At 35.0% G+C, this 72089-nt stretch overlaps 1 protein-coding gene across 3 annotated transcripts; it reads right to left on the bottom strand.

Annotated features, from left to right (window-relative positions):
• Window positions 1-9837: 9837 nt before the first annotated feature.
• Smp_011660.1 (protein kinase) lies at window positions 9838-56906 on the bottom strand (the record flags this gene model as incomplete). Of its 3 annotated transcripts, none has more annotated exons than XM_018789025.1 (20): window positions 9838-11497; window positions 11602-11719; window positions 12631-12725; window positions 16078-16153; window positions 30642-30689; window positions 31179-31295; window positions 31903-31920; window positions 32198-32240; window positions 34649-34732; window positions 41808-41816; window positions 43531-43653; window positions 44905-44999; window positions 46162-46245; window positions 49767-49869; window positions 51373-51445; window positions 51707-51772; window positions 53315-53369; window positions 55495-55554; window positions 56646-56740; window positions 56826-56906. In XM_018789025.1, the coding sequence occupies 20 exons, from the start codon at window positions 56882-56884 to the stop codon at window positions 11323-11325; spliced, it is 1596 nt and encodes a 531-aa protein (XP_018654510.1). The 3 variants fall into 3 exon arrangements, with proteins under 3 accessions (XP_018654510.1, XP_018654508.1, XP_018654509.1); XM_018789026.1 differs by having other exon boundaries at window positions 11323-11497; window positions 56646-56757; window positions 56826-56888; XM_018789024.1 differs by lacking the exons at window positions 31903-31920; window positions 41808-41816 and having other exon boundaries at window positions 11323-11497; window positions 56826-56884.
• Window positions 56907-72089: the final 15183 nt, after the last annotated feature.

Here is a 72089-nt window from a genome sequence, read left to right on the forward strand (position 1 = left end):
ATATTCTTCTAAAGGCAAATTAACGTCCCAGTCGTGTAGACGCGAAAAACCTAGCGTTATAACAGTAGAGTAGATATTGACGGATTCATCTTATCTTCTACTTGAGTTTATAACAAAAATGCAAAGAGAAATATACTATCCCACCATTTTTTTAGTGAGTAATTATTCAAATGTTTTCCGGTATAAGATTTTGGAAATCTGTGTGTTTATGCTTGTGCGAAGCATAACATTCTATTTCATCTTGATGCGAATAATCATAGAGCCTTGTGGTAATTACTTAGGTTTGGTAACGATACCATCACAACACCTACTATTAGCTATCGTTCAAGACCAAAGATACCTAATCATAACATGCATTCATTTTTATTCATTCAAGAAAGTAAATATATCAAATGTCATTGCCTGGTAACCATTTGTTTCCTAAGATGAATTACACGTAGGATTGTTTTTTCAGTTAGTGTTTTGTCGTAATGTCTCATTTTCGTGAATCAGAGAATTCAGCTGAAGACGATGTATAAATGATAAAACGCGTTTATTCATAAAATACTCTGATTACCATTGAAATATGTAATATACTAATTTCTCATATAGTGAACCAATAAGAAACATCTTGTATCGATTTTCTGATTAAATTAATAATAGCATTCATTTGACAAGCACGTAAAAGTACGTATCTAGCTTATAGTTGTCCAAATTGAAATAATTACTAGTAAACAGATCGGAAGATTAAATTCCATAATAATACGTAAATGTTAAACTCTAAAATGCGTAAATACTTTGTGTTGGTAAAAAAGAAACGAATGGTATGATTTAATCTTGCTGCCAGTGTATTTTATCGGGAACTTTCATTTTGTGCTTCTGATGATCGATCCTTAATGTGAGGCTGATATCTGATAAATTTCTTGAAATAAATCACGTTCTTGTTTTGAAAAGCTTCACAAATATATGGTGTATTTACAACCATCAATATAGTACAACTCCTTTTTTTAATACTCAATCTAGATGGAGGATTTCGATAGTGTAATAAGAAGACGAAGATTACTAAAATAACTCAATGTCATTGAATAAGAAAAAGAGAATTCAGCGAAGAAAATTTTAAAATGAAAACACGGAGTTCAGCGAAGGGATCTCTTTTCAACGAATTTATTATCAAGCTGTACAATCGTATATATATATATGAAAAAGTTTTGTTAAAGTACTAATTCCGTGAGGAAATGTAAACACTAATAACCAAGATTATAATACTAGATTACGTAATACGAATAATAACAATAGATTTAGTGAATAGAATAAGATGATTAAAATGTTTTGGTTACAATAATTAAAGGTCATAGAGGTGTAAAATAAATAAGATGATCTGATGAGTATTCATGAATAAAATAATGAGAATATAAAATATAAGTCTGATTTTAAGGTTGTTTATACGATTCGTTCAAATCTACCCAGATTTCTTCGGATCAAACTCTTAAAAATAGCCGAAGCTCTTACCATCCATGAGCTCAAACCAGAACTATGCGTACAAAAGAAGTACGTCTTATCATTATCGTTACCATGGCCTTAATATTACTATTAGTATCATTCTATTATTATTATTATTATTATCATTATTATTATTATTATTATTATTATTATTATTATTACTCCATTCCCCCTTTACTTATATTTTATATTCTCATTATTTTATTCATGAATACTCATCAGATCATCTTATTTATTTTACACCTCTATGACCTTTAATTATTGTATTCAAAACATTTTATTCATTCTAATCATCTTATTATAATCTTGGTTATTAGTGTTCACATTTCCTCACGGAATTAGTACTTTAACAAAACTTTTTCATATATATATACGACTGTACAGCTTGATAATAAATTCGTTGAAAAGAGATCCCTTCGCTGAACTTCGTGTTTTCATTTTAATGTTTAAATGGGAATTATATACCAATTGAAGAAAATTTTTCTTTTCGACGAAATCATTTACTTAAGCTGTACATTCGTATATATAGTTATATGGAAAATATATGTCTACAGGAGGCTAGGAAAGATTACATCATAAATTGATTCGAGAATAAATAACAAATGAGGTAACGTACTAATCAAGGGGTAAGGAAGAAAATAATTTATGGGTCGGATAATAGTCCAATTGACAGATATGAAGAAAAGGTCATAATAATAATAATAATAATAATAATAATCTGAGTAATAATCAAGAAAACTTGTATAAGGTAATAATAATAATAATAACTGATTAGAGTTTTACATGTAAAATAGTAATTTAAAAAAACAAAAAACTGATAATAATCAGATAAAAGTGCAGAAAAAAACAAAACAAAAAACACAAAAAACGTACCCAATGAGGGAATTAGGGCCAAGGAAGGGTAAGAGGTTGGACAAATCGTTTCTGCACGCAAAGTTCAGGCTTGCATTCATGGATTGCCAATGCCTCAACAGTGCATAAAATATTGATTCGACCTCCCTCTGATCCGGTTCCTTTAACTCTATAGATTATTTTAAAAGACGTGTCTTTTGGAGCAATGTCTCCACAATTGATCAAAGACGAAGATTATCAGAACTATGTGATATATTAGCGCGATACATTTCGAACAATCTGATCACACATATACCTGTTAAGAACATTTATATATAAAAATAAAGTATCAACGAGACTGCAAATGGGGGTTAAGAGGAGATAAGTATAGCAATAATAAAAATAATGTGAAAACAAATTGAAACCTCATCACTCTGGGTAATAAGCTATTACCAGGGTAGCTTTGAGGTGAGAACAAAATTTTCGAATACAAAAGGGGGGTTTGAATTTTCGTATGGCTAAGGCTTCAATCAACTTAAGTATACGCCCTTTTACACTTTTATACAATACCACAAAGGCCGAGTTAAGATTAATCTTAAGGCCTGTTTCGATTATATGTCTGGCAATAGAGGATGATGGGTGTTTATCACCTACTCTTATTGGGTCATTTGATTTTATTTGTTTTTGCAACCATTTAGGTATGTTATACCCCGATAAGTATTATGAATGGTAACTTTTGAGAACTATGTATGGACCAATATGATACATATATTTTTTTGTATAATTGTTAACTAACTAAACTATTCATATTCGTGTCCTTTATTTTGACCTATGAACTATTATTGCACGATTTACCATTCTTGAATTATACCTAGTCTATCAATTACTATCTCTCACATTCACAGCCACTTTTGGCTGAATCTTGTACAAATGCTATTTCTCATTTTATGGTACGATGTAGTCTGTCTGTTTGGTATATAAACCTAGTATGTTTGAAATGAATGATTCATACCTCAGAGACTGAGATTGGTGTTCTAGACTTAACTGGCTGGGCTAGGCAGAAAGCAAGACCGATAAGTACTCTAGACAGCTCGTACGGGTTTCCGTGTGTCACTGGTCCGATCGACGAATCGCTGCTCTCTAATTGGCGGTATTATCACGTTCTACATTAACAGGGCATCCAGGCGGCACAAGTTGTAACAAGGTACATGTTCGGACACCCTAATTCGGAGATCACAATTACTCCTCCCCATGTATGTGTGGCCGCATACGCATTTAAATTGATTAACACAGTGGGATGTGACGCAATTGTTTTCATGTCTTTTAGGTTTTGGATGAACCATGGACTTCAATCTTTTCTTGATAATGACCTTTGCTGCATAATATGTAATGTTAACGACTGATTTAGGCCTTTGTTTCAATAAAAGGCTATTTGAATCACCTCTAAATGGTAAGGTGATGTAAACAGGCTTTTTTCTGTCGAAACTACAGTGCGTCTCACTATACCATGAACTTTCCATCTATTTATAAATTTAAGGGGATAGACATTAATGTTTTGTTTAACAACATAACATCATCATCAATAGCGTCATTCGTGCAAGTACGATCAAGTTCGTTAAATAGGCACCTTATAAAACCCCGTCTGTAATGCACAAGGCAATAAATATAATAACTAAGGTATTGGTTTGTCCACATCTTCTCGTCAACTTACAAGTATATCTAGGACGGGAAGCTGGTCGTTCTTCTCCTCTTAGCATGAGGGACTGATGTGGTTTCGGATAGTGTTAAGCATATTCAATAAATAGTTCATATCATCCTTTCTTTCACAGACAACTAAGATATCGTCCACATATTTTTTATAAAGTGACATGATTTCGATTGGGTTTTCAGCCAGATTTTCAACATGTGCCATGAACACATCTGCTAATAATGGTCCTAACGGACTAACCATAGCAACCCCATCGATCTGACGGAAGTATTCACTTTCAAATGTGAACTGGACTTTGTAAGTACATAATAGTGCTAAATCTTTAAGAATTTTTGAAGGGACAGGTAATTTAAGGTTGTTCAAAGATGCGTAGTCACAGTATATCAATAGTCTTTTTCAAATGTACATATGTGAATAAGAAATTCGCGTCAAATGAACACATTGTCTTTCCGTTGATATTAATATTACCTAAATTGTCGACCAATTCAAAAGAATCCTTCAGAGAATACTTAAATAAAAGTATTTGGACAGGACTCAGCAATTTTGTTAGCCATCTAGCTAGGTTATGTATAGGTGATCAGCACATTGATAAAATTGGACGCAAAGGAATGTTTGATTTGTGAATTTTAGGTAGTTCATATAAATGAGGATACTCAGAATCGATAGGTTTTAGAAAATTGAATTCCTCTTTATAATATTCATGTGTAGCAGTTTTTCTACTTTTGAATTTACGCTTCCCTCTAGTTTTCTAATACCTCCAAATTCAACATCAGAAGAGTTTCATTACATGAATAGAGTATTAATATGAAGTGATATGTGTAGATTTCGATGTACTGTACAACTTAGGTTAAATAAAAAGTTGATACTGGAATTTCTGGTGAATTTGATAATGTAACAACTGACGAGAACACTACGCTTTTATTCACTTCGTATTGTTTACTTGAATCTTCTCATTGACATTAAAGACTGCAATTGATCAATCTCTTTTGGGATATGTGCATACTGTGTGTATCGCCTCGATATTGTCACAAGCATAATAAGCAAAGATGGATGGTAGCTAGCGGTGGATCCAGGATGCGCGTTCCGTCCTGTTTGGGATTCGTTAGCTGGATGTACCTGCATCTCAGAGTTGATGTTCACTCTGGGACTCGAAACCAGCACTGTTTGCTTCAAACGCCATTGCATTATCCAACTGGCTACTGAGTCCTGATAGAGACTGATCAATTGCAGTCTTAAAAATGAATGGGAAGATTCAACCAAACAATACTAAGTGAATTTAAACTTCACCTTATTGCACAAGCAAGTGGCTATCAGGACTCAGTAGCTAAGTGGATGACGCGATGGCGTTTGAAGCGAACGATACTGGGTTCGAGTCCCAGGATGAACATCCATCCAGAGGTGCAGGCACATCCAGATGGTGAGTCCCGAACAGGACGAAACGCGCGCCCTGGATTCTACTGCTAATATTATCCACCTTTGCTTACTACGCTTTTATGTTTCATTTTGAACAAAATTCAACGGAATGTAAATAATGTAAACCAAATTCGAACATCAAAAGGTAACTTCTATCCTGTGCCTCTTTTACAAAAAATAAATTGAAACGGATTATGTTATCGAAATAAGTACAGGCCGCCTAATATTAGCAAAAGATTTTTCTCCATATGAATCTAGTTTAATCGGGATTGAATGTCGCGCACCAGATGGTCAATAGGTTTTTTTTATGAATGGTACAATTCTATTTATGATTTCTTGTAAATTTATTTTGTCGGATGTTCTTGCCACCATGTATTGTGCAATATAATAAATCTTCCACCTGACAAGATGCACACAATTCTGACCTATTTTCTGGAATTTTGGATGAAATCTGTTAAATTAATTTTCTGAAAAATTTGATTTGGGTGAATATAAAATAAAAGGTGCTCAAGAATCGCATGAAAGAATTAGATTCACCTAACAATAAAAAACAATTTATGCTAAAATTTGTTTAGTGTGAAGTAATTAGGGATAAAAATCTATATCGTTTTCAAATGCAGTGCATTTTAACATTCCAGCAAAAAAACCTAGGTTATGTAATGGGTCACCAAACCAGAAATTTTAAGCAAAAGACGTTCTTTTCATTTGTTAATTATATGTAGACAGCCATTTCGAAAATCAAGTCAATCATTCAATCGGATTTATCGTTATTTCAGAAAACAGATCATATTTTCATTTCCACACTACTTGTTGTATGCACAAGTAATGAGAAAATTATTAGTTTTCACTATCGTTTGGCATTAGTCGTCGTTTGAAATTTCAGGAATCGATCTCCTACCAAGTGGTCCGCTTATTCACTTAGAACACGCAGATTAAATAACCCTGTTTGGTGAAGTCGCTGAGTCTTCTGGTATCACTGAACAACAATGTAAGGATGTTTGGGAAGCGTTTCTCCCCCTCTAAATGCAAGTTGTTACTTCAGGACTGAAATGCGTCAACAACTGAACAAGGATAGGTGGTAGTGAAGTAATCGAACGCGTCGACAACTTCACTTATCTTGGAAGTCTGATCAGCTCTAATAGGTTGGTGTCTGGGAAAATCTCAGCACTGACTCAAAAAGCTCGTTCGACTTTTCCCAACTTACGTCACCAATGTCTACCGATTGAGGGACTAGTATACTGAGCAGTTCGTTCTGTTCTACTTTACGGCTGCGAAATGTGGCCATTAAGTGTAGAGGATACTCGTAAGTTACTAGTATTTGACTACAGATGTCTTAGAAATATTGCTCGCCTCTGCTGGGATTACCGGTTAAGTAATAGTGAAGTTAGACGAAGAGTATAAGGGAATGACGGTAAATCAGTTGATGAGGTGAATCTCCATCAACTGAGATGATTGGGCCACGTGTTACGTATACCTGAACACCGACTACCACGACGCACATTGCTGACTAGTGTTGGAGATGGTTGGAAGAAAGTTAGGGGTAGCCAAACCAAAACGTGGCATCAGTCCTTGAAGTCACTAACGTCTGGTCTTAACCGTGTCGGTAGATGCAGACTACTTGGTTGGGGTCTGAGCGACTATTATAACCGATGGTTGGAGACTCTGAGTGACATGGCTCAGAATCGATTACAGTGGTGTAGGTGGATACACTATTTGCTCTCCCTTAAACCGTGAGATCAAAATTACTTCATACCTTTCTTTCTTCCTGTATTATATATCCTTATACACAGTTCTCCTTTTATATATTACTATATTTGGAGTAACTACTATGAATTTGGTGTTCATCTTGTTGTGCTAATGAGGTTATGGCAACTTGGATCGATGTATATATATGCCTGGTCCTACGTTGCAGCTGACTAACTAGTCGGAGCGTAGATCAAAAGTATAACAGTTTTATTCGAATTCGAAACACTTCGTAATCAATGCTGGCAAACAATTCGACTTTTCCTCAATGTGTCAGAATCAGGATAAACGATATTTTCATATGTGATAAAATATACCTTAAGACTATTATTTATAATTTCATTATTCTTAAGTTTGAATGAAGTACTGAAATGCAACGAATGTGGATGAACAGTGCTAATATTAGAATAATATATTATCAGAATAATAAAGTGGATTTGAAGAGAAATATGAATCAAAGTTAAAAACTGATGTGACCACTTTTAATACCGACCTAATGGAGTTCGACACTGTAAAGTCTTCTTAATCTCATACGAAGGATGTAAATTTAGAAACGTTCAGTGTTACTAGAACGTATTTTGAGCGATAACATTATTTAGAGATACTTCTTGACATATTGTTTAATGATGCAAACAAATGAGATCAATACAAGCATCTATCGTGCTCTAACTAAACTATCGATGCTATGGCTCCAGAGAGATGTGGTCATTAGCAGGATGAAGCAATCAAACTGCAGTGCTTTCAATACGAAAGCAGTTTATAAACTTCGTAAACAATAAACTACTTTGAACAGAGAACTTAACAAACTAGACACGAATCCGGTTTAATTTTCTTCTGAATGATAACTACTATTTAAAAACATATTTCAGCCTTTATGTAGTCTTGATTGACTGCTGTAGAATAAGAATCATCAAATAGATGAATAAACCACATGTTATATCGCGACTTATCACCGATAATAAAAGAGACGTCATGGTTAATTTTATATGTAATTAAGTATTTATAAGATCAACAACATTCACTAATTAGTGAGTAAAAAATAAACTTTGATTCTAACATCAGTTTTGTAAGAAGACATATTTGATTATATGGCTTCAGCGTTAGAAAATCCTGTTACGAGGTAGTAACAAGAAGAAAGACGGATAAATTCTGTAAGAAACTGTTAGTACTAATTAATTTATGAAGAACATATCCTGGTGCACCTTAACGATCAAGTGAACATAATAATCTACTTGACTTTGAAGAGATTATTCGACCAAATAATAATTGGTCGATTTGGAGACTGAGTTAGGAAATCAATTATGAAATGCCATAGTAACGGAGCAGTTTTGTGTGCGAATATGATGCTTTCTAGATGAAATTAAACATTTAGGAAATGCATAAGGTTTAAAGTGGAATTTCACACATGTCACTATTGTATGGGGAAATTATGGTGTGTGGATAATAAAAGCTATTGTATGAATAAATAATCCCTAACCGAGTACGCAATTTAAGCCGAAGACCTTGAACGATTACAGTAAGATTAGCCGAGTAATAATGAATAAGCTAACCTACTAACAAACTCAGTTCGAGCATTCAGCATAGTCGTCCGGACAAAAATAGGCAACAGTGACGGCCATGATCAAATGAATTGTACTCAAGTATTCTAATTTGTTCCCCATTAAAAATAAACGCCATATTGAGTAACCTTGTATTTCTGGTTTTTCCACCAGCTAGTCGACATGTAAGCTGGGCAGGTGTATGTGAGCAAAATGAATGAGATAAACAGACTGAGGAATAAACAATAATAAATAACGAGAAAACAACCAAACAAATACGAGGTTACAGATAAATTGTTGCAGGTAAATTTTTTAAATATAATATTTCCAGTCATGGTTAATCTTCCTAATCAAATAATACTTAACAACAGAAAATACAAGAAACATAAAAGATCCGTTAGTGAACCTGTTTTGACTTTTTTTGTAGGAAACAAAATAACAACAACGGAACAACAAGTAAATAATCAGAAAAGCAGACAAACAATTGTAACAGGTACACATAGCATCACCGAGAGAAGAGTTCACACTGAAATCATTATTTTTATCGGCTTAGAGAGTAAACCAACATTTAATTAAGGAGGAATATTAGGGAAAAACAGACTCGGATACAAATAGGCGCCTATAAAACAGATTATATTCAATGATTAAGACACCACTGTGGTGGTCGTCAAACAATGAAAAGCATTCGATTTAATTTACTGGCTGATTCTTTGCTACACATAAGTTTATTATAAACACAAATACATACTTATAATTAGGGAGAGTGATGTTTTCCTTTGTAGTAACATGGTAATTTTGCAACTGTTTTTGGAATAAAATATATTCTTAGAATAAAGAGAAATATATAAAGGTCAAAAAACAGATGTATTGAATTTTTTAAGGTTTAATGGAAGCATACAGTAAAAACTGAATATAGATATCAGAACAGAAATAAATATGTGGAAAAGGTTTGTTACCTCAAACGAAAGATGCTGACAAATTGACTAGGAAAGTTGAAATAATATCACGAATACTGTCTCCTTTGCCGAGCGCTGAACACTTATATGCTCAAGTAATTTTGGTGGAAAAAGGTCCGTGAACGCAACTCATGGACATTCGAACCTATATAAACCAAGAAAGTAAGACGGACACAGAAATTCTAAATAATATCATAATCTCCGCTAAAATAAATATAAGTAGTTAATTACTTTCATGGGGAAGATTATAGGATATTCATTATGACAGGTACAAATACAAAAGTTTAAGAATCTAAGAGACAAACAACAGGAACAAGATATAATAATTCGAAATAAATTATTTGCCCAAAGACCACAACGATTATAAAATAAATTAGGCTTGACAAACAATCGTACGAGGAAGGTTAGAATGTTGTCAGGACGAAACAACGATAATGATAAATACTACTAAATTTAATAAATACGAAGCAGTGAAAGACATGCATGCTTATTTGGAAAGCATAGTATGTAGCAACAATGAAGGAAAAGCAAAATAAAACAGACAATGTAGAAACAAAAAATAAGCAATTTCACATGGAAAGAATCACAAATAAACGATGTACGAATAACATTTAAGACATTTTAATCAGTCCGTACAATTCATCAGTTAATTGAACATAAGCATAGAGATTTAAACATGAAAAGATAAACAAAAATACAGAACACAAGAAAAGCATCACAGTCGATAACGAATAACGGTGAAAGTATGGACTATGTAAACTGAAGACGTTTGGGATGGATTTTATTCTTTTGAAAACAAGCCATGAACAAAAAAATCATGACACATAGTCCAAGAATAATACTCAGAAAATCAAAAAAATTAAATATCAAGTTAACTGAGATACGAAGAGGAGCAAAAAGTGAAAAGAGAATGGAAATAGATCATAAAAAGTTGCAAAATGCGCACTATATGTAGCATAGACATTGTTTTCCCTGTTGGACAGGTAAGCAGATGTTATAGCCTGATAAGACAAGTATTCATAGGTTCAGTGATGTATTATACAAGTAATTATTCGTACACAAATTCCAACAATCAGTAATATTTGTAACAATAAACATAATAAAGTGGTACACCAATCAGAATTCTTTACATAGAAACACCTTAATATTTGTCTTGTGGGTATGTGGTGGATCAGTATTAACAGAAAGAAATCTCTTATTACTTGAGTACAAACTAAGAACAAATGAGTAAAGTGGAATGTCAGCTATTTAATCGCATACTTAAAAATATCAGAGAATATCCGTGAATAAATAAGTTAAATCAATGAGGTTATAAAGCAAGAATTTAATTGCACATACAAGTTAACCATTAGATAAGTGAACATTTAACCAAGTAACCCGATTTTGCATTATAAAATCGAACTGCAAAACCAAGGTGCATATTAACATGAGCAAAGAAACGAAAATAAGAATAGGTTTATATTTTTGATCAGATAAACCTGGTTTTTATCGGATTGGATAAATTGCATGTTGAAATTTTTAGAGAGAAAGAAAAGCACAAAAAGACAAACGGAATTGGTTCAATATTAAAGAAAGAAATTTCTGATAGTATATGTATATATATATACTTCCTTGTTTCAACATCTCTCATGATCTGAGCAATATTATTTTGATTTTAAAGTGGATAGTTGAAACTAGCTGATCCAGTTGTACTAATATTTGCAAAACCACCACCACCTGAGCCTGCTGATAAACACGAACGATGTACATGAACATTCTGCCAGCCACGATCATTACGTCTTACCCAAACACGGGTTTCTTCTGTTTGTTGTGTATGGGGCATACCACATCTATTTTTATAGAAAATAGTAAAATATGGTTACAGAAAAAAAGTTACTACTATGTTTCTTAATGATGTTTTTTAAGCTAAGAAAAATATGCAAGGATAACTCACTTATCTAGAAACTGAGTAAGTCTTGTGTAGGCAATACAAGCTGCGTCTTCACCCATTAAATGTACAGTCGGGTTGAGTATACTGGTGTGAATAGCGCGAACAACTGATTTCGGAATGACTAGAGAGAAAGTTGAGAAGTAAAATACGCAATTAGTAATAATGGGATTATAAGGTTGATAAATTAGTAGGTAGTCATCTTCACTAACAAATGTTTAGGATTAGTATCCTTTTATTACATTTTGTGTTGAATTTCGTTCTCAAGAATAAAACTTAAATATCATGCGTCAAAACTGTTATCAAAAGGGTCTCCTTATCCTAATCCTAATGAAGATAATTAATTGAGTCCAGGAATCTCATTAGTTTATTCGCTCGTTATCTTCAGATTTTGATGTAGGTATGTGGCATTTAATCTAACTTTAGAGTAATATTATGAAAAGGAGTGAGTTGGCGTTGTGAACCTTCTGCTTTGCATACGAAGTTGTTCGATTACAACACAGGAAAGAAAATCGCGTGTCAAAAATCGTTATACGCAGAAATTGGTATTTCTGACATAGAAAAACCATAGAGCTCATATGTTAACAAATACACGTTTGATCCCCAAAATAACTGCTTTTGTTACTGACAAACGGAACTGTAAAACAAATTATGTATTCATTTAGTATTGTTTGTTTGAAACTTCCCACTGATGTTTAGGACAGCAGTTGATCAGTCTCTTACACGCATATGTGCATCCGGTGGGGATTGCCTCTATATTGCCTTAAGTCACACTTATTATGAGCGAAGATGGATGGTGGCTAGTAGTGGAATCCAAATAGGAGGAAACGCGCGTCCTGGATTCCACTGCAAGTCACCATCCATATTTGCTCAAAAGTGATAAAAAATTAGGATAATCACCTAAGCAATTTATGAAATGACAAGCGAAAGCAACTACGGGACTTCAACGAAGGTGGGTTAACTAAACACACTAACCTACATCATAAAAGCGTGAGAAAATATAGACAAATCGTGTCACTAATGAAAGAAACTTACTTTGTTCAAAGTAAAACTTATGGAAATCGGCTCCTTCAAGTAAATTCCCACATGCTTCTGGACCGAAATAAGTGAATTGAGAATCCAAAAATTTACTGAAATAAAAAGACAGGAAAAAAAGTTATTTACAAACAATTATGTTCATGGTTCTATATTTGAATGAACAAAACGAAAAAATAATGTCATATAAGCCCGATTACCTAGGATTAAATTTAGTGATATAAAGTAAAACGTCAGCTGTGTCAAAAAAACGTTTCAACAAAGTAATCCCATTATGGGATTTGTTTAACCACAGATTAAACCAGAGAAATGAGGATCTCGGATCAATCAGTTTTATTTCAATAGGTCATTTTGCATATTTTTAAGGTTTTTACTAGACAACTACTTTCTAATGATTTTATGCAATACTAATTTCAAGTTTTCATTTGATCCATTAATCACTTTGATATTAATAGCCTCTAAAGGTAAGAGCAGCTATATATAAGCATATGTTACTAATTATTGAAGCATAAATGTCTCAGTTGAGTGTTTCTTACAAGTTTCGACCAATTATATGTTACAGTCTTATAATTTCACGAGTCATAAATTGGAATCTATGTTTAATGACTTATCTCGTTTTTTTCACCTATTTATATATAAAAGACTAAGGCAATGAAAATCAACTCCGCCTGTAGACCCTCCGGAGGCTACTGCAGGTCCCAAGCATGGATAAACGAGGGTTGGGCATGTGGTTAGCGACCCCATCCCGTAGAAAACTAACTCACTAAAAAACGTCAACCAGAAAAACAATTCAAACCATTTAAACTCTGCCCTAGGAGTCAGAAGATCTTCATTTAGAAGAATTATGACGCCTCATGGAGAAAGCCGAGTTCCTTCGGAAATCACGAGGCCCATGTCCCTTCTAACAATCAGAGCAACCATTTATCTAGGTACATGGAATGTTCGTACAATGTGGGAGAGTCTCCCAAATTGCCGCAGAAATGAGCAGATACAACCTGGAGGTGCTTGGGATCAGTGAAAAACATTGGACGCAGGTTGGACAACAACGACTAGTTGCAGGGGAGATGTTGTTATACTCCGGCTATGAAGAAGAAAATGCCACACATACACAAGGAGTTGCATTGATGTTGTCCAAAGAAGCACAGAATGCACTCATAGGATGGGAAACTCATGGACCAAGGATCATCAAAGCATCATTCGAAACAAAGAAAGAGTAAATCACAATGAATGTTATCCAATGTTATGCACCCATCAATGATAGCAATAAGGACAACAAAGATTGTTTCTATGAGAGGCTGCAATCAATCATAGCAAAGTGCTCAGGAAAGGACTTGAACATCTTGATGGGAGACCTAAACGCTAAGGTCGGAATAGACAACATCGGGTACGAAGATATCATGGGACGACATGGACTGATTGGGAGAAAGGGACGAGAATGGTGGCAGATTTGCAAACCTATGTGCCTTCAACAAACTTCATAAGCGGGACCATGTTCCCACACAAACGCATGCACAAAGCCACGCGGAATTCACGGGATCACACCACGCAGAACCAAATCGACCATACTTGCACCAATAAAAAGTCCAGGAGGGTGATGCTATATCGATTGAGTGTGTGTGCGTTCTTGTCCAGTTGATATATCTGAACGTGCTGATCCCGCCAATCAGAGCAATGATACACAAAACCTGTATAAGCAGTCTTGAACCCTTAGCAGTCCTGTTATCTGCCTAGCCCAGCCAGTTAAGTCTAGAACACCAATAACAGCCTCTGCAATATGAATCACTATTCTCATACATACTGAGTTTATATACCAAACAAACCGACCGCATCGTACCATAATATAGAAAATAACATTTGTACAAGATTTGGCCAAATGTGGCCGTGGATAGGGGGAACAGTAATTAATAGACTGGGGATAAATCAGGAATGGTATTTCGTATAATAATAGTCTATAGGTCAAAAAAAGCTTATAATAAGGGGAACATGAATATGAATGGTTTAGTTACTTAGGAAAAAACATATCACATTGTTCCATAAATAGTCCTCAAAGTTATCATTCATAATTCTCCACGGGGTACAACACCTCTCCTTTTTGAGAGATGAGAATCTGGACAATTAAATTCTCTAAAAGTTTCTGTTGTAGAACGATGAGCTCCAAACGGTGCAGCTGCATTCAGTGTACTGCTCGATTTGTTGTCTGTTTCTTCATGGGCGGTTGCTGCAGCAATTTTATGAGCGTTTAATATGATATTGTCTTTCTGTGAACTGGACAATTCATTTTTCGCACGTCTCTGAAACAGACGGTACCGGACTACTGGGCTGATCATGTATGGCTGCTACTGCTTCGCTTAAGTTACTGTTTGTCACGGATTTATTGGGGCTTTCACCGGCATATTCATTCATTCGGCAATTAAATTCCAGTTCTGTGAGCAGTTTTGAAATTAATGCGTCAACTTCCGTCGCACCCCCAAAGCATGGGTGACTCAGCAGCTTTGCGTGCAATTGGTCAATGAATTTGAACTGACTCTTTCTAAAACGCTGCTCTTGTCGCTGGAATAGCAACTGTAATTGATCGGAAGTGGGGGCCGTTTTTTTACCGTATGACTGATGATCAATGTTGTTCAAGGACAGCAACAACAAATCTGGATGCTGATTGCACGAAATAATAATCTGATTTTCGACCAATCGCAGGCTGTCTTTGGTTCGATTTTTTTTTGTATCCCCGTCGTCAGTTGTTATATCGATTGATTGCGTGCCCTCTCTAATATATGACGTGAAAATCAAGAGTAAAGCTGATACAGCATCAGATCATCACTTGCTGGTCACCAAGATGAAACTGAAACTCAAGAAGCACTGGACAACGGGGTGGATAACATCACAAAAGTTTAATACGGCCATTCTTCGGGATACTTAAAAACTCAACAAATTCAAGATAACCCTCAACAATAACTTCCAGGCCTTTCATGATCTACTCAACGGAGAGGGAACTATCATGGAGAGCAAGTGGAAAGGGATAAAAGAGGTAATCACTTCGACATGTCAGGATGATCTAGGCCACAAGAGGCACCATCACAAGGAATGGACCACTGTTGTACACTGCGTAAGATTGAAGAAAGGAGGAACAACAAGGCAGCAATCAATACCAACCGAACAAGAACAGACAAAGCCAAGGCACAAACTGAATACACAGGAGCAAACAAGCAAGTAGTTGAGGTTGAACGTTCTAGTACTTGACCAAAGGTCCCAGATCCAAGTTCCACGTGAGGGATCGTGGGTGCCCACTGCTAGGGAGTCCCATAGTAAGACGAAACGACCATTCAATGCTTACAGGTTCCGGATGGTGGTCCAACTTAGATTGACTCATGAATTCAATGGAACTGCAAAATTTTTATAAGCTTATTTACTGCATAAAGTGAGTCAGATATTTTTTAAAAACATGAGACTTACAGGTAGAGTTCGAAATCTCCAGCTGCTGCAGCAGCCAATAGTTGTTCTGTCGCCCGGATGATGTCCTGTTTTTTGCCTGTTTAACGAAAAAAGAAACGAATAGAGAGATCAACTGAGAATCTCGAACTACGATTCTCCGTGTATCCACTAAGGTTCAGTGTACACAGCCTTCTAATATTAGTGAGATTCTTCACTTCAAACAAGGTGAACTGTTAGTCATCTAAACTAAAAAATGTAGAACCTGTGCATCAACCTAAGTAACCACAAATTACTTCAGTGAGAAAAAGGAAGAAAAAATGAACAGTTATTGAGTCCATAAACATTATAGATACAAAGGACAAAATTAATACAATATGATTTGAAAAGAGATGATTTCATGGGTCGCAAAGTATGGAACAATATTGGAATTTAGTGGTCTCCCACCATTCCCCAAGATTGTCGGGTGAATACTAGTCATGTGGTCTGGACTTGGCAATACAGCTCATACCTACAGCCAATAACTTTATGGACTGTGCTACGCCATACTATGGCGCCCCCTTAGTTTATATGAAATCTACTCATACTCCGGTGAAGGTTTTACGTTGAAGTAAGATGTGATTTAGTAAACGTAACGAATGACCCAGTGTTAGAATTTCTCTTATTACGACCTAGATACTCCTAATGCTGAATATTCCACTGACACTATTTCACACGACAGTTCCCCATTTCAGAGAACACAGTTGAACAGGAGCGTAATTATATTCCAAGTAAACAAGGTTGAATAGAAGTAGGAATCACAATAAGACGTTAGTATATTCATAATTTCTACATAAGAAAACAACATAGTCTTCTCTGAGTATTCACTAACGCTGGTTTGTCAAGAAGTAGCCAATTAGCGTGCCTCGACACAGTCCTGCACGGAACGTGCCTTGATCTAATCTATATTCCGCTAACATCTAGGAACCTCAGTTGGTGAGGACTTACAGCCACATTCAAGAGATTCTCCGCATCCACTATTTTATCTCGAAGTTCTCTACTAGGTTGTCTCAACAGCTGCAATTAATGGTAAGAAAACGTCTATGACCCAATACTAGACACATATGGATCTCACTATTAGTAATAAATGAATTAATGGACACAAATAACAATTGTTAAAAAAGAACACTACAATAGATTGGTTATCTTTTACGGATAAAAGTTATAATAAATTAATAATGGGTCTAATTAAAAGAGTTAAACCTTAGAGATATTGAGTTGATAATGTTCGATATGTAAGGATACATCTAGGTGTTATAAACCTTACAAATCAGTAAATTAAAATTTAGGAGTATTAATGGCAACAAAGCTAAGCGTGTATATAAATATATATAAGACTACTAGACAATCTTTTGAAAAAATGTAACCTTGGAAAAACAGCCAAAAAACAAATGGCTAGTGTATTAATCATGAAGTAGAAATGAAAGAAGTGTTTGGTCGACTACAGATAAATTGGAATATTAATTAACTGGACGTGGTATGTACTAGGTAAGGCAGCAAAGCAACAATATGAAATTACAATCCGAAAAATAACCAGCTTGTACATTTTAGCAAACTGACCGGAACAATAAAAAAATACGCGCACACGAAAAAACTACACACTTATTTATTCATTAAAAAAAATATTAGTGGAAGACCAATAGTTGGGTTATAAATCGTTGTTGATTTGGTAGTGGGTCATGCATATTTTCATAGACACAATGCAAAACTCTGGAACATTAAAAGTAGTAATTTCTAAGCTGGAAAGATCGATACCGAGAAACAAATTTAACATCAAAATATAAATATGTACGAAACAGGCAAAAACAAAAACGCGAGGTGTGGAGAAAGGAAAGAAGAATGATAAAGCAAATGAATTTCTCAGCAATAATTACACATTCTTCTAAATTCACGAACCGAAATATTTCTATATTATTTAGATAGATGTTTCGTAGGAATACAATTGAACGTATGCAAGACATCCTCAAAATGATAAAAGATATCAATCACATTGACAAAAAGGAACGTTCACATTTAAAAGTAATCATATTATCTTTAAATCTTTTATGAAAAATGAGATGAATTCAGACTACAATGGAAACATTTCTTTTTCGACGTTTCATAAAAATGAAAAGAATTTTCACAGAGACGTAGGAGATGCCGAAGTGAAGATGAAAACGTATCAAGAAGTTACGATGGGTACATGAAATGTGGGGAAGTATTAAGATTAATAAAATGATTTGTAAAATACAAGTAAATCACCAGAGCTTATATTAACAGGTCAATTAAATATATCCTACTGATATGAAGTAGTATGGGGAAGTCACTAGTGGGATGTGAAATTTTTAGTAAAAAAGAACTAAAAATAGGAAGTACTAAAATAAATTTCATCAGCCGCACATTATTGGGGGTTGGCCCCCAAATGCCCTGGTATGGCCGAGAGTGGGGAGAGTACGCTCTCCCTCTCGAAATGCTCTCATATGGCCACGCGAATATATAGCCTCTGTCAGGGAAGTCCTACTCACTGCCTTCTTGTGGCGGGGGTGTTGTTTACGAAATTGAGAGGACGAAAAGCGAATGTCCGGCGCTTTAACCGGGTTGGTGGACAAGGCGAGTCCACCTAGGGGAGTTGGAAAACCCTGATTCTAAACCAATGGTGCACATGGGCTGCAGGATCCTGAGGGAAAAAATGGCGTACGAATCAATCGTTGATCACCGGCTACCATGGGAATGCATCTCCTTACGATGCTCCACTGCCTTGTGGACTAGACCTTTAGGTCAAAGGCTCCGGGTGTGGCCCCCTAAGAAAACCACCTGCTTCAGTCTGGGCACCTAGGCAGTATCACAGCCCTCACACAAATCGAATGAGATTTGTGAGGCGCATATGTATCTGGTGCTTCCTTGTACCAATATTTATGTGTTTAAATAAATAAATAAATAAAATACTGAGGGTTGTTAACAGATTGTACGCTGGGAATTTCGATGACGCTACAGTTGGAAAAGTATTTATATTATAGATATGCGAATTTGTGAGAAATCTATGTCAAACTACTTGTTATGTTTTACTGTCTGATTTAGTCATTAAATAAGTTTCTAACGCCTAATCAGCTAGCCATACAGAGTGAAAAGACTAAAGCTGTGTAGAATACATCATTGTCAAAAGTTGAATAATAATGCTCTTAGATTGTGGATATCTAGAGATTTATCAAGCTGACTGGAACATACGATCAGTGATCAAAGACAGATTGATTATTTAATAAGAACAATGTGTACAATAGATTAAGGAGTCTATTATCTACGTTTGAGATGCTATTGAAAGTGAGTTAAGTAGCGCCTTTAACAAAAATATTGAATATTAGGTGCGAAACATGTGTAACTAATACACTAGGGGTTCTTAGAATATGGGATTGCTGCATTCAGATCGTTAAATTATTACCTACAAAACATTTTACAGTTAATGAATAGCATACTAAACAAAACAGTAAATTTTAAATTCAGATAAAAATTATTCCAAGTGTGTGAAAAGACTTGTTTTAGAGGAAGCATTTGATCAGCCATAAACGTTAACACATAACAAATGAAAATGACTGGAAAATTGTTTTTAAAAAAGCCTCTTTGATCTTTTGCATCATTATACTTTACGGAGTTCAACAACACGACTGAGCTATTATATTCTACAAGTAGAAGGGAATAGTCCTTAAAATAAGGATTTTATTCAAATTCGATGTGTACACAATAGGATGTCTGTTTAGTGGTTTAGAAGTTAATTGTTAAAAGCGAGACTGAATTTCTTGGGCTCAATGTCGTGAGAGTTCGTGGATACGCACCACTCAGTCTCATAGCAGCACGAAACAGCTGTTCAGTGTTTCTTAATTCTACATGGTTTTATGACTAAAATTAGTAAGTGATGTAAACTTTAAATTTATATTTGATTATCATCTTTCTGATCATTAAGACTGTTGAAACTATTGAGTGAGTAATTATTATACCATAGACATAACAACCAAAGGTATTTATTTTAAGTCAATAAGTTACAACTGGAAAGCAAACAAGTAAGATGTTGATTGGAGCTGGCACCAGGAGAAACAATGTAAAATCCCAGCCGAAAATTATATATAAAACTGAAGTAGAAATAATCTAGAGACAAAATCATGTATCTGTCTTAACTAATAGTTCATATGAGAAACACGGTGAATAGTAAGCATTTTATAGTAGAATTACAAATGATGAGACACAATTAAGAATTTGAAATAGGTGAGTAAATCAGATAATCTTACACTTCTACAGGTATTCGATTTCTAGCACAATAAAAACAAATATTAATGTTGATCTGTTTAAAAATACCTTCAAAAACAAATAATTTCTAAGTAATAAGTTTCTTACATAGAATAGTCACTTGGACTGAGAACAATTGAATTTAATCGAAGTTTTTTAAATCTAAGTGTAATTCAGTCACTAGATGATTAAATTTACCGCTGATTATACATGAATTCATAAGTGAATCTCTAGTAACGTTAAATAATAAATGTTATAGCAAGGTTTTTGTGCATGTACACATTCAATTTTCTGAACACAGGCCAATTACCTTATATGTAATAGGTAGTACATTCAGTTGTCTAAGTCGACTTGATCAAAAGTAACACCAAGTGAATAAAATGAATTGATTTTATCTTACTAATTTATTAAAAGGTACATCATTACACATAAATGAAGAACTACTGATCATTTAGGTACTTAGACTGTATGCAGATGATAGATCAATGAAGTAAATATAAATATTTTTGTGTTTAGTGTTTTAATTATCTTGAACATATGAGGCCCAAATATCTATATACATAAAAGCCATAGACTACGTTGACCCATGAGTTTTATGGGAAACGTGCTTATTACCATAAAATTGTAGGCTGCATCAACAATATAAGGCTACTACTCTGAACGCGACTAAAATATTGTAACTATGAACCACCCATGAAAATGTGATTTTTCACTACAACATGTACGAACTGATCAAACTAAAGTGAGAAGTGAATTACGAAAACCAATTAGCAGTCTATATATAATAAACGGACTCCACAAGAAATGAAGGAAAGGACAATTCACCAAAAGATGGAATAATAAGCAATACACTACTAATAACAATGATAAAATAATAAATATTAAACTTATCTTCGAATAATACCCACTAGTTCGTAATGCGAATACAAATAACGGTAAGTACACATCTCGATATATGTTATTGCGGGAAAGCTGATACAAATGACAAAAACAAAACCGTGAGATGAACGGAAATTATCAAGTATCTTTTTTCAGTTATTATTTATCTTAATACTATTAGAATATCTTTATTTAGTATAGCTTAGAATAACGAAGTTATATATAAGTTTTATAAGGAAATCCAAAACATACTAGGTACATACTAACAAAATGTTTTATTATAAATATTATGATCAAAATCTAGTGATAGTTATTCAACTGATAGTGATTACCAATAATCTGACTTGAAAAAAAAATTAGAGATATTAAGGCGTCAAAGGATTAAAGAGACGCTTTACGTGGGATACGCCGGTAAGGACGTTACTTCTGTTTCACATATAAAAGAGATTTTAGGAAAGTGAATTCGAACGTTCTAAAGGATGAACTTTTCGCAACCTATCTTTTTTAAAGTTGGGAAGTAGGATAGTTATCATTAATGAATGCATAAGGACAATAACCTATCATTATCACATCCAACTAACAGTAAGATCTAGTTTTTAAGATATTTTATCAGCATGCAAATAATTTAAACGATGATAATAACTATAGTATGATCACCCTCGAACAAAACTTTCTGAAAACTTTAAAGTACGAATTATATAATCTAAGACCGAGACCGTATGTATACTGCATTACTTTCTTTACTGAATGGTACTCTCATTGATGAGATTCAACGGTAGAGATCGTCAGTGATGGGATAATTAGGTCATAAAAAGTACATTATAAAAATAAACATAAGTTTTGAGGTAAATTGCGCAGTTATGAAGCTGGTAACTAAATACAAAGACAGGCTATGATGTTATTACGTGGTATATAAATGGATTTTTCGAAACTCGCAATAAACTAAGACACGTCACGAATGTACCGTAAATGTATAAATATTAAACTCTTGAGAAATAATAGACGGTAATTGTTTGAACGCTACTAACGTCTAGCATGGAACTTCCGGAAAGTTAAAGCGTTAAAAACATTGAACAGGCCGTAAACAAGTAGGGTATTATGATTAAGGTCAGTTTGCCTGATTTTATCAAAGTTATTATTATGATAGAAAATATAGGAACACTAAGTGATGTATTGAATAAAAAACGAAGACGGAAGGGTAATAATAATATCAAAAGAATAATTAGGGAGAAAGAAATCAAAGTTAGAGCAAAACTAAATATATTGTGCCTTTAAAGATCTAAAAACGTGTATCGACTTTTCGACCATTTTAATAATCTAATATATATATAATATGTTGAAGCCATTGAGTTTGGTTTTCTTAAGGACCCGATAATCCTGACGAAGTAAGATTTAATAAATTGATCTTTCTAATTACTTCTATACAATATTTTTATTTCGTGTTATACCCGGACGAGAATAAATGAATGGTAACAACTAGTAATTATATATGGACTCGTTTTATACATATATTCTTATCGTATAACTGTTAAGAAACTAAACTATATATATATATATATATATATATCTTATTATAGGCTTTTGTTTGACCTATTGGTTACGGCTATATGATTTATCATTCTCAAGTTATTCTCAATCTATTAGTCACAATTTTTCACAATCATAGCCGCTTTTCGGCTCGATCTTGTACAAAATGTTATTTTCTACTTTATGGTGTGATGTGGTCTGATTTTGCTTGTATATGAACCAAGTATGTTTGAAAAAATGTGATTCGGTATAATGGAGGCTGATATTTTTGTTCTGGACTGGATCGACGAGAAGCTGCTATCTCAAAAACCGATAAGAACTCTAGGCTGTTTGTACTGGTTTATGCGTCACTGATCCAGTCAATAAGTCAGTGACTCTAACTGGAGATCTTATCGCGTGATATATTAATAGGGCACCAAGGCCACAAATTATAACACTTCATTTGGGTTCCTTATTGTATTAAAAATAAATAAATATCAATATTATCAGATTTTTGGCAGTAGGTAATATAATGGATCAAAATAGTTTCCGATGCCTGATAGCGGTTATTAAGTTAACAAAGTTTAGCAAAACAGAAATGAACACTCTATCGCTGTGATTGGACAACGTTTAGGTCATAATCAACTTGAAGACTGGAACTTTACATGACGTATGTATACAAAACAATCAGTTGTTGATTAATAGCCTTTCAAAAATAAACGTAATCATAAGTATTTCACTGATAAATATGAAGACGTCTGGGCAAAACAAGAAAGAAAAAGTAGAATAATATTCCATACATAAAATGAATCACGAAATGTGTGTGGAAAATGATAAATAATAATGACAGGATTTTTGAAGGAAACAAGTGGAATGAGGGAAAAACAACCGAGCCAAATCTCGTTATACAAAAACATATTTCGCTGATTTTATATAACAACCTAGCAGATCGAGAACGAAATCAACAATACAAATGAATAACTGATAAAATGAAGATATATATTCACTCTTGAATTTATACTGTTCGGCGTATACGTCATTTGTTCGTAAGATAGTAGTGGATAACTCAAACTACTTTTATGCCAAATACACAAAAAATTTATCCTATCTTTGGATAAAAGATATGCAGATAGTAGGACAGTTTTGTGAACTTCATTTTTTCCTTAACATTCCGTCACTTTCGATCGACATATGTAAACACTTTGTTAGCATCATTTTATTATCATTACTTCTTCTTTTGTTTGGTTGGGTCATATACACTCTTGCTTATTTTGTCCCTTCAAAATTTGAACTTACATAATATTGGAAAGCGCTTTACCAGAAAAATGGATTAATTAATATGTTCCTCACTGAAAGGATATGCCAAATGTTTGGTTGATAAAATCTATTGAGGACTTGCAAGGTTTACAATACACAGGATCAATTTATTACATGATTGTTCTTTTTTTCATAACGAAATACTTCTGAAAATAAATCTCTTCGAAGTTCGTAATGGAAGTTATAGACAAGTGAACATACTCTTACACGAGTCATCATCAGATGAGGTATTTGGTGGAGAAGCATATGTATTACATGTCTCAACCATCTCAGTTTATGAGGAGTCACTATCTTGTCAGTCTATCTGAAGAAAAAACCTGAAGTTGACAGTTCACCAAAAGCGCTGAGTCGACCAATAGTGTCCGAGCAAATAGCCAGTACAATGATGATACATTTCGTTGGTAAGCCTTTCAAGGACAAAAACTGACATAAAATCTGTCGATTTACATAACTAAATGCTATCTTAAAGTCGAAAAATAGAACTATGGCTGTGAGTTGGGAGGTACGTCTGTTCTAAAGAATGATAAGCGATCGAGATTAGTCAGATGAGACAACATCAAGTTCTTAGACTCTACTTAAAATCTCCATCAATCTAACAGCTATAACTAGACAAATGTCCTCAAAGATCTCGGGAGTTATTCCATGAGAGGCTACTTCAAGTAAGCTATTTAAGATGACAATGGTATGCTTTCTTGCTGAGTTAAATTGTTGGTATTAATCGTGTATTACGCATCAAGACTACCGTTTTCACTTTAACTGAACGGATTCCAGTCAAAGTACCACCAAGAATTTTTCTCAGGAGCGATTTTGTATCTGTCCTTTTATTGTTTGTTGCACTGTTGAATTCAACAGTTTACCTTTTCTGGTTATCGGTTTCTTGCTTAATTCCTTTGAAAACCTCTGACCGACAACTGAACAGTGCAAAAGAAGCAATTACCAATGCCATGGTTGTCGAAACATTTGGAAAGTGGCATGCAGTGTGATAAGTGCAAAGGATGACACCATGAGGTTTTCACGAATCTAACGCCTACGGCTTCCAAAGATTTTAGTAAAAAACACGTCTGTTTGTGTTAGCCAATGGTGCATGGACGCAAATAGTGTACTATTCGAAGCCACAGCAACGGTGAACACTGCTTGAAGGTATAACAACAAGTGAAACCGAGATGAATCTAATGATAAATATTCTCGACACACGAGTCGATGTAAAACCATTCCAAAGAAGCTCAGAGTCGATTGACTTACATGGGCCAAAGAAGGAATGGTCAAATTTAAATAGTTCTGTCAGAAATAAAAACTCAAAACGGAGGTATCTTCGATCCCGACCATCCGATTGGCAGAAGTCATTAAATGGTTAGAAAAACTAATCATTAGGCTAGATCTGCTTGTAATAGAAAAAAAAACAATTTGACCACCGAAGTCATCAACAATCATCGAGGATCTCACGGTGTATAAAAAACATTTGTGATTACTACTCAACTGAGAGCTGACGAATCGGTAAAGATCAAGAACAAAAAAACGACCAAGTAGCAGTCTCCTAGTCAGTAGTTGAGAAATTGAAGAGTGATTATAGTGACAGGTCAGTGGTCTTTCATAGAGTCAAGGAGAGTAAAAGCTCAGAACCCAGAACTCCAGTTGAGCATGAAACCGGTGTTGACAAAACATCTACTTAACCAGGTAATGCCACAAGACTTCTCTGGAGCCACATTGTTGAAGGTTTGTAGATTAGGTAGCCAAACGGACTTGAAAGAAAACCAAACAAAGCTCCTAAAAGTGATATTTAAATCTTTCAATGGAAAAGACTTATTACTACAGAATAGACATGAACTGAAGGGATCGGCAGTTTCTGTCCGTACATGTTTGGTGCTCAAAGACCATATAAAAAGACGAGACACTGAAAAAGAATTAGAACTAAGGTTATGTGACAGTGAGAACTTTAGAATTGTAAATCTTTGAGTAGTGAGGCTATGGCGGAGAATGATCCCGAAGCCAATTTAGGTGCATCACAAAGCCATTTAAATGATCTTCGGATCATCCCCAGTCCATCTTATGGACAAGCAACGACAGAGGGAAAAGCTGCAAGAGAAAGAAATATTAAGAAACTATATGAGACTAGTCAAAGACGAAGAAGACAATAAGTGAGATTCAAGTACAGAAGAACAGGTGAGTAGAGCACCTTGAAGAACTCTTGAGTAGACCAGTTTCACTGAGCACATCGGACATCGAAGGAGCACACACAAACATTTCTATAGATGTCACTCCACAAACCACCGTAGAAATCAGAGCAGCCATCAGGAAAATCAAGAATGAAAAAGCAGCAGGGCCTGACAATGTACCAGCTGAAGCACAGAAGTCAGATATTGAAGTAACTGCAAACATGCTTCACCTTTTATTCAACAATATTTGGGAGGACGAACAAGTGCCGATGGACTGGAAGGAAGGATACCTTATCAAGAAAGCAAAGATATAAGCAAGTGACAACTACAGGGGTGGCCAAACCAAAACGTGGCATCAGTCCTTGAAGTCACTAACGTCTGGTCTTAACCGTGTCGGTAGATGCAGACTACTTGGTTGGGGTCTGGGCGAATATCGTAACCGATGGTTGGAGACTCTGAGTGACATGGCTCAGAATCGATCACAATAGCTCAGGTGTATACACACTTTATCTTCCCTTAAACCGTGAGATCAAAATTACTTCATTTATTTATCTAAACACATAAATATTGGAACAAGAGGGCACCAGATATATATGTGCCGCACAAATCTCATTTCATTTGTGTGAGGGCTGTGATACTGCCCAGGTGCCCAAACCTTTATTTCTACGAACTAATTCTTTCTTCCTGTATTATATATCCTTATACACAGTTCTCCTTTTATATATTACTATATTTGGAGTAGCTACTATGAATTTGGTGTTCATCTTGTTGTGCTAATGAGGTTATGGCAACTTGGACCGATGTATATATATGCCTGGTCCTACGTTGTAGCTGATTAACTGACTGAACTAAGTTGATTCCCAGAATTGCAAAGCCACAACGTGATGAGGGACTGGCTAAACTAAACTTTTCCCCCTTGTCATACAAAGAACCAGAGGTGCTTGATCAAAAAGTTTTAATTACTTATTGACAAATTTGCATCTTCTATTCTCCCGTTTTTTTGTCTCCCGAAAGAGAGAATTTACGAGGACGCTCTAAAAATGTCCACAAACCTATATCAATTTACTTGTCAGATGACTATCGACCGTCCCATTGCGTCATCAGCGAATGGAACTCATTACATTAACATGTAATTCAAGCTCCATCTATCGACGCTTTCAAAAAGAAAGGTGAACCAAATCAGAGCCAGGAATAACATAGGCTATCCAATTTTCCGTATTTTTCTAAACTGAAAAGGCTTTCACTATTTCATCAAGATTCAGATGGCTTATGTTGTTTGGTTTAAGTAGAAGGGTAGCTGAAGAGCAATTAAACCGCTTTCCAAAGTGTTCTATTCATTGTTTTAGTCTCCTTTGTTGAGAATGTATCATGGTATCACCTTTTTCAGCCATAGTTTCAGTAAATTTTTTGGCGAAGTACACTTTGTACAGTAGTAACTATTTATCAGGAATGGATTAGTGCACGCAGTTTCAAGCCACACTACAACTGTGTGCGCTAATGATACTAACCAGTTGGCAAAACAGAAGTACACAGAGCAGAGTTCAAACCTGCAGCTTAGGGGCTAAAAGTCTAACGCCTTAACAAGTGAGCTCTATGTTAAACGAAAAGGAGAAACTGACCTTAACTACTACTCACAATACAAAAAATAGTAGTGATTGATGATCAAAAGATATTTGGTCACTTTGTTCTCGAAGTACACTGACAGAATTCGGATATTTGTTTCATTGAAAAACTTTCCATTATGTTGATAAAATTAGATGGTGTAAGATAACGACATAATTTTATTTCAAGCCACTAGTTGTTCAATGTTCAAACAATCAAGAGCTGTATGACACTTTTTAGAAACTATTTAAGGTTTCAGATTGGTAATTACGTTGCAGACATCTTGCTTAATACATGTTATATTTCCATAAAGTACGTCTATAAACAATAGCGAGGTTCATGATGGGTCTGTTAGCCTTTAAATGCAATTCATGAAGGGGAAAACACATGATAATTAAACATGTACATGAGGATGCATTTTATACGTCTAAATGAGAATATTTTGAGAATAAAGTACTGATACATTATGGCTATTTTGTGAATGATTGGCTGTTTAATATAAAAAATTAGAAATGACTTCACAAAAATATTATCTGGCCTAATTAACTATCAGCTTTGTCGGGAAATAAAACAAGAGGGAAAAAAGGATTGTTTGAATTAATAGTCTTTCATTTTAACGAGAATGAACTGTTAATTATTAATTGCAAATATTTATTTTAATCATTCGTGTGTTTTTAGCTTTATTCACATCATGCACGACAGTAATTAGGTAGATCGTTAATGCACAAATAAAATTATGTTGACGATAATTTTAAATGCTGATTTATCAAAAGATCGAGTATATGCATGCAAATCTAATCATTGTAACATTTCCGTCGGGCATGCACAAAAGTTTGGTATACATCGAAAATATCACGTGAAAGAATATAACACTGACAATACAATCAAAACTTACAAAAACTTGATCCATATTCAACTGATTGAAAAGGAATCTTAAAATATTGTGACAATCTACTGAAGACAGAATCATATTTGAAGGGTAGTAGCGAAATTTATTTCTAAGTAGGTAGTAATGAACAAATTACAATCCCCTTGTTAGAAATGACATGCCCCCAAATGCCCTGGTATGGCCGAGAGTGGGGAGAGTCCACTCTCCCTCTCGAAATGCTCTCACATGGCCACGCGAATATATAGCCTCTGTCAGGGAAGTCCTACTCACTGCCTTCTTGTGGCGGGGGTGTTGTTTACGAAATTGAGAGGACGAAAAGCGAATGTCCGGCGCTTTAACCGGGTTGGTGGACAAGGCGAGTCCACCTAGGGGAGTTGGAAAACCCTGATTCTAAACCAATGGTGCACATGGGCTGCAGGATCCTGAGGGAAAAAATGGCGTACGAATCAATCGTTGATCACCGGCTACCATGGGAATGCATCTCCTTACGATGCTCCACTGCCTTGTGGATCAGATCTTTCGGTCAAAGGCTCCGGGTGTGGTCCCCTAAGAAAACCACCTGCTTCAGTCTGGGCACCTGGGTAGTATCACAGCCCTCAAGCAAATCGAATGAGATTTGTATGGCGCATATGTATCTGGTGCTTCCTTGTACCAATATTTATGTGTTTAAATAAATAAATAAAATAAATCGGTTTATTTAACGTTACGCCAGATAGGTAATCAGCAATCCTTGGTGTAAAGTTTGATGAAAACTGATATAAACTGACGTATTTCCCTAAAACTATAAGTCATCTGAATTTCGGTGAGCACATGTGATCACGATTACTACAAGCCCCAAGGCTTGTCGATAACACAGGACATTATGTTAGCTTAAACTGACCGGGATTAGAATGCGTAAAACCGATTTCGTAATAATACTACGTTTTCGATTAAATTAGTCAATGAAAACAGATAATTTGTGAATACCTTTAACGCCTGGATGAAGATGTTTAATTTATTTAATAGATGATATTGGTTAATTAGGAAAACAAAATTTAAATTAAACATGATACTTAATGAACTATTAAAAAAGGACATATTGGAACCTTATTATTATTCGTGGTCAGGTTATTGAGACTATCATAATAGATAAAAATCATCAGATAAATAGATAATACGCAAAGTATAATTAACAAAACAAATCATACTAGTAATAATTAAACAACAGATGACGTTGTATGTTAAAACCCATTATTCATGATTGAATTAACCCTAATTACATTTATTTAACTTGAATGATCGTTAAGCAACAACAGTTCACTAACTTATCATGACGAAAAACAACTATACAATACCATTTTATCATATTATAGAACAACAGACGTAAAAATGATCTACACTTTTTGAAAAAGAGATTATGGAGAAGAGAGCAAAAAAGATATTGCTGTCAGGTAAATATATTGTGGAAAATAATCATTCTACACTGAAAAATTTACTTAGCAACAATAACTGTTAAGTATTTATGACCTCTACAGTATCGTGGGAGATAAGACAAACAGCACATGCAGTAAAGTTTACATAACAATATAAACAGTATACAATAATGCACGAATGTTTGTTCCGTTATTACGTTAACTGCTGTAATGAAAAACATATCTTGTTGAAAACAAAAGTAGGCACGTCAAATGAACAGTTACAAACTAGGGGGTTTATAAACAACTACAAGCGAAAGACAATACGTGTGAAACAGAAGATTTAACGTGCATCAACTTGTTCCTCATCTTTCATTGATAAGAAAAAAGATCAATTAACCTAACACCGCCTAGCTTATGTTTACTCACTTTCAACAGAGCTCTCTGCTTTGACAATGGTACTACATGCCAATAATTCTTAAAATAAAAAAAATCAAATCGGAAGCAAAGAAATAAAACTTCGTATTAGCGAAAACTAATCAGTTTTGTTCGTTCAATTCCAATTCAATAACCAATCATACAGACAAACCGATAGATCAGGTATAAGGTCGGCCTATCTAAACTGAGATTTACACGACTAAAAATAAGCATATGAAATCGATGATATCTTTATTAGTCGTGTTGATATTTATCCTGAACTTCGTAATCATTAATCAATTTTTAATAAAACTATTAGTAACTATAGCCACATTTTGCTAGATTTGCATTGCTAGTATTTTTTAATATATGAGTCAATTTCAACTATGCTTAATGCTATATTTTGATTCTTCTTAATACTATGATTATCTGTCCCGTTTGGAAAATCCATGCTCAATTCACCAGTCAAAATTCATCAGATCATTGTTCTTAATTAGATTATTCTCTGTTAATTTAAGCTGCCTGAAGCTAATAACAAACTTTAAAATAGAATTAGTTTATTTTATTCTGTGAATGTTTGTTTGCATTCAAATTGAAAACTACAATCACGGATAATAATGGAAGTAATAAACATCAGAATGGAAATTCCAGAAGTTATACATATCTAGTAGAACTAACTTTTTATATCAGCTGAGTCCTCCATTACTGCGGTAGAGCTGTCAGACGATTCCTTAATACCATCGTTAGACTTTTTAGTCACAGAAGTATGACTTCCTGGAACGGTACCTCGACCAGCTATAAAAAGTATAAATTAACAAAATACAAAGTAAAATTCTACGATAATACTTAATGATACTGTTGGAAGAACACTAAGTATTACAACATAGAAACCAGACATGACACAAAGTTTATTGGTGGATGTAATTAAACAACTAGTAAACAGGAACTACGTAAAACAGCATACATGATGTCGGCAGAACATACATGATATACATTGACTGATAACTGTTACGTACTACCTATGGATAGGTAAGTTACAAAGATACTCATAGACAATTGTACACCGTACGAACGACACAAATTTTCATACACAAGAGTGATAAATAGTCTAGAATCTAGTCAGTTTTGAAGAGGAAAAAAGATCCGACTTTCCCGTTTTTAGAAAACCAATATCGACAAATTACGTTTAAATTGAAAATATAATTAACAACACCAATCCCAAATGACAACACTGAACGTTTAACCTAGCGAGATTCGATTGTGAAAAACACCTAAGGTATTCATGTTACAAATATTCCTGAAGGAGTTATCCAATTATATATATATATATATATATATATATATAACCAAAATAAACAAAAGTGCATATGAAAACAAATGCGTTGATATTGAAAAAACTTACAACTATCATCCTTTTTCACTATAGATTCATACAGAAAAACAGAGGCAAAACATGCAAAAACACAATAGAAAACATATCAAATGATACGTGATATTAATAAATTTGATTGTGGTAGATGAAACTAAAACTACATGCAAATAACATTTTAACGGATTCAAACAACCAACAATATTATCATCGACAATACAAGTATACTTTTATAATGTATGCATAGAGGCATGAAACGGATTCGAAGAGGTCAAAGATATATCGTGAAACTAACATTTAGCTATCGGTAGTTGAAAAGTGAACTTACTGGAAAAATTACGTGTGGCTAGCATAGTCGTAAGTATAGCACCCTAAAAACAAAAAGATAGAAAGCAGGAAGATGTTAAATGGGTAGATAACCACATTTGTTTAATACATGCACAGACGCAAATGTGCCAATTACCATCAATCTGAAAAATGATTAATAAGTTTTACGATTGAGTTCAATCATAACGTAGATAGTGAGGAATAAAACACATTGTGACCAATTATTACGGAGAAATTTTAGACGAAAAAGCTATTACTAGACTTCAAACGCAGATGGGTTAACTAAATAGAGAACAAAGGAATTACTCAGGATGAAGAGATATAATAAATATAGATAGTTTTTCGTCCTTACATGCAATAAGCTTAGTAGATGATTATGGTGGCTGAATACTAGCCATATGATTCAGGTGAGATGACACTATGTAATATTTCATCTAGTCAATTAAGAACTAGTTAAGAATGTCTTGGTTTGAAGATTGAACATGATAAACGAGCGAAACACTGACTGGACAAATACATTTATATTTCACTTTTCATTCAAGATTTTGGTAATAAAAGTAGTATCAATAGGTCAGTATCAAATTTAACAACATGGAATTGCACAGACTGAATATGAAGCAAAAGTTTTTGTTTAGACTATAAATACTATTATTTTATATAATGTATCTTTAAGCATTCTATGTTAGGGTACCATCAAAAGAGAAGAAACAAACAAAAGTGATGATAATCCAAGAATCCAATTATTATTGAACAAATTAAAATAAATTTGAGCCATCAAATGTTTAAGAGGTTTGCAGTAAAATTAAAACATGGTTGTTTTAAACTCATTAGAGTTTAGAAAATGGATTTGTGATAGTTATAACACGAATACTTGATTGAAAGTTAAATAAATTCCAAATCCATAGTTACATGCAACTAATCAGTACTTTTATATATGCTGGTCACCCCACACAACATGGAATATGGTTGCATATAGCTTTTATGATGGGAATCTTCAACGAGAAATATTTTTTGTTAGGCAATAACCATTGTTGGGGCAAGGTAACATTTGATTTGACACGATCTATCTGATCGCCAACTCTTGCTAAGATTCCTGTGCAACTTTTAAAACGTACGGGTTTAGTAAGCTCAAACAATTATTTATACCAGCTAAATATTGTGTTAAATTAAGACGCCTGGAGAAACGTTACTTCGAGTCAAACGACTTCACAACAGTTGTATAAATGACTATAATTTCTAACCAAATTAAAGAAAAGCATGGGTTGAAAACCATTAATGAGCTGTTAGCACACAGTAATGGCTCGAAAGTACAAAACTTAATTCTTCTTTTCAAGAAACGCTTTAGAACAACTCAAAATGCTGATATACCATGCATCTTGTATAATGGCACTTTTACAAACGACTCTGAAACCATTGCAAACCTTTCCAGTAGTATTTTTGCGAACAATAATGAATTCCTAAACGGCATTGTTTCAATAGTCATGTACGTGACTAGCAACTCGATAAAATCTTTTTTTTCACTTACCTAGAAATTAGTGAGCTATAAACAGTCGTGGAATAGACGGTATTTCATACTTTTTCTAGAAATGTTGTGAATCTGATATTCTACTACTGCTTCTAAAGACGTTTACTCTTTCTCTCTCTGAAGGCAGGTGTACGTGCCCTTGCTATTAGAAAGCCGGATATATCATAAGACGTCATAAATCTGGGGATAAGACTATAATGAACAATTATTGGCGCATAAATATTGGTGCTATACTTTGACATGTTTAATCATCAGCTTTTTATAGCCGAATTCGCATCTTACGAGGTTGAAAACCCTCTGCTTGCTTGATTTAATTCTTTCCTAACATCGACACCAAATTGTCAAAATTAACTCCTCCTCCTCTACATTTAGTAGTACTATCTATATCAAACTGATCATGCATGTAAACTGGCATGAATTCTGTAAATATTATTTTTAGAATATATTATTATTTGATGGAAATTGTTATTCAGCGACTGAATTCACCCAAAAACACAGATGTTGACGGCTTGGGAACTTTAAATGCGTGACCTTTTAGTGAGGTGCATACTGAGTAATGTCTGTGTGACGCTTATACTCAATGAACACTGTCCACAAAAATGAGGAATAGTTGTGTCCGGTCGGTGTATGTAAGTTTATCACAACTCTGTTGATACAACCACTTGAACTACATCTATGCTCCCAGTGCACCAAGTTTAAACAAAAAAAAAATTTGGTCGAAATGAAGCACCAGCTCTTGGGCATACTTATTAGATGGTTACCACATGCACGAAAATCCAAAAACAATTTTAAACTGAATGGAAAAAATTGCATTGAAAGTATCCCAGAGGTTATAATTCTTTTGACACTTGAACAAGAACTTATAAGACAAGCATATCCACAGTTTAAGTAGAGTACTATGCAATTACATTTGTAAAGAAAACATACCTTCAGTTTACGTCGTGCATTGAATTTCTTCAAGCACTCCACCGTCTCCTGACGATGCACAAGGGAAGCGACACGTTCTCGTTGCTATCAAGGAAAGAAATTAGAATTTGATAAGTTGGTTGACAAAAACGGTATGTAAAAGCGATATGAAGTAGTACTATACAAATCATCGGTGGAGTTAAGAGGTCAATTATCGTGGTCACCTTATTTTGGTCATTATTGACGAATTGTTATTCAATACATTCGGAGATAAGTGGTAAGTTTTTAAATAATCGAACTAGCAATTTCAGAATAATTCGTGAAGATGGATTTAAATATGTGCTAGGAATCTAATTATGTATACACTCCTCATTGCGAAAGATTGTTTGTTCAGGCCCTTTTTAATTTAGTAGTTACTTACAAATAAAGCACACGAACAAAGCTAAATTTAGGCATAAAGTTAGAGTATCACTACACCGTAACTTATTTAGCCGCTTTATCCATCATAAAAAATAAGGAAAGTAGACGGTGAGTCTTTTTCTTCGCGTACTTGACAAATAGTCAGTCACCGAAAGTTAGGTGCTTAAGGTGCATTCACCTAAAGAAACCAATTAACCAGACTTTTCTGAAACATATTCTCCATAGATTTGAAATAGTCATACAAAATGACGAGTTAATGGGCCGAGCTTGAAATATATATATATAAATATATATATATATATATAAGAGCATTAATAATTTAAACACAACAATATACATGTAGGATAGTCAATTTTTCGAATACACCAAAGGTAACATATTCTGTAGTTAATAGGTGATGAGTTAGGAGAAACAACACAATCTTTTCGGGTTGTGTAGGTGTTAGTTCAATTGAAAATTATTAACATGTTTTAAAATAAAAGAAGTTTATATTAGTGTGAAATTGTATTATATCCAAAAATTTCTGTTAAGGCGTGCACGCGCGTATATTGGCTCCATAGTTTTATAAAGTACGACATATGAAAACAATGTATAAATATAGACGTAACCAGAGTAGAGAGATTTACTCTTAAAATGTGACAATCATGTGATGTAGTACAAAGTAAATTAATCAATTCTAACATGAATATTGACAAAAGCTAATCATTAATATTTTAGCGCCATAGACAAAATACAGCATATAACCACTTTCCAGTTGGTTTGTAAACATTTTTAAAACCGCTGATAGAAAGGTCTAATATGTATAACACGTTCGTATGCATGAAGTTATTTATACGGTTTGATGTCTGCAGCTTGGAGGTAATGCTACACAAGCGAAGAAATTCTAATTACAATTGTCAGAATACTATAAAAAAGTCAGATATAAGTAAGACAAATAAGGAAGTTGGGAAATAGGTTTACATTTATAAGAAGGGGGTTTTGTGGAGATTTTAGTAATTTTATAGTTGAAATCATGAGTCAATTGAAGCTAGACCACTATGGAAAACTTGGAAGCACTGGATGGGACTTCTCGGCAATGCGCATCCACGATTCCACCTCGCGAGATTCCAACCCAAGACCTATCAGTCTCGCGCGCGAACGCCCAACCTCTAGACCACTGAGTCGGTATCTAACGGTGTTCATGTCTAACTTCAACCAATCCACGAAATTGAGCAACCATTCAAGTAAACAATGACTAAGAAATCTAGATTCTCTCGAGTTATCGGACTTTAGAATATATATTATCTGAGAATACGAAAGTTTCGATTATTCAAATTCACTACGAGATATGCAAACTAAGTGTTAACCGTTCGAAACCATTGAATCACGCATTGTGCTTTGCAATTAAATTTACATAAAAATTTAACATACTCCGCTATCGATATAGTCTTTTACAGTTGAAAAATCATAGATAGCTATCTAATAGCTACGTACTACATTACCGACGTTCGATTTTACCGTAGAGATCTGGTAAAATACAGACTTTCGGATATCGCTAATTTAGGACAAAATGATCTAAGATAGACTTGAGCATCATAAAGATAATTCAGTTACAGGAGGGCGTCAGATCACTATATTAATTATCACTTAGTTTTCTTAAGGGCCTGAGAGTATCAAGACTTTGAAATTTTCTACTTCTCTTAACTGGAAGGAAGTTACAAATGAAAGTTGAAAAATTATGGATGGGAACATGTACGAAGAGAAGTTATAGATGAATTCGAATAACATTTCGATTATCAAAATCAATTTGGGTTTAAAATATGGATTTAAAGACGATCAATTAAGGTTTATTATGAAATTAAAAAATACGGAAAATTAGCAATTTCGTAGAAAATAATATACTGTCCATTCCAAGGAATGCTCAGGTAAAGCTACTGAAGCATAAAGTCGTCGACTTTGTTCATCAATAACTTTATTCACCAAAGATGGAACACAAACTTAACATATAAGCTGAAACATTGAAGGGAAACAGGGTGATGGAAAAATTTTAATTCATGAAAATCAAGTAAATAGCTCATAGGAGCACAATCAAATTGTATGGAGTTTTCCAAAAAGTTAATCAACAGGATTAATGTTTCATTATTAAAAACACACTTTGCAAAATACGTCACAGTATTTAAAGGAAGCATTTAAATTTAAAAATCGATTCGGATATAAACTTAAACATGTTAATTTCATATACACAGGCTGATATCCATAATGTGCAGAGATGTTTCAATATAAACGTATGAAATACATTTCCGTAAAGAAAAAATTATATTCATAAAACAGTCGAACCAAAGTACACAGAAAATGGAAACAAATGAACCAAGACTGCCAGGTGTATTTGTATTACTATAGGATGAATAACTCATAGACAGGGGAAGGGCGGTCAGAAAATGAAAAAAACTGGAATGGTACCTAAGTGAAAAATTGCATAACAAGTAGTAAAAGTTTATAAAACCAGGATTTCGCAAGCAACTAAACTGGCCGAAATATAGACAGGGTGCATTAACATAGGAAGCGACTGACAATCCATTAGATAATTTCATGATACATGTAGTATAACACTAAGTAACATGAGTAAACAGAACTTCACAAGATTCTCATTCAACCATCAAATCAAAAATATTCAATATCTTAATACTGAGACTGGTTTAGTTAAATGGCAACACGAGAGAAAGGAACATCGAAAAATAAAAAGAATAACCTCAGCATAAAACTAAATAAGCTAGCGAGATTATACTCAATTTTTAAAGTCCGATTATAGACATTCCTCCTGACTCATAGCAAGTAGCTGCTCTTCCATGAAACAGACTTCTAAAACCTTACACAACAGCTGTGGCTCACAGTTTAGTTTATGTATCCTAAATTGCGTGGAAAAACTCATGGTAAAACCAACAACTTGTTAAGCAACTTTTCATCATTTTCACTAGGGTTTGTAAGAATGATCAGAATGCGATAAACTATGATCATTTAACTTTATTTAGCTAGCCAGTCAGCTACAACGTAGGACCAGGCATATATATACATCGGTCCAAGTTGCCATAACCTCATTAGCACAACAAGATGAACACCAAATTCATAGTAGCTACTCCAAATATAGTAATATATAAAAGGAGAACTGTGTATAAGGATATATAATACAGGAAGAAAGAATTAGTTCGTAGAAATAAAGGTTTGGGCACCTGGGCAGTATCACAGCCCTCACACAAATGAAATGAGATTTGTGCGGCACATATATATCTGGTGCCCTCTTGTTCCAATATTTATGTGTTTAGATAAATAAATGAAGTAATTTTGATCTCACGGTTTAAGGGAAGATAAAGTGTGTATACACCTGAGCTATTGTGATCGATTCTGAGCCATGTCACTCAGAGTCTCCAACCATCGGTTACGATATTCGCCCAGACCCCAACCAAGTAGTCTGCATCTACCGACACGGTTAAGACCAGACGTTAGTGACTTCAAGGACTGATGCCACGTTTTGGTTTGGCCACCCCTAACTTTCTTCCAACCATCGCCAACACTAGTCAGCAATGCGCGTCGTGGTAGTCGGTGTTCAGGCATACGTAGCACGCGGCCCAACTAGACAACCTTGCCAGACACCACTTGAGGTTGCAAAATCAGATGACAGTTCGCCATAGGTTCTCACTCAACTGGTAGTGTTCGAGTGAAGAGCCTAGACAAGGTTTATGTACTTCTGAGGTACACCTTTCAATGATACACACACTCAAAGAACTTCTCGCTCTACAGAGTCAAATGCTGCTTTTAAGTCAAGAAAAACTATCATTGTCGAACGCCGATAAACATATCTGTGCTCTAAAGCTTGACGAATGGTGAATATGTGGTCGATACAGCCACGACCAGGTCTGAAGCCAACCTGATTTTCTCGTGTTTGCAGTTCACGTGTCTTAGTTAGGCGCCCGATAATTATTGAGGCTAGTATTTTAGATGCTATGTTAGTCAAACTAATCCCTCTCTGGATATCACAGGATGATTTTGGTCCCTTCTTATATATTGAGACAATAAGTGATTGTGACCAGTCAGATGGGATTACGTCCAACTCCCAGATTTTAGCTAATATTTTAGTCAGCCTAATCGCTAAAATTGGACTACCATCCATAAAGACCTCTGGAGCTAATTCATCTGGACCAGCTGCTCCTCGTCGTTTCAGATTAGCTATAGCCTTTTGAACTTCAACTAGAGTCGGGGGACCTACTTCAATGTTCCATTCAAGTTTTCTGGAAATAGTGTGTAGTTGTACAGTAGGTGAAGGCCAGCTGAATTGCTCCTTAAAGTGTTCTGCCCATCGTTCTAAACGTCTGGGCTGAGAGCAGATAAGGGTTTCGTCTTGTTCCGAGATTTTTTCGCTCACACTTGACTTCTTAATTCCGATTTCTTTTATTAGTCTGAAGAGTTGCTTGGTGTTACCTACAGCCACTGCCTTTTCCATTTCTTTTGCTTTCTTTGCCCACCACTGCTCACAGTCGTTCTTTAAATTTTTTGGTTAACCTAGATCTGATTTGCTTTCGCTCTTCATCGTGTTCAGATCCTCAGTCAGTCACAACGTAGAACTTCGTACGTATGTTTAGAGCCTGTTTGGATGAGTTCACGAGAATGCATCAGTGCCATAGACTCAGAAGAAATTCATTGGTTTTTGTAATCTTTAGGTTGAGACTACTAAAAGATGTTGCTGCTGCTTCCACAGCTGTCCGTGTATCTTTCCAAGCAACATCTGGGTCAGCCTCGTTTACAGAACTACCTAGATGTATACTCAGTTGTTCCTGGAACTCACTTTAGTCCATCGTTTTAAACTTATTTATAATGTTAAACATTTTCCTCACGTGTAGATCATTCACCTATGTAGCAAGAACATATTTAAGAATATAAAATCATATTAGTAGATTTTTTCTGAGTTTTCTATTTCTACATGTCAATAATACCTTTTTTGTAATTCATTCACCAGGCACTTGGATATTGGTCACACACTGAGTGTGAGGACTAATCATACTATCCGATTTTCCAAACCAAAGTTGAATAGGGTTCGAACGCGGGAATTATTGGCCGAAAATTTATCATCTTAATCAATGAGCCAGTGCTCCACTTTCATGTCAAGTGTGAGACTGACACTTACAGACTATTATACAAAGACCAAGTATGGATATATACCACACATATTAGTGAAAAATTTCATAAAACTCAACTGTTATAAAACAAAAGTATGAGCAAGTGAGTTTCATGTAATCAAAAGAAGAAAAAATCTCGTAAATAAGTTTCTCTTTCCCATTTCTGTATCCACTTCACATTCTCTTAATTTTGTTCCAATCAAAACACTTGTATGTAAATAATACAGAAATAAGCAGAGTATTAAACAATCTAGTCGATATTGAGGTCATGGTCAAGCTTCCATCAAACAACAATACCCATAATAGTGATAATAATAGAAACAATGACACTGATAATGATGAGCACAGGTTGAAGTGATTAGGCTATCGATCTGATGTTAGGAAAGTGATTAAATTATATTGAAATATCATCACGGGTTTTATTGCTTTTTAACTGTTCCACATCAAAACGATAACATAAGTGTTCTCATCTGTTTGTAAATTCATCATACATGAAGATGGATAGTGGTTGTTTTGGTGTAAACTAGAAAAACAAATACTAACCATAGAATTTTCTCTTGTCAATTAATGATATGATGAAGAGGAGCTTGGTTATGAACTGTGTGCAGAATTTTGATCAAATATATGATTAAACACCAAATTATAAACCCCGTAATCAGAATTAAGTTAAGGAAGAAAAATTTGATCATTTAAATGGGAACTGTTGAATTAATCTAAGGAAAAAGAGGAAACAGCTTACCAAGAACTTTAAACGCACTAGTAGTTATAACGCGTATAGTGTCAAAGTGAATGATCATGTTAGTTTTCGTAAACACACAAAATCAAACAAAAGTAGAGGATTTTATTACTTATAAAAAGTATAAAACGAAAGTTATGGAACAGTTATATCATGATATGAGAAAACGAATACACGTTCGTTCACTGAACTAAAAAACCGTATTCCAATACTTAAAACAAATAAAAATATCATTAACTTCATAAACTTTATATTAAAGAATGACAGCATTAGTGTGGCAAATGATTGATTTTCAGTAGAAACTAAGAATGTTTTAATGGTAGAAATTATCAAGAGGTTCGGATTGTTTTTAAATGGGATTAACTTTCACCAACCTAGTAACACGAAGCAAATTAAGCAATAAGTAAGTAGGCTGGACAGTAGCTTTTCCTCAATTTACTACTCAGGATGACAGAGTACATCAAAGTGGATTTTCGTGTAGTAAAAATTATACAAATCTAAATCATATCAGTTGACGCATAGCCTTTATGTAAATAAATCTATTTGTTTCACAAAATGGAAGCTTACAATCCTCTGCTGTGTTGTATCGTTAATAACTGTTAAGGAGTATCATGAGAAGACAAAGAAAATTGTTAAGTTTTGTGACCATTTCTGTACCTCCCTCAAGAACATATAGGAAAACCACAAGCTAAACAAGTCTATTATCAAAGTAATAATTTGTGCGAAGCAAAAGAAACTGAAACGAGAACTAAAATAATACGAAATCACGTGACACCATAAATCGTGGTAAATTCTTTTTTTAACGTAAGAGCATGTAATCCATTATTTAATGCCGAAAAGTAATGACATTTTAAAATATATGTTTATTGGAGCTTACATCTAAAGTCTGGAATGTGAAATTAATTAGAGATAAAAACGAGAGTGAAACCTTTGGCAAACAACAAAAGCTAAAGGACAATACGTTAAAAAACAATCAATAAGAGTAAAAGACTTTTCGTTTACTTTGTCATCGTTCACACATACTATGACTAGGAAAGGAACAAATTACTCGATTATGAAAAAAAGTATTAGTATTACATCAGATACCATTGTTTGACTGCAAAGGATGCATGGATATCCACGCGAAATACTTTAAAACGGATATAATGTAACGATTAGAGATAATATAATTATATGCATATATTATACAATAATGTGAAGTCCAGTGTATATTTGTTCTAGTAACACGGTTGTTTGCGGTGTTTATAGGAAAGCCTGTCTTTGCATAAATATACTTAAACACAAACACCTGTAATTCAAAATCTCTTGTGGTAGGAAACAGGTTCTCAAAGCTCTGAGAATTAATTACACAATTTAACTGATTCACAGTTGGAGTGATTACCTCTAGTGAGATATAACAAAAAAATAAACCACAACATAGAAATACACAGTCACTAGGAAATCAACGAAACTATGTTTGAAATCGCTAAAGTCAGTGTATCCAAAATAAAATGGCTTAGCACCCCAAATGTCCTGGTACAGTCGAGGGACGAGAGAGTCAGCTCTCCCTCTCGAAATGCTCTCACATAGCGACGTGTATACAGCCACTGTCAGGGAAGTCCTACTCACTGCCTTCACGTTGTGGAGGTGTTGTTTACGAAGTTGGGAGGACGAAAAGCGAATGTTCGGCGCTTTTACCGGGTTGGTGAACACGAAGGGTCTACTTAGGAGAGTTGGAAAACCCTGGTTCCAAACCAATGGTGCACATATGCTCCAGTATCCTGAAGGAACAAATGGCGTATGAACCAATTGTTGGTCACCGGCTAACGTAGGACTGGATCTCCTGACGTTGCTACACTACCTCGTGGATTAGACCTTTAGGTTGACGACTCCCACTGTGGCCCCCTAAGAAAACCACCTGCTTCGATTTGGGCACCTCGGCAGTATCATAGCCCACACACAAATCAAGTGACATGTGTGGCGCATATTTATTCGGTGCCCCTTTGTATCAATATTTGTGTTCAAGTAAATAAATAATAAAAGATGGGAATAGTGATGAAAGTGTGTGAAATAGGATATACGGGAAATGTATTAGCGGATAACTTTTGGATAGTAATGATATATCAAGAGATGTTTATTCAAGTATGATTTTAGCTTTCGAAACATACATACTAACGGTTAGTACTATTGGATCTACACTCAAATAGCTACTAAAATGTATGAACTCAGAAAATTTTCAGAAGTAGGAAGAAAGTTACCCAAATAAGTTTCATGAAGATCTTGTGTGAACGATGAAAATTAAACATAAACGTTTTTAGCATTTTTATTTAATATTTTATGGTGTGTAAGTCCCTCATGGTGAATGTACATAAATAAACAGTTGTCTATATGTGACAGATATAACGTCATAGTCACTCTGATATTAAATACAAATAAGCAGTGAATCTTACTGAATGATTGCAAGCTAAGATAGTAGTACGCGGGTACCGTTGAAAACTATTGATTACAATGAGCTGATTTACTGCCCTTGTCACAATATATCAAGGTTTTAAGACTAAAGAAGAACCAAATACAAAAACAAACGATTTAAATTCTGCTAAAAATCTGTTTTCATAACGTACACAAATCCATGGGTGCTTGAGGGCTTCTGCAGCTGTGATTCGCCTCGCAGGACTGACTGTTAGCATTAAGTTGATTAAATTCTTAGCTTCAGGGGTAACTGTATCCCATTCTGGTGAAGGATACTGAAATAATACAAATAGATTGAAGAACGAAAATAATTTGATAAACAAAATATTTTCATGAAATAAAACTTAAAAAGCTGAAAAATCACATCTACTTACAGAATGTGATACTGCGATTGTCAGGGAAACTACTAGTGCTTAATATAAATCTATATTTTACAGATAAGATCGCTTTTTGTAGAAGTAAGGAAGAGGTAAACAATATAGAGTCAGGTAATGTAGAGTATTTCCAATATATACCATGGGAAATTACTCAGGCTATTTTTTACAATAAAAAGTAACACTAACTAAAAGTGGTGAAAAACCGATATATATATATATATATATATATATATATATATATATAAGCAATGATTAAGAACATTTCGAATGATCCCTACAAATAATGCGAAATTAGACATAAACCGATTATCAGTATATTTAGATTGTGATCAGCAGTGCAATCTAGGATGTGCACTTCGTTTAAAAAGATGAAAGGTTTTCGTTAAAATAAATACCTAGCATCCAATATTTTTACCACCTTAAAGAATAATTTTGCTTTCATCCATAAAGACAGCGAAAGAACGCCCTAGAAGGCATTTTGTCTTGATGTCAGTCGGGGTGACACGAATATATTAATTTACCATATTCTTCTAGATCTTGGGGTATTAATACTATTCTACACTTCATATTGCCGGATTTCATTTGCTTTTTTCAATATGTCCTTTATGTTTGGACTTTCATTATCACCATTACTATCATTATTTGATATTTTTGTTATTTCCAGTTAGAAAACTTTTTTAGCTGTGATGTGAAGTGTAAGAACTTAGACAGACATACATTTGTGTCAGGTTTTATTTCGAGGCAATATTCATATCATTTAATGATTAGTAAGAGAAAATTGTTATAATAAAATGAGTTATTCACATGTCTCTTGATAATACGCATATAATCTATTATTTTACCACGAAATAACAATTGGCTTTTACCAACACTTCAAACATAATTTTAGCCAGATGTAGCCGCCCTTCTCACTTTTTAGGATAAAATGATGATTCACCCTATATTTTTTATCGACCATTTGTCAAGAAATAAGCATCATAACTCATTCAAACTCAAAAACTAATTCTAATGAAGATTTAAATAGTAAATCAAGGTACAATATAAACTAAATTACATGTAATATTTACTTAATTAGTCGTTACATGGTACAAAGATAGGAACTAAAAAAATAATAAAATTGATAAAAAGTAACATATTTTATTTACGTACATCATATGCTCCCGATTTGATTTGACTGTACAATCGATTTTGATCTTCATCCCAGAATGGTGGGTATCCAACAAGAAGGATGTAAAGAATAACGCCTGGAGATGGGAAAAACATTACGAATTGAAGAGGTTATTCTTTAAATTAGATATGCATTAATAATTCCTTTTTTAACTAATAGAAACAAGGTAATTGGGAAAAAGGAACAGTTGCGGTCATATATATATTCAGTGATTTGTTTGTTAAAATATAAAATTGACTCAGAAGGAATAATAAAAATACATATTTGGTTCGGAAGGATTTTCCAGGGTAAGCAATTTCAATGAAAATGATTTTACAATCATAATTTGTGGGTAAGTGATTTTATTTGCGAGTGTTACATTAGTCTTCAATAAAATAGAGAAATCAGTATTTCACTAGAAACTAAGAGTCAAAATAAGACTGATGGCTCAATAGAAGTAAAATGCGAGATAACAGGATTTTTCTAAGTAACACTATATACTACGGCTGTTTTATGAATTGGCAGAACTATTTTCATGCAAGAAAATACAAAGACGCCTACCAACCGAATGGCCGACTCAGAATTTACAAGAATTCAGTTGTTTATATCTTGAGTTTATTTACCACCACCCCTAAAACGTGCAAATGGTCGCATGAAAATCATTATGTTAATAATAAGCGATATGAGATAGGACAGGAAGTCAGAAATGTTGTGCCGGAACAACGCTAAATGCAAGCTATTCCTTAAATAACTGTAAAAATAGGTTACACGTCTTGATACAATGATATAAATCGGTTAGAAAATAGATTTATTATTCTTATTGTGAATCCTTCAACAAAGCTAGGGAACCAATTACGCACGAGATAACCAAATACGTTTACAAGAATATACAAGATAACTGAATAATTAGTTCGTACACATATATCTGACTACAAGAAATAATTCGGCGACAGGATTTTAAGTTACAGAAGATTCTACTAGTCAAACAGGCCTATGGCGTAGTTTAGAAGTGCAATTTGGAATACTTCACAACTGATATACGATTTAAAACTGTTCAGGAGATAATAACGAAACATCAAAATCTAAAATTTGTTAACATCTCCAAACGTTCTTAGGAAAACATGAAATTTCTATTACACGTTGAAAAGAGAAATTGAAAGCTGTATATTGTGTGATGAGATTACTGTGTAGTGAGTACTCAAAATAGCAAGTGATAAATACCAGAAGTAGAAAATATATCAAAAACCATAATAACTTACCACAAGCCCAGACGTCTACCGCTTTACCATATGGTTCTTTACGCAACACCTCTGGAGAAAGATAACCAGGTGTGCCGGCAAAACCTATAATACGGAAAACGATACCAAATATTTTAATTAATAAGACAGAAAAATATGCGTGGTGTTTGCTTTTAAAGCGTCGAAAACACTTTATACAGGTCTATCATGTATTTTCTTCATTAACACCTCATTCAGTTAATTAATGATAAATATGGGTGAAGAATATCGACATTTCTCGAAATGAAGCTGATAATTTATTACAGAAATAGTCGGAAATATTCTAGAAAAAAGTAAAATAGCAAGAAGGGATGGGGCATGGATTGGATAGAAGTTATGAACAAGAATTAAGTGATGAATCATTTTCTTCTAATCCAGCAAAAGTACTGTGAAGATTTTGATTGTCCCAATCCTGGTGTTCCCAGAACAATGTTTTTTAGTTGACGGTAATTCTTTTTGCTTTCGTAAATGAGCCTGACCTTTATGTTGTTAAATGGTTAATTTCTCCAGGATTACTGTAGTTCGACAAGTATATATATTTTTTAATATGGCAAGACAGATGGTAGATTGTTATCTTGGTTTAAAACTAATAAACAAAGTGTGATAACATTCTAAAAAATAATAAAATCATAGCAATAAGAGATGCTGATTAACGTTAGCATACAAAACACTAAATAATAGTAAATGTGGCATAAGATTTTTTTGTATTAAGTCTTTAACAGATTAGATAAACTTTATGATGGCGTTAACAGTTGTAGTGACCATGTCTGCTTTGCTTCATGAGTGATTTTGTCAGGGGAAGATATTGCCATTCATTTGGAAAGCAGATAAACATAGTTTTCTAAAAAATTATTATCATAACACTTTTCAAATTAAGATGGCAAGAGAAAAACCGAATAAGATGCTGTAAGCTGAAACACTGAATAAATTTTAATCCAACTACGTATGTATACCTAAATCTTAGTTAACGACTTAGTAATATGGTTTGGCTATGAAAACTGATTTAGGTGCAGCGAAGTTCGAAGCTACAACTCATTCGTTGAGAGTCAGATGTTTCGACTTCTAGACAATCACATTCAAATAGATAAGGTGAGAAAACACTTAGTTGCGATTAATGTAGTAGCCGTACATAAAATTTAAATGCACTTTTTTACTTTCTATTTCATATCTGCATGTTTTCAAGCATAGATCATTGATCGCATACTGTTTCTAATAAACACTGGACTTATGTTTTTTATGTCATACGTATATGTATTAATTTATATGCACTAAGTCGTTGGTCTATTACTTTCTCTCTCCCTCTCTTGCCATGTTCTCGCGATAACCGAAATCGCTTTTGTAACGTTAACTTATCAACGTTTCCATTCACACATTGCTGACGAAAACTTTCTCGCAAATTGAGTGATAACTATATCAACAGTTTGATGTTACACATCAGACTAGTTGAGTTCCTGAATGTAAGGTATGTCCACCAGGTCATGTAAGGTAAAGATGGAAAAGAATTATGTAAATACACAACCATATTTTACACCAGTTAATAAAAGTGAATGATGACTAGTTGTATATCTGCACCAAATATACCTGAGAAGTATGTAAAAGTAACTTTCAAAAACGTTTTCCGACTGGTCCACGAATACAACTCCACCTAGGGAAACAATTGTGCCCTTACTTCGGGAAACACCAGAATATTATGGGACTTTTAGCCATAGTTATGATTTAGAAATGCAAATGGTAACGACTTGGTTGGCACACGAATAGTCCAAAAAAGAAAGTAGGCGTGATGTTTTCTGGATTTGACTCAACCTGAGCAGTAGTACGATAGAGATCAGAAGCCTGAATTCAACAAGCATAAAACACATGAAATCATTTATTGTACCTAAGAACTACGATTTTGGATATTACAGTATACTGTAAATGACAGTAGTACTATTTATCTATGACTCTTAAATGTTTCACTAATTCTTTAATCTTGGTATGTTACTGAGGTGTTTTTCCCAGGTATATTCTTCCAAGTGACTAGTCAGATTTCCTGATTTCTTTATGAATACTTTTCCACATTCATCATTATTTGTACGGTCACACTGAATGGTCATTTGATTTATAAGTTGCCCAGGGTGATTGAATGAAAAGCTTTTCTGATTGATTTTAATTCGTACTTTAAGAAAAGACTTTTTAAAACATTTTTAGTTTCTCATATAAAAATGAAAGGAAAAGAATCGAATTTGGAAGCGACAATTGAGGACCAAACCATATGTGCGACATAAAATGGGGTAATTGATTACTTTTATTCAAATTCTTCGCATGAAAAGTTTTTATGGGTGTGAATCGTGTGTTAGTGTAGTGTCGTTGAAATGTAGCTACAGTGTATATTTATTCGAAAGGAAAGTTGCCACCGAAGATAATTTCTGATAAAGATGTTCTACGCCTCTCTAAAAAACACAAATGAGCCTGTTAATTTGTTGAATTTCCTTGCACTTCAGCAACAAAAATTGAATATATGATACTGTGACAAAAACAGCTGTATATTGAGTTCCACTCGAACCGTCCACTGATTTTGCTACGAGTTTCATAAACATCTGTAAAAATCCACCTTTTGAGAGTTGTTGATCCTTTAATTTTCAGAAGGTTATCTAAAACATCGATTAACTAATATCCTCAGTTAGTATGTAGAGGGATTAGACAATAAACGGTGTACAGAGGATACTTACACTCATTTATTAGGGAATTCTTGAAAACGTTTGTATCATCAATGGGGATCCATTGGCTTGTCGAATGGATAACCCACTAGTCAACCAGATATTTCTGAGTGTATACAAAAACGCTTAGTATTTGACTAATTAAAGCATATATTTAAAAGAAAACAATAGGTAATTAACAGTTATGGAGTAAAAATTCCAACTAGATATGAAAGTAAGAAGGTAGGGTTCAGTGATCATAGTCGAACCAAAAGCAAAGGTCAACTCGACCAGTGAATTATTAAGATTTATCACATATACTCTTCAATAACGACCTATCGTCTATAACACATCGAGACGGATTTAGAAAAAGGTAAAAGAAACAATTCCTCGACACAACAAATAAAAAAGTTACTTTGAGGTAGATCCATTGTTATTTTCAAGTTTATCATATGATTTACAACATTACAAAATACGAAATTTTAGAAATCAAATAAGGCTAAGGTGAAAATTTATTTGTCTATCTTATGGCAAAAAGTTAACTTTGTGATGTAAAGCACATAAGTGAAAGCAAGAAAAATAATTAACATACTAAACAGAAACGACAAACGAACTCTTTGTTAGTTCATTGTGAGGTATAGATAAAAGTAATCATAATACTATCTACAGTACCAATATGTCCCCATCCACTTAAAAAATGAAATAAGTACCGTTTATTTAATCACTTGAGTTAAATAATCAGTTCTCTTACTAAACATTATTTCTAAAAATCTGCACTGAAAAAGTATGGCTGCGATTTTAATACTGTAAATGTATTTGCGTAAACTGAAGGAAAAATGTCTTTTTGTAATGAAATACATAAGCATAGCGATTCAAAAATTTAACAAATGTATGTGCTTAAGAGAAACGTACCAAACCAAGCTGGCTGATCACCCTGAACTTCTATTGCCAGACCGAAATCCGCTAGTTTCACTGCAGCCCCTTTGGATTTACTAGCAAGTAACAAATTTTCTGGCTGTAAAACAAATTCAATTTTATGAAAAACCCACATGTGTTTGTTAAGTACAGGACAGCTGAAAGAATAATTAACAACGATTTATTGCTATCAGTTGCAACAAATCTCGTAAACGTTTTTAATGGGATCCGTTGATATTGTTACATACGTGCGAAAATGTCTTTCTCCTAGAAAAAAGTAAACTTGGTTATAAAGCAAGGTGTTTTGAAGGCTTGTGAAATGGTATCGTGAATAGTTTAGTGCACAAAAACGAGTTTCATTTTACTGATTCCAAGATGAACACTAGTCATTTTATGACACATATGATTACTTCCACATCATTTACAATCAGAGTCCATTAGAACGTTCTAACGACATGGACAACAGTCAAACCTCCTCATGTTCTCTTATCTTCATTCCACTTAATGCTGTTGTCCTTGTATTGGTTAGTTTATTATTTGAGTCATTTAAACTCAAGAGCACTAACCATATACACAATAATTACACACATAGAAATCATTTTGTGTACCTAGTAAGTCTCGTAAATATAGGCATATAAATTAGAGGATGATAATAGTGACATCATAATTTGTTAGGATTGTGACGTGTGAGGGAGGGATATCAGGTAAAGGTCTCGTCGCACTCATGGAATAAAGAATGAATGATTACGAAATAATGTAAACGAAACTGAAAATCCGGAGAGACTATAATTTATGGACGAACCAATCAGATGTAAGATAACAGGTCTTGGATTTTGGCGCCAAATCTATTTATCCATTTGGCTAAATAGCGTTTTGACATTCTAGCTTATGTCAGTTCGTGATGAAAATCCCAAATCTAATTCCTAACCCTAACTATCAACTGCAAATCATAATCCTAATTTCTCGCGCTGCTTTAGTACTAGTTAGTAGGTGAATATCTACAAGATCACTTTAGCGTCATTTAAAAGTCGTCCATAAAATATAGTCTTACCGAAAACCCCTTGAAAGATACTTGGGATTTCGAATAAGCAATAGTTGAGTTTATCCACCAAGTAAATATATATATATATGAATTCATCTACTACTCAGAATATAGAACAAAATGTAATGACAACTTTATCTGCTGTCATCCGGAGAATAAAAGATTAGCGAAACAGGTCTTTTAGAGACTTTTGGATTATATATATTTTGTTAGGACGGGGTAGCGAAATTGTGGCCGAATAGTGTCATGCATTAGGAAAATATTCATCATAAGATTTCGCATAAAACATGATAAAATGTGATTGTAATGGTTTAAGATAAAAATCATACCAAAACAATAGGTAAAGAAATACCACCATAAAACAACACACTAAAACTTTTAATAGGCAATTTCGAGATGAAGTAGAAGAAATTTATTGAGTCAAACGGATGGGAGGTTTTAAAGAATATCGGTGTCCATAACACGTAAAATAAGATTCAAAACGTAAGTAAATGTGAAACATGTGTGACATGATAACGAGTGGTGAGCACGATGATACACTGTGAAAACGCTACTACTAACCTTTAAATCTCGATGTACAATATTATTCTGATGACAGTAATTCACACTTTCAATAATTTGCTGCATACAGTTACTGGAGGAAAAAAATGAGAAAGCGAGTATTGGTTATTCGCAAGATTTAAAATCATAGTAACAAAGTCAGCAGAAGCTAGATGAAATTTATAAACTTTGGTCTTATGATCGAGTAAGCATATAAATCAAGGACATTTGAACCAAGCTAGTAAACAAACAGTAATAGTATGAGAAAGAAAAACAGTTAAGGAGAATAACATATACAAAAAGATACCTCTGAATTCACTACGTATTCATCTCAGTAAACACTAAAGAAACTAACCTAGCATCCGCTTCACTGTAGAATTCCCGAGCAACAATGTCCTCGAAGAGTTCACCACCAGTAACTCTAAAAAGGATTGAGTTTAATATAATTATATGATGAAAACAACACAGTTTAGAATATTAATAAGGTTATCATCATAGAGTGTAAAGTTAACTTAGTAGTACCAGCAGTCAACCCCTAGGTCGTGGGTCCGAGCCTCGTCCCACCTACACCAGTTTGGGCAATCGGATGAGGTCGCTGGCTTTATCACACACACGAACAGAAAACTCAAAGCCCAGTAGACGAAAAAGTACTTGACTATTGAACTGCAGTGACACAAAAATATATGAAAGGAATAAAATTCATCCGATTTCAAACAGTAAGTTTTTAGCTTTGAAATAGTTTAAAATCTAAGAATTCACTGCATCAGCTTACTCAGTAAATAAACTATATACGGAACACAGGTTTGAAATATGAGTGTGAAAGTAGGAGGTTAAAGTGTTTATGATAATAATATATTGAAAAATCCAGTGGTCAAGGTGGGATGAAAACACATCTGCTGGGATCGGTACACAAAAGTTGTGATAGATGAGAGCATAAGATGCACTTTGGCACTCGGAAATAATTAGTAAATGCACTTTTTTATTTTTAATTAACAACTCTTATCCATACCGTGAAATTATCCCTGAGACGGTAAATATATGGAGCCCATACTTTAAATATCTTTGTAATTCCATTGCTTTAGGAATACTGACATAAGTCTGGGTACTTTGAATGCGTCTACCGTTTATCTTTATATGCGAAGAAGTAATGAGTAAGAATGATTATTGTACGAGTTTAACTGAGCGCGTTTCATGTGGACAACAAGTCTGGCGTTAGTCCGTTAACGAGGCACAAATGCCACAAACAACAATCATTATCTAAACACAAGATCCCTAATTTTTCACTTTTTCCACTATGACATCGGGAAACTTCAACTACGAGTTAGCTGTTAGGAACGAACACAGTGCACTGACTTTATGATCATCACTGATTGTAAGCTAACTCAGCGGATATTCTGTATACGTACTTGCACTACATCTGGAATAATAACATGCAACACGTTGAGTGTGATGTTAACAGTAGTGGTTTATTTGTTACAAGATTATTACCGGTTTCCTTTGTGAGGAGATACAGCAAATATTAGTTACTTCCTGGAAGTTATTTCAATCAACTAGCCGAAATAGTTGGGTCCATGATCACTCGTGACTCCAAACTTACTCTGTAATCCTTATTGCGTAATGAACTTGGGGAGGGGGCAGTTGTTTACTGTTAACTGAATGGAAAGTATTGTCAATATGAATCGGATTATCACTGATTAAATGTTTGTGGGGTTTGTCATGCTAAAGAACGTCAAGCTGCAAATTTCGAAAACTCCAGTAAAGGAACTAAAACAGCTAGATAATTCATGGGCAACTCTTTTAGTAAACACAAAAGTCATTCTTCCATACCTTCACGTTACATGTCAAGGTAGCAAAAATTAGAAGCATGTTTTCTTGAGGTATATATATATATATGAAAACAAAAATCACTTGTTTTTCGGATCATAGTTAATACTAGTAACCAATTTGAAGACACAAAACTTACAAATCAAATACGAGATAGTGAAACCCTTCGTCCTGAATGTCATCGTATAGGCGAACTAAAAATGAAGAACGATTATAAAATACCAACCAAAGAAATAGATAGGAAGTATATGCACATACATGATAAGTAGGTTTGTGGCTTTGTGGTAAAACCACTTTTATCCCTTGACATTGAGTGTTTTAAACTATAAATGCTAATAATGAAGTCACGTAATGTACTCGTCATTCGGTAATTTAGAAGTGATAGAGTCCGACATGCTATTCCATCCAATCGAGAATGATGGTCACTTGTTTTCAGTAGCCTCTCTTTCTTGTATAATGCTGACATCATTCACAGATTAACCAAATACGTAGTCGGGTGAACTGACTATTCGCCAGTAGTTGAGTCAGTGACTGACAAGTCTCCCTAAGGGTTAAAACTACTCGGTTGAGTTTCTTTGATTGAATCAACGGATAATGGTGCGATATATGGGTGTATACAAAAAGGGGAAACCTGGCACTTGGTAGTCCCCCTTAAAGCTATTAAATGGTTATTGAAAATAAACGACATTCTAAAAGTATTTTTGAGGCATGTTTTTATGTGTGGCGGGACTATAAGGTAAATGACTTTGATGCTAGATGTAGAGTTCTGCACAAATGAAGTAGGTCGAGTGATAAAGCTGTGAATCTTCATCGACTAGGACGTGTGAAGTAGACCTACTCAGGACCTACCTTAACCAAGTCGACCAGACGGTATATTGGAAAAGGTTGAGGTGACCAACTCAGAACATGAAATTAGACCATAGATATTATTCTCCTAAGACTGAGGTCTACAAGTGGACGTAGCTTTCTTTGTTATAGTTCAAGAAACGTACGTTACAGGTGACTCGAAACTAGGTGGTACGATTTGAAGTTGATTCAGGTGGTAAGAGGAAATTTACAACATATCTCCCTTTTTGTCTTAAACAACCTTCGTCTTTTATGTACTTTACCTTTTTTGTTTTATTTTACTACCGTTGTTAGTACGCTTATTTCTATACCTTGACTCCACCTGTTGAACTTTCTTGGATTGCTAGTGTGAATGGTGATAACACGTTTGGATCAACTAGTTTGTCAGCCACTGAACTATTTAGTAACCAGTTAACTAAGACCACTTAAACTCTCAGGAGCTACAACATGGAGTGCTGATTAGAAAATCCTTAGCGAGTAATGATTATTTGTAGTATTATAAAGAGGGGGACAGGCTGAATAATAAAGCCCTAACGAACAGTTAACATGAAAATCCGTTTGTTTTTAGCCTCCTAAAGAAATGCCTATCTGCGGTTGAGGTTTTTCTAAACTGCACTTATAATAAGTTATCGACAGAATAATTTAGGTGGTAATATGGAACGGTTTGGATAGATTAACTACTGTAGCTAGATTATAATTTTAATCCTGTTTTATTTCGACAGCTAGTAAGGTGATTGGCCATGTTCAGGAAAGCACGGCGATCGTAAGCAGCGTTATTGTCTTTTCGTACTGAGTTCAAAAGCAAACTAGTATACAAAGCTAGATTTTGCCACCATTGAGAATAGGCAGGGATATTTTTAAAGGCAGTACCAGTACAGAAGTTAGTATTTTGATGTCAGAAGTTATGGAGTTTGGGAAGTTTTAGTGATAGTGACGCTTCTGTACTTCGTACTCCATTGATATTAATGAATCACAGATCCCTAACTTACACAAACATAGTGGAAAATCATCATAACTACAATGTTAGGAAGCAATTACGAATCTGAGATATTGGAAGAGAACTTGGTCAGTTAATTAGCATTTAATCGTTTAAAGGACACAGAAGTAAAAGCAGAAGCAGAACTCAAGACTTCTCATTTCAAAAATTGTTTGCATACTTAAACATACAAATGACGGATGGAAGTACTGGGTTTTTCTAAGGAATACGTTCGAATTGTGAACTAGTATAACGAACTGCGAAAAAATATAAGGCTCGAAGACGTCGAGTGAGACGACCGGTTTTGATAGAACCCTATACAACTAATATCATTTATTTATTCAAACACAAATATTGGTACAAGGGGGTACCAGATATATATACGCCACACGACAACCATTACTTCTTAGTGTTAGAGAACATGCAAACACGCTTATTCTAGGTGACAAGTTCGAGGAGGCGACATAGCTTTTAAGCAAAAGATAGGCGAAACTTACCTATGTTAGGGTGCTTCAGAAGCCTGCATATTCTGGCCTCGCGTTCCAACTTCTGCATGTCTGCAAACAAGATGTTACTGTAAGTTATTTTTGTTTGTTAAAATATGTATGGTGTTTATGAAGTAGATACAATTTGTTGGGATTAGGTACACAAATATTATGCTTGCAATACACCAAGCCACTTGGATGAGTGTTTTGAGTCATTGGTTAAAAAAACCAGGTCAAAAGCGTGTGATCTTAAATCACATTATTAGAATCATTGTCAACATAAATTTAAGCAAAAATATGACAATCATGTGAGATGGAGCACTTAATAAACAGGCTGTAATTTTGGTAGTCGCTAAAACAAAAATAATGATATTCAAAAGAATTAACGTAGCAGAGCCAGGATGACTTACATATTTTAAGCGGTTTACTGTCTAACAACCTAAACTAAGATCAGTTATCCATACCAGACACTGAAGCCAATGTAACAAGTTGCGCCATAACTTAGATTCCAAGTTCCTAAATTTACCAGAAATTCCTTAATTACTGATTTATAGTTTTCGAATAGTATCTTAGACGCCTAGATTTTTTATTTCCGCCAACTGTCACTACCCTTACCATTCTGGGGATTCGCCGACTATTTCATCTCACTATGCTAACCGGGTATGACAAATCGAAATAATGTGCTCATGTGCCTGGTTTCACGTTGCGTCCGACCTAACATTTGGTAGTACTTGGAGTCTTACTATGACGATAGGTTGGTGCAGCATAAGCAAAGCCGAATACCACATGGCAAGGACAGGCGAGACGTGAAGTAGTTGTCAGTCAGGTTAAGAGCTGGAGGGGGTTTACTTAGAACACAAGTTTTAGGCATTCACTGTGAATAATTTGTATTCCTAAGCGCGCTGAGAATTCGATCATAGTTGATATTATGAATGGGAAAACTAAAGGGGCAGAGATTCAAGCATTTGATTTAGAAATATGTGAGCACCATAGCATGCACCCCTAAACTGAGTATTTTCCATGTCATTAAGGTAATCACTACACTAATCACCGGATATAAACAATGGGATGAGTAAGTCCTGAGGAAATAAAGGACCAACGAATTTGATAACTCATGGAAAGCCCAGAGAAACCAATAAAGAACCCAACAATTAAAAACCTACCTCTGGTTGACAGGCGTTTCGTATTTATGATCTTAGCGGCAAATTCTAGACCTGTTGAGAGCTGAATGCATTTTCGAACTATTGAGAATGCTCCACTGAGAATACAGGAAAACTTATCGTTATGATGTAATCAACAGACATTGAGTGACATAAATTAACTAAGTTTACTTCGAGACTTACCGCCCAACTTCTTCTTTCAAACTATACAAATCAGAAAACTTTGGAAGAACAGTAGCCATCTTCAGAGAACTAACCAAAAACGCCTCCCAAACGCCGTCCAAACAAACAAAATCCAAAACCGAACATGCGGTTCCAATGTTATGTACCAATTACTTTTACTTCATTGTGATACTAAGGGGTTCACAATGGAAGCAGGAACACTGCTATTCTTATGCATCACCAACGACTTAAGAGTACGTGGGAAGAATTAATGGGCATTGCATGGGTTGTCCATGAACGAGGGTTCAGTCCTTGTAACTTCTTCCTTTGTATATAAGGTATATCATTATATCAACGGCTAAAATGTGTTCTTCAGAATTTTTAACAGCATAATGATGTCTTCCGCATTCGGACGAGGCAAGTTAGACAATGATGTGGCTTTCACGTAAGATTTTATTGATTTAGTTATAACCCTATGGAAAATATACGATTTCAGAACAGCTTTATTATTCTAGTGGGAAAATAAACGCTTTTAACACTGATCTGGACAATAGTCCTACAGTGTCGTCGCACTGTTATTAAGAATAGATTTTGTGTCAATGGTGCTTAGCCAACAGCTGCACTAGGCGTTTAAAACATACTCTACACAGTTTTCCCCGATGTGTTTCACGAAACAAGAGCAAATCTTGTAGTTTTAAACTTCATTTTATTGGAGATTATATTGTATAATTGCTTTTTCATCTGATCATGTAGTAATTTGCATATCTGATTGATCGAAAATCGAACACTATGACTATCGGTTGTAGGGTACTGTTTATCTGTATTACATATCACGTTGTCTGTGGCTTAGTATTCCATGATGTTCGGTTTAAAATTAGTACTACTATCTTTGTACATACAAAAAATCAAACGTTGTGAGTAGTGTAAGACGTTTTGCGATTTCCCATAAGAGCAGTTGAATAATAATAATATAATCTATTATATTTCTGCAAGGGCAGGTATACTCCATTTTTACAGGCATGATCTACTAGTTACAACATTTACTGGTTCATAGTATGCATTCCAAGCAGAGTTGTTTAGTAAATATAATCTATAAAAGTGAATATCAATTCATTCGTTCAGATATACTGTGTAAACTTCGAAATATTTTCCTAAGGGGCATCACGTCCACGTTACACACCAGATCCAATCTCGGCAAAATTGTGTTAAAATTTCGATCTTGCTAAGTATTTATGCAATGCATCTTTTTAAGTTTATAGTTGTTATAAAGTAGACTTGCAGAGCGCTTGGTGTGAATTATGACATTGGGAAAGCGTGTACGTCGAGTTTGTCCCAGATGTCGGGAGTTCCTCAACTTTTCCCTTAGAGCAAGATTCTGAAGAAAAAAACAGAAACCGAGTAGCAACAAGGCATTTGGATATGAACGATAAACAATGCTTAGAATTTAGTAGTGGAACAGATAGGTATGATTAATTATTAGATTAAATTCAAACTAGCTCTTGTTGATAGAATGAAATATGATTAGAGGCTCCAGATGAGAGAATGCAGTAATAAAGAACAATGAGATGTGATATTTATTGAGGTGGATTAGGTTCAAATTAAGAGAAGTCAAGGTCGGAATAAGGAAGACTGTTTATCAGAACAGAAAGTGAATATAGAGAGTAGAGTGTTAAGAAAACTAACAACTATTTTCCTTATTGTCTGTTTTTTTATTCATCCAATGCCTGCCACACAGTTTCAATGTAAAAGTCTGAGTTAGCATGTTATAGGTTGTCTTAATAGAATAGATAATCCAGCATAAAATTAGAAACATGAGTCTGAATGGTGAATGTAGGAGAACAACTTCAATATCACAGATCAATTGGCTTGTTCTCAACCATAAGGAGCCTGATATAAGCAAAATGTTATGCTCCATGAACATGAGTGGATTGAAGTCATCGCCCTCACCATCAATACTTGCTGGTCAGTGACTACACCCTCCCTCCTTTTGTGATGTTAGGCTCATTTAAGCTTATTTTTGGATGTATACTTACCTCATACAGTGCTCTGTGTTTCAAATCCTGTTGGAAAACATTATTTCTATAAGTAGTATTTCACAAGCTTATCAGACAGTTACAAATTATGGACTGTGGGTAAGGCATCGATGAAATGCCTTAATTGACTATAGTATGAAGTATGGGTTGCCAATCAGAGCATAGGCATTAAGAAGGGTATAATGAGGATAGTTTCTTACCAAAGTGGGCGGAAAAGTGTAGAAATATATTAGTTACAGATAAGGTAAGGTAACGATTGTTGAAATAATATTAATGTCAAGGCAACATAGTGTACAGGAGAGCAAAAAGCTGATAAAGAATAGATAAGAAGGAAAGTGAAGTCAAGCGAAGCAGCCTTAGCAAATGACTGACTTATAATGGTGTCAGTTGAACTGGGAGTGTTAGGAGCTCGATATGTGCATTCCATTAGTATTTTACATTCATGAGTGTGTACAGTAAGCCATATCGAGTCTGGTAGTTTGCTGAGGATATGGTCGCTATAGATTTCCGCCCTCATATTTTTTGGTGCATGTACGAGACAACCGCTTCTCTTCTTAGTGACTCGATCACAGTGGAAGAGCTCGCACGTGTCTATTTGGAGGTATGAGTCTGTGATATCAGAGAACAAACAACTTTGCGTTGTCAAAACAAGTGAAGGGTTGTTTAAAAGTAATAGGGTGCGTAAGTGAGTCATCTTATTTTGTATAGATTGAGCACTGATTAACATAAGTGTCAGCTACGGTGAGTGTTTGTCTAGTAGAAGGGTGTGATGCAAAAACAGCTGATTGTCAGTTTCGCCATAAGAAGTGGGAGTACTGGCTCCAAATTCGTGTTCATTCGGTTTATTACCAGTATGGTTAGTGGGAGAAATGTAGTCGGAGAGTATTTTGACGAAAGAAGTATGTTTAGGAATGATGGGTATAATTGAATGAGTTGAATGGATAGGTGGTGTATTTGAGGAGTGATCAGGTTCCGTCAGGGAGCTTTTAATCGTAGAGACAGTTGTCGGTGGTGAGGAAGATTTGTCAATCCCCATCAGGTTGGAGAATATAGAAGGCGGTCTCAGAAGAGTGAGATTGTCGCCCTCAACATTTGGAGACCTCAAAAAGGTTATTCTCGTATATGAAAAGACGAACTCAGAGAAGCGATGGAATCCTATCACTTTTGGTACAGGAAAATCTGTTAATATTGGCAAAAAATGACACCGAAAAAGCTGAAGCTTTATCGGAATATTTTAGTAAGGTATTTTCTATCAGTAATGAGAAACGACCGACTAATAATTGGGATGGTGGCGGCTTGTTGATGGACCCTGTAGTTATTGAGAAAGGCACTGTCTTAAGACAGTTTCAGAATCCCAAACCTGATAAGTCTAGAGGTCTCGATGATATACATTTTAGGATTATGAAAGCCCTATCGGATGTAATTGCTGAACATATAGCCATACTGTTTTTTATATGTCTTTGCGGCAGTCCTGACTGCCAAGAGACTAGAAAGATGCAATAATTGGTCCGGTGTATAAGGCTGGGAGCAGAGACTTAGTTAGTAACTATCGGCTCGCTAGCTCAATCATTGAAAATGTAAAACCGATTGAAAAATTTATTCTTATGGGTGTTGCGAACCATGTGGAAGGACATGATCTTTTATCCACGAAACAACATGGTTTTCGGAAAGGCCTGTCCTGTTTGACAAAACTTCTCATTGCAAGAGAAGATTAGGCTGAGGCAAAAGATCGCAATATTCCTGTAGATGTGATTTTCATAGATCTATGTAAAGCCTTTGATAAGGTCTATCATTCTGGCTTTAAATCAAAACTCGAAACTTTTGGAGTTCATCATAAGGTCATAGACTGGATAAATGACTTTCTCCATGACAGGAGACAAAGGGTAAAAGTGAATGGAGAACCTGTAAAAAGTGGAGTTTCCCAAGGCACAATCCTCGGTCCTCTTCTCTTCTTACTTTATGCAAATGAATTACCAACTGTAACTAAATCATCCGTCCTACTCTTCGCCGATGACATAAAGATTTGGAGACAGATATACAGCATGTCAGACAGAATAGTATTTCAGGATGATCTCAAATCATTAGTGGCATGGATGGACGGGTGGTCACTGGAAGTGAATTCTAACAAGAGTGTAGTGATGCAACTGAATGACTACGATGATTCGTATTAGTACACAATATGTGGATTTGTGTTACCCAAAATACGAAACTATAAAGATTTAGGAGTCATACTAAGCAATGGTCTAAAAACAACCAGCGGGTTCGTGCAAGTTCACAGGCAACGGAAGAATTTGTCTTTGGTACACTTAAACAAACAAGTACAGCAAGACAATCACTGGTAGGATTGGCTATAGTAATAATTATTTCCATTATACCAATCACATTCCCGTCACAAAAGTAGGTCACCATAAAAGTCGTTTGCATTTCATTACACCTGCCGTTATATGTCGATCTATGTTAACTAAGGGCACTTAACAGGTTCAATGTTGCCCTACATCTACGAACAGTCACTGACATACCGAATTCATCTTATAGGACAAACGAGGCAATTAATGATAATGAACATAAACACAGAGAGCACGCCACTTGATTGCGTGTCGTAAGCTATTTGTTAAACAAACAACAACGTATGGATATATAAGTCTCAGGAAATGTCCTGTGTCTACATACTTAGACACGCATATATGATAATTTTTCTCTTTTGTTATCAAACAAGACTTTAGTCTCGAGAGATTTCTGAGAATTTAAATACAGTAAGCAGCATATTCAGAAGGGGTACTTCACACATATTTGTCGACAAAGTTCCCCCAAAACACGACGTAAATGGGAAAAACTCGACTTTTCCCTCCTTTATTTACCCCGTCGTCCCCTTTGTTCGCTCTTATTTCTTTTTTACCGGTTTCCTGGGTAGCTGCTGTTGCTAGAGTGCATTATGGTTAAAGCATTCAGGTAAGATAGTACAGTAATAAAGAACGATGAGCTGTGATATGCAACAAGGTGGGATGGGTTTAAAAGATGAAAGGGAAGTCGAAGTTAGATTGAGAAAGACTGCTTATTAAGATGGAAAGTGAATCAATGAGAGTAGTGTTAAGAAACGCCTATAACTTCATCTTTTATTGCTTCCTTTTATTTTATTTTTCTCATCTAATGCCAGCCACCAGATCATTGTGTAAAATTGGAAACATGAGTCTAAGTGGTGAGCTTAGGGGGACCTCGGTATTACTGACTGATTGTCTCGTCCTCTACCATTAAGAGCCTGAAGCAAACCAAATATTGTGCCCTACAAACATGGGTAGATTGAATTCATCGCCCTTACTATCAATGCTTGCTGGTTATTAATTCCACCCTCCCTCCTCTTTTGGTGTAGGGCTCACTAAGGTTTACTTTTAGATAAATTATATCTCACTCGATGCTCTGCGTTTCATATCATGTTGTGGAACACTTTTTGTAAATATCATTTTACAAGCTTATCAGGTGTTATGACGTGTTCACTTGTGCTTCTGGCTGCTTGCGGAATATCTTTTCCCACTTTCGAATTGGACTTCTCACTCTGGTTAGCGGATCTGGGACGCCTCAGAATAGCTAGCCTATTGGCCTTTGGTCACAGAGTCTTTGTTCGTTCTCAGATTAGGGAACTCGTAATCGCTTCAAACATAACATCAAGTGATTTCAAATTATGGACCGTAAGGCATCAACCCAATGCTTCAGATGATTGTAGGCAGAAAAGTGTAGGAATATGATAGTTGTAAATAAAGTAATGAGTGGTGGAATAAAATGGGCGGTAAGTCCACAAAGTGTACGTGAATGTAGTAAGCTGGTGAAAAAAATAGACAATAGAGAACTCACATTAACTTGGTGCTGATGGTATTTTGCGCTAACCTAATCGGTTGGTGGGTTACATGCTCCATAGATGGAAGACCACTGGTAGTAGATAGGAGATTGTTCACTTTTCTTGAAAACTCTTCAGGATAGTTGTGAACGTCCTTTGCGACTGACTATGTTTGAGCGGTATTGATAGGTCCAGTGAGTTATCTGTCTACTTCAAGTAAAAATTAAGGAGGGACGTTTATTTATCGTTTAAGCACATGAACATTAGTACTAACATGCATCAAATATATATGTGCTACACTTTGTTACTTGATCTGTCTATCTGAGACAGCTGCAAAGAACAAAAGTAAAGGGAACCAAACAGATTCTGATATGGCTTACATATGTATAGCGTTTATAATATGTCAGTAGGGAGCAGATGTGTTCTCGCGTTCTAGATCAATGCAAGCGAAAGATTCATCCATCTGCCACGTGTTTTTTAGAGAGAAGATTGCCATGTTAATACATACAAGTTTTCATAACGAAACTGGTACTTATAAAGCAAACGCTTGGTAGGTTCTTAATTTTAACAAACAGTTACCCGTTAAAGTTGTTGTTATACCTTCCCATAAAAGTATGAAGACGAAAATAAAAATTGGGCAAAGGTTTATTGATGCATCATTACTACTGGTACAGAAACAGCAACATGTGATGCAGAAAAATCAGTTTACAAGTTGTGTATATAGTGAAATCAAAAGTACAAACACAAAGAACGTTTTACAATAAACAGTTCTTGATACGTCTCCTCACTTTATTACATTCCGAACCGTATTTTTGATCGTAAAGAGGACTGAACGAAGAGAAGTGTTTGAGAAATTGCAGTCTTACCTACTTATTGATGATTCTTAAGTAAAAGTTGTCGACTTTCCTGTGCACCATCATCGCAGTGTTCACCATATTTCGCAATAATCTGTTGTTTGTGCATCTTTTGACTTTGCCGAATCCGTATATACTGTCTGCTCCGTCTGGGTAATCATATTGCCGTGTTATTATGGAAGTTATGTGTATTATTTATCTTCCATCGGCTGCATTGTCTAAGAATATGATGAGCTATTTAGTTTATTTATTTCATAATTGATTAATCTTGCCTGTAAGAGTTCGCCTTTTGAACTTATCCAAGTTCCAGGTTACACCTGCTCGAGATTCCTTTTGCGTCCATGCGAACAGAACATGACGGCCCCGTTATCAACAACTGTGCGATTGAACACCAGAAACATGTATTTAAATCTCATGTCCTTCAGAGGTTTACCTTCGCCGGAATGTAATGAGTATGGGTAGTCTGAGAAGGTATAGAATTATTCTTCCATACTTTTTGAAACTCCTCTAAGGCATCATAAAATTCAATCCAGCTTACGAAACGCCTGTTCAGTAATATGATTTGAAACGCCTCGCTTTAGTCCACTGGGATGTCTCTTTAACATGAATCACTACAAACAGTACTTAATAATTATTAAAGAAAAGCTATTTCCGGCGATAATACTTTGATAACTGAAGAAAGTACTACAGACATTTAAGACTTACCGGTTACTCGAGATTTTGTCTTAGTTCTTGCGGAAAACAACGATCCACACAAACTCAGAGTACCTTTGACTGTCAAGTTATTCTGAGTACAGTGTTTCGTGAACCCTAACAAATTTTAAACAAGGACATTGAGGTTCAGCAGGGTAATTGATATCCCAGGTCAAGTTACGAAGCAATAAAAGAGCCAAATTGAACACTACAAAACAGGGAAAGCTAAATTAGCGCTTTTCGCATTGATTTCGTGAATTTACTACAGCAAAACACGACTCAAATATGAGAAAACCTGATATTAGTGCAGCCCAGAGGACAACCAACCGACCATTAACAACTCAAATACGGAATGACCGCCTCGTGTCAGGCCATTCAAGGTCGCTAAAACGAAACAGCGGGCGGGTTTGGAAACCCACTGACTTATCTACCGTACCTTTTTTTACCGTGCCGTTACTTGGAATTTGATGGCTGAATGTACTGTATGTTGCTTAAAAGGTTCCTGGTAAAAAAGTAGTTAATCACTCAGTTTTTGAAAACACTTTCTGTTCAGTAGTTTGCGAGGCCCCAAGAACAAGATAATGGGACTGATACAAGCATCAAATTACTAGGAAATGATATTGTGAAATGTTGAAAATTATCAGAAATCCTCACTGCAGTAGTATTCGTGCTAATTTAATTCGCCACTATTTATTGTTGACCAGTAATTCTGTAAATACGTGCTAACTCTGCTCATGGTTCTTGATTTCTATTCAGTGATTTTAAAGCATGTAGTAATAAACCACTACTCTCGACGAAATCCATTTCTTCATTGTTTCCTCCAAAATTTTTGCTGACTTCTATTTGGGTAAATATGTAAGCCAATCATAAAAATACTTTATGAATGACTTAAAGTGAACGGTTGCCATACTCTAGAATTTGTCTAGACGACCAAACATGTGGAGGTAGTTTAAGGAGCAGATGAATAGTAATAATAGTAAAAAAATCCATACAAAAAACGAGCACAGGAAAAGTAACACGAGATCAATTCAAATAGAATTATTGGATTGTGTGGAATTTTATCACTTTGCGATCACATGCTTCTTCCACTTAGTGCCAACAGGAAATGACATTATGGATTTGCATTATGTACTTCGCGCACCGTTTCATTCCACATTCCGCCCCATTCTTACATTATGAACCACTGTATGTTTACGTAGATGGTGAGTCGGTAATTACAACAGTTTGCTGTGTAACATACTCTTGAAAACAATAGTGGCTGGGGTAGCGGCGAGACTAAACTATATGGACGAGCCAATCAGAAGCTTTCGCGGGTTTTCAAGGTCATGGCGCTAAGTTCGGTACCTGACGCTTACGTACGGTCATTTTACAACGGATTTTAGAGAAGACGTGATAATTCAGCGTCTACAAGAGAAGTGATCATAAGATTTTGGCGCGAAATTCAATTATCCATATGTATAAATAGAGTTTTGGCATTATAGCTAATGTCAGTTTGTGATGAAAACCCTAAGTATAATTCCTAGCCTTAACCATGAACTGTAAATCATAATTTGAATTCTCCACACAGGTTTATAACCCTCATTTAGTCTTAGTTATTATGTTGACACTCTCAGAGTCACTCTAGCGTCGCTCAAAGGTCGTCCATAATTTATAGTCTCATCCTTAACCCTAAACCTTAACTCTAACCCTAAACCATACCAACAACATTGAAGATATGTGGTCGAGGCTAAAAGAATTTTTGAGACCTTATCATGGTTCAAGAGGTCGACTACTATGGAGCCACATGGATAAGTTCCTGTACCAGATGCACTATGATTTTAGAACTTCTGAACCTATATCTAACCTTGATAAGTTTTTGAGTCATGTAAAAGAACAGTATCCCCTTTAATTTTTGAGTTTTGTATAATGTATTTTTACTGTATACCGGCTGTCTTCTGATTGGCTAATATTTCTCAGGGTCATTTAAGATTCGTTCAAAGGTCGTCCATATAGTTTAGTCTCGCTGTGTAATCATTAGGCTTCTGTATATTAACTAGTAATTCCCAGGAATGCACAATACGTACTGTAGTATTCATGAATTAATCAGCACTAGAGCCAGACAGCACACTTGGGATTATCGTATTTAAAATCCAAACTAGGAACTAAGAAATGTAAGCTTTTCTAATAAAATTTTAATATCTTATGATTGCATCGCAGACATTATGTGTAAACTGCTATGTGAATTCACAAAAGTGTGGTTATGTAACCTGACTGGTCGTCATCTTTTACCATTCTAATGTGCGAAATGCTTTCACAAAAAAAACAGTTAAAAATGTGGGAATTGCTATGAAGTTTTAACAGACGTTCTCTAAAATTAACTGGTTGTGGAATGACTAAATGGTAAATGATATCGTCAGCCAATCAAAAGTAGCCAACTGAGAAGGTCACTTGGTGACAATCAGAAAAGTCCTAGAAGACAAATGCATACCGTTGGCTAAGAGATGGGTTGGTTTTCTAGGGGGTAGGGACGTAATTATATATATATATATATATATATATATATATATATATATATATAAGCACTTACGCATGTTATTAGGTGTCCTGATAGACTTCCTCTTCTCATTTATGAGCTTGTAGTGACCGGCTGGTCTCAATAAGAACACGATTGGAATAAAAGAAACAATTATTATTATTGTAACCAATTTTACCAGTGATTGTTTTACTGTACTTGTTTAACTGCATCAGACTCACTTCTTGTTCCGCTATCCGCCTTGTTCGGTTCGAACTTTCTTACGCTCTGCCCATTTTGCCTGTACCCGTTGGCACGTCGCGGTATTCTATCGATACCACGAGATCGCCAATAAATACACTTTATCTGGATTAATTAAAGCCTTCTGGTTTACGAGTTATCAAAGGAACCAAGTCGTTTCTGGGCGCGTAGTCGAATTGTGATAGTGATCATAGTCCATTCTCGACTCGACCCTACTACAAGCTAAAGTATAACACGTGTATCAGCACAAGATCTCGGATCCCGCATATTGTAACAGTAAAACAACATTATGTCCGTTCTGTCATGTCCAAATATCACGTACACAACTTATCTAGCTGATAGGATTAATCAAGTGTTCAAATAAGAAATTCACACTTCTTCACTAGTACCAACAATCTCAGAATTTATATAACATCTCTTAATTTCAATAAAGTAACAACGAAAATTGTAGCAGAATAATCTAAATCTATCTATATGGTGGATTCTTTTGGATTCCTTATAACCCATAAATAACAGTATGAATCAATTAAAAACAGTGTCGATACTTTAGTTCATAATTAGTACAAAAAGTAACGCATGTGAAAGAATTTAAAGAGATGTTCATATGATCTACGTGTGTTTGTAAATCCCCATCCATACTCAAAAACCATGAGTACCCATCCTCTTTGCGGCATATTTAAATCCTGAGTGGATTGTCACATAATCACAAGTTGTATGTGGAACTGTAGAGTGGATAGCAGTGGGAATTAGAACATGCTTTCTGTTCTATTAATGTTTCTTTTAGCTGTATCTACCTATTTTCCAGTGTTCATGTTCATTTTAGGGGTCGAACCCAATACCCTTCTATCCAAATAACCAGCCTATTACACACTGATTCCAGGTACTGGATACGAACCGCTATGTAAACACCAACACTGGAACGTAGGCGTATTTTGATGACGAGTTCCAAATAAAACGAAATGTGCTCCCTGGATTCCAATACTAATCTTCGTCTAAAGATGTCCGTTTGGTGGAAATTAATATGTTAAATAATATGAATATTCTGGAACAAAACGTCAGAATAAATAAACAGACTACTGGGAAATCGATGTTCAAAACTCCGTAATTATAACTAAGAAGAATCGATTAATTATAAGAGTGGAACGGTCAAAGGTAAGATACAAGAGAGAATTTAGGAAATGAATTTATCAATGTAAATACAACATGAGATGTTCATTTGGTGACTAGCGAATTCCGTAAGAATTGTGAACTATACAGTATGAGATTGGTTACTTTCAAGTAATCAGTTAGTAGACATTTACACCAAGAAAACGCTTTAAGAGTCATTTAGAAGTACGATACTAGCTACAACAATCCTTGAAAATAAGGAACCCTTAAAATTATCAACTTGACATATTTTAATTCTTATAAACATCATATTAGACCACAAACTAACTATGCTTTGAGGAAATGCTTTCAAGTGTGAATTAATATCACTTAAACAGACAACAATTATCCAAACGTGCCGAATTCGTAAGTGGTTTGAGTTTCTTGAGGTTAAACGGAAAGTCATTAAGCCATATAGCAAAGAGATAATTCCGGAATTAACAATATAGGGTTGTGGAGATTGTTGAGTTTTAATTGAGATCATGAACCGGTCAGTGTTAGGCCACTGTTGGAAACTTGGAGTCCCGCGTGCGCGGTCGTGAATACTAGGATGAAATGGCCATTCAGTGTTTCCAAATTTTCAATGGTGGTTCAACACTACTCGGTTCATGATCTCCATTAAAATTTCGGAATTTCTTAGCCCAAAATAATTGGTTTGTATTTCCATGATCTGTTAGCTCTCTCGGTTTCGTGAGACAAAATAAATTCTAAACTGTCATTGGTGACCCATATGTTAGAACTTCTGTAGTCAGAGGCGATAGATTATCTATGGATAACATATTGAATGATATCATAAGCGTACTAAATGTACACAAAGCATTGACTGTAGTGAGGATATGTTCCAAGCTAAATTGCTTAAAACAGTATATCGTGGTTTTGTACTCAGTTGAAACTGCGAAACATGAGTAAGGTTGGATACCAATTAAATAAAAACAAGACCACTACTTGGGATTCTTTGATTTATCCTGGTTGTTGAACTGTGGTCGATTAATGATGAATTTCAATTGTCTTATTTTAGTAGAAGAATTAAAAATTTATCTTTTCACAACTCTATGCTAAATGTAAAATTCTGTGAACACCCAGTTATTATTAACCTTTAGTAGATTATTGCTTCCTACTAGAACTAAATCGTTCTATGGTAGGAGAGTGTTGTTGAGTATGAGGTAATTAGTGAGTATAGAACAGCTATTTCTAAGTTAAATGAGTTTATATTAAAGCAGCTGTTGAACTAGGGAAAACTATGAGATTTACATAAAACATAAAAATGTTTGAGAAGGCCAAAGTTTAAACAAGGAAGAGGGTACACTGAAATAAAATTCACAAAGTGCAAAGTTTTCCAGAATTTTTAGAAAATTAGAGAGCGTATCATGTATATTAGGATTACTTTCTGTGAAACGGTGACGCGAAAGTTTATCACAATTCATGAAAATTGACTGCCAACCAACTCACAACTTAGCTTTCCTAGACAAAAGTCATTGTAGGGTCAGTGAAATATCACTGAACCCTAGCCAAATCATCCGACAGTTGAGTCACTAAATATCAAACAGATCATCGATCCCCGTCAAGGACAATCAACGCGCATCAGTCAGTCATACGCCATGGACTGGTCCATGCGTCAGTGGTTCTACTTTCGCTTGTATCTACTTTAACTAATATATTCCTGTAATAACTTCCTTTGTGTTGTACAATCTTCAGAGCATCCATGATCCATTGATGGGTCGATGGGGCAATCCACGTAAGGTGCTGATCGCGAGGTGTGACTTCGAAGTTAGCTTGTTCGTTACACCGTTCCCGTCTAACTCGAGTAGGCCTCCAATCATTCGATAAAGATCATTAACGTTGATTGTGTACACTGGTGAGCAAGACTTCGAATAACGCAACCTATCATTATGATAAGTGTAAGGAAGCTACAGCCACATGAATTGAAATAACCACATACAGTTGAAAGTGAATCACTGTAGGAAGTATCAGCGAATTCAGTAAATTTATCAGCGAAGACAGATAGCGCAGATTATGTGGAGTCTGGAGTCATGTAGATGTTGGTAACATAAATATATTTGTATTTGCTCAGGTGTTTTGGACGGCACCTTGAAGTCAGGCAGTCGATAAAGTCGTTTAAAAACTTGAAACAAGCAAAAGTAGATCGACGCCAGTTTACGTTTACAAACGTATCTACGTAGATACATTCTGATCACGTCATAAGTTAACTGGGAATCCACTCGGCCACAAGTTATAACAATTATCCAATTAGCTTGTGGAATGGGATGAAGTTTTAATTTTTTTTTTTGTATTGGCCCTTTGAATCTTCCCATTGACGTTTAGGACCACAATTGATAGGTCTCTAAATTGCAGTTCTAAATGTCAATAATAAAATTCAAACGACCGATACAGTAACCGGTTAATTAACTATTGTTGATGTTGGACCTTTACCTGGTTCTGGAACATAAATATACTTCCCAACACCCAACTATTATGATATTTTTTGGCCTTACGGGAGCATTAGACTTTGCTAATCGAAAGCTTTAATGGCAGTGTATGGCAGTGAAAGGAATAATAACAAGGTAATTTAACTTTTGTGTTCCTCAACTCAAACACTATAGGCTGGGTTAGAGCTTTTGGCAAATTGTTTCTGATTGTTATCGAAACATACGTGTCGTCAATCCTCGTATATAATCATCGACTTAAATTGCGTTGGTGAATAGCGGAGTTAAGTAACTCAAATAAGAGAATGGACTTTGAATACGTATATTTCATACAGTCATTGGTTGAAGAACGAAACAAAGCGAAATGACACACAAAAGAGAAGTAGAGTGAGCCAACTCGATTTTAACCAAGCGTCAATCGATATTTATAGTCAGACAAAAATAAGTTACAGACATGTGGTGAGTAAGATAATAAATGCTCACACATACGCTTACATAAAAACCCTCAAAGTTGATAAGCGAATAAGTGATGAGGTAAAAATGTGGCTTGAGAAGAATGAATAAATTTGCCTGTCCAGAGGCTAGGATAACCAATGTGGGCTTGACATATTGCCAGCCCCTACATTGGCAACCTCAAGTGGTATTCGTCAGAATTATCCATTTGCCCTATTTTTACTTGACATTGTCATAGATATTCTCCCGGATATGACGGCCTTGTAGCCAGACTTTTGTTTGCTTTCTTGGAATACCCAGACGATACAGTCCTGTTTGACGAAAGCCCGGACAAAATGGAGAGTTTTCTGACTAAGTAAAGAAGCAGTGCAAGGATGTCTTGGATGCATTTTTATCCTTTTATATGAAGGATGTCACTTCAGGAGTGGCTGGCATCAACGCCCAAACTAGTGATAGGAAGTAAAGTAGTTTTGTGTGTCGATCACTTCACTTATTTTGGCAGTCTAAACAGTCATACTGAGTTGGTGTTTGACGTGATCTGGACACGAACTTAAAAAAACTCAGTTGTATTTCCCCTGACTGTGATGTAGATGAGATATCAGTCTACTAAGTAAAAGATGAATGTGATGAACAACTGTCGGCTCCATTCCATTTTATGTCTGTGAAAAGTGGCCTTTAAAAATGAGAGATATTCTTAGGTTACTAGTTTTTGATTATAGATATTTACGAGTCTCTTCTATTGTATTTTTGGACCATCAATTTAACAGTTCCCAAGTTAGGCACGCGGTAAGATGTGAAGATTGGAAATCGATTAATCCAGTTGCGAATATTAATCCGTTGAGATGGTAACGAAAAGTGTTATGTATTCTCATCCATAGGCTATTTTGACGTGCTATGATGGCTCGTGTGGGAGTAAGTTGTAAGAAAGCTAAGGAAAGCCAAACCAGAATATAGCATCAGTTCGAGAGGTCATTAATCTTTGAAGCGGGGCTTACAGGTAGGTACAGATAAACAGATAGGGGTCTGAGTAGTTATTTTAATCAGTATTTGAAAACGTTGGGTGACGTGGTTCATAATCATTCACAACAGCACATGTGCATTC

The sequence above is a fragment of the Schistosoma mansoni genome, chromosome W, assembly GCF_000237925.1.
Source record: "Schistosoma mansoni strain Puerto Rico chromosome W, complete genome".
Taxonomy (NCBI): domain Eukaryota; kingdom Metazoa; phylum Platyhelminthes; class Trematoda; order Strigeidida; family Schistosomatidae; genus Schistosoma; species Schistosoma mansoni.